At 44.2% G+C, this 72,089-nt stretch overlaps 1 protein-coding gene across 1 annotated transcript; it reads right to left on the bottom strand.

Annotated features, from left to right (window-relative positions):
* Positions 1-23,147: 23,147 nt before the first annotated feature.
* On the bottom strand, positions 23,148-37,233 carry LOC135033681 (gap junction beta-5 protein-like). The gene is made up of 2 exons (XM_063954202.1): positions 37,154-37,233; positions 23,148-26,750 (listed from the first exon to the last, which is right to left on the bottom strand). The coding sequence occupies exon 2, from the start codon at positions 26,736-26,738 to the stop codon at positions 26,058-26,060; it is 681 nt and encodes a 226-aa protein (XP_063810272.1). The 5' UTR covers positions 26,739-26,750; positions 37,154-37,233; the 3' UTR covers positions 23,148-26,057.
* Positions 37,234-72,089: the final 34,856 nt, after the last annotated feature.

Below are 72,089 nucleotides of genomic sequence, written 5' to 3' on the forward strand. Positions count from 1 at the left end.
ATAATACAGTGCATTATTACAGAAAAAAAAAAAAAAAAAGAAAGAAAGCACATCATGTCTCGAACCCTGGACCCCCAGTGAGGGAGGTGGGAGCCTTCACCCCTAGCCCACGACGCCTCATGAGAGATTTCTAATTTCATGTGTGAAAGTACTGCAAACAGCGCCCGGCCCTCGCCCCATTGCTGTTGGTTTATGCCTTAGAGGACTCGGACGCTCGCATTTGTAAAGCACGGTGTTTTCCTCCGCCTCCTGCTAGCCTGTTGCCCTTCCCCCATGGGAGCCTGCACAGATCATGCAGTAGACAGGGAGGGAATGCAGGTCATGTGCAATACACAAACGCCCACTGTAGTACTATTTTGCTCACTTACAGTACCGTACTGTAGGTTGCATTTAGCGTAAAGAATCGCTCCTGCAGATGTACTTTGATTTATGTGAAACCTGTGTGCATCCTTCCATTGGATGTACTGTATTGGAGAGAAAAAAAAAATGTTAAAGTGAATGTCACGGGAACACATTAAAAATAAGGTTGGCACTTCCTTCCCATTGGTGTTGGTTTACAGTATGCCGTAGTGTACTCGGACGCTCATGTAATTGCATTTCAAAGGCACAGTATTTTCCATCGTCTCCCCCCTACCCCCATCGCCCTTCCCCCCTGGGGGCCTGCACAGGGAAGGAAATTCAGGTCCTGTGCAATGCACAAACGCTGAAGATCTACAGTACTGTTTTGCTTAGTTGGTAGCGCCAGAATACACTCATTTCATTCACGCTGTTTGGGTGCATTTAGCGTAAAGAATCGCTCCTGCAGATGTACTTTGATTTATGTGAAACCTGTGTGCATCCTTCCATTGACTGTCTTACAATGGAAATAAAATAATACAGTGCATTATTACAGAAAAAAAAAAAAAAAAAAAAAAGAAAGAAAGCACATCATGTCTCGAACCCTGGACCCCCAGTGAGGGAGGTGGGAGCCTTCACCCCTAGCCCACGATGCCTCATGAGAGATTTCTAATTTCATGTGTGAAAGTACTGCAAACAGCGCCCGGCCCTCGCCCCATTGCTGTTGGTTTATGCCTTAGAGGACTCGGACGCTCGCATTTGTAAAGCACGGTGTTTTCCTCCGCCTCCTGCTAGTCCTCCATTCCCATTATGCATTAGCGAACTCAGACGCTCATATATTTTATATTTTAAAAAGCACGGTGTTTATACATTGTACTGTACATTATTCCTTTTACACAATTACTGTAGTTGCGTCTCCATACACATACAGTACTGTACTCCATACTTTTTCCACCGCTTCCCGTTACGCCTACAGTATTGCCAGAGCTGTAGATCAATCCGCCGCTATACTGTACGATCGAAAGTACTGGATTAGTGGAGCATTAGCCACACAGTGGTGGAGATGTGTAATGCATGATGAGTATCTAGATCGTCTCAACGCGCCTGCCTGTGATTAAACTCAGCTATCGCCTTAGCGTGGCTAAACGCCCGTCTCGGCGGAGAAACAGTCAAGATAAAGTTGGCTACATCTGTATATAATACAGCTGCTCCCCAGTCCCCACAATTAAGCAATAAGCACAAATATTTTTGCATCAAGAATTCAAGATTAATAAACGGAGTGGATGCCAGCCACGTCCTCTCCCTAACATTTACAATGCACGAGTGAAAATGGCGGCGACGCGCGGCTGCTTATATAGAATCCGAATATCGCGAGAATCCGACAGCGGGATGATGACGATCGGGCGCGCTCGGGTTAACCGAGTCATACGGGAGAATACGAGTATGCCGCGGACCCGTGTAAAATGGGTGAAGTTCGGGGGGGTTCGGTTTCCGAGGAACCGAACCCGTTAATTAATGTTGCTGCAAATATATGTGCTTATTGCTTAATTGTGGGGACTGGGGAGCAGCTGTATTATATAGGAGGAGTACAGTGCAGAGTTTTGCTGATCAGTGACCACCAGTTTTATCCGTTCTCTGCCTGAAAAACGCTCCATATCTGTGCTCACAGTGTGCTGCATATATTTGTGCTCACACTGCTTTATTGTGGGGACTGGGGACCAGCAGTATTACATAGGAGGAGTACAGTGCAGAGTTTTGCTGACCAGTGACCACCAGTATTATACGTTGTCTGCCTGAAAAACGCTCCATATCTGTGCTCAGTGTGCTGCATATATCTGTGCTTACACTGCTTTATTGTGGGGACTGGGGACCAGCAGTATTATATAGGAGGAGTACAGTGCAGAGTTTTGCTGACCAGTGACCACCAGTATTATACTTTGTCTGCCTGAAAAACGCTCCATGTCTGTGCTCAGTGTGCTGCATATATCTGTGCTCACACTGCTCTATTGTGGGGACTGGGGACCAGCAGTATTATATAGGTGGAGTACAGTGCAGAGTTTTGCTGACAGTGAACACCAGTATATATAGCAGTACGGTACGGAAGGCCACTGCTCTACCTACCTCTGTGTCGTCAAGAATACTATCCATCTAGATTCTATACCTGTGGTGCATTTTAGTTTTGCAGTTTGCTGACAGTGACCACCAGTATATATAGCAGTACGGTACGGAAGGCCACTGCTCTACCTACCTCTGTGTCGTCAAGTATACTATCCATCTAGATTCTATACCTTTGGTGCATTTTAGTTTTGCAGTTTGCTGACAGTGACCACCAGTATATATAGCAGTACGGTACGGAAGGTCACTGCTCTACCTACCTCTGTGTCGTCAAGTATACTATCCATCTAGATTCTATACCTGTGGTGCATTTTAGTTTTGCAGTTTGCTGACAGTGACCACCTGTATATATAGCAGTACGGTACGGAAGGCCACTGCTCTACCTACCTCTGTGTCGTCAAGTATACTATCCATCTAGATTCTATACCTGTGGTGCCTGCATACCGATTTTCAAGGTACCCCACCTTCATGCAGGTCCTACACTATCACAGAGTCTTAAAACCTGACTACCACACTGCTGCATCATCTTTTTAACCGTGGCCACTAGCTTTCTCATGCACCCCTGTGTGGACTTCATTATCCTGAACCTTTCTCAGCTGTTCTTTAGCAATCATCTTTGAGCCAGTGCAATAGGTGACTAGTGTGCCTTTAAAAGCCATAAAGTCTATGGCAGGTACACATTACATCTAGCAGGCAGATGATGCAGCAGTGTGGTAGTCAGGTTTTAAGACTCTGTGATAGTGTAGGACCTGCATGAAGGTGGGGTACCTTGAAAATCGGTATGCAGGCTTCCGTGCATTGGCCAATCCACCAACTAAACCCCCATCATTTATTTATTGAATTGTTGAGGATAAGTGAGTTTACTTTGGTGAGTGCTGGGTTCTCTGTTTGTATTTATTAGAGCGATGTGGTCATGGGCTACATGCACCCCGCCCTGTGAGTGGTAAGTACAGCTGTGTACCCCGCTTCTGTGGTGGAGAGTGCAGTGTTACATGCACCCCACCCTGTGAGTGGTAAGTGCATAGCTGTGCCCCGCTTCTGGTGTGGTGAGTGCTGTGGTTTTTCCTCTGTGTGTATATGAAGGGGTTAATCTATGGTTAGCTCTTATTAACCGTGGCCACTAGCTTTCTCATGCACCCCTGTGTGGACTTCATTATCCTGAACCTGTCTCAGCTGTTCTTTAGCAATCATCTTTGAGCCAGTGCAATAGGTGACTAGTGTGCCTTTAAAAGCCATAAAGTCTGTGGCAGGTACACATTACATCTAGCAGGCAGATGATGCAGCAGTGTGGTAGTCAGGTTTTAAGACTCTGTGATAGTGTAGGACCTGCATGAAGGTGGGGTACCTTGAAAATCGGTATGCAGGCTTCCGTGCATTGGCCAATCCACCAACTAAACCCCCATCATTTATTTATTGAATTGTTGAGGATAAGTGAGTTTACTTTGGTGAGTGCTGGGTTCTCTGTTTGTATTTATTAGAGCGATGTGGTCATGGGCTACATGCACCCCGCCCTGTGAGTGGTAAGTACAGCTGTGTACCCCGCTTCTGTGGTGGAGAGTGCAGTGTTACATGCACCCCACCCTGTGAGTGGTAAGTGCATAGCTGTGCCCCGCTTCTGGTGTCGTGAGTGCTGTGGTTTTTCCTCTGTGTGTGTATATATATATATATATTTATTTCAGAGATGAGCAGGTTGGATTACTACTCTGAACTTCCGTGATGCGAGTCGCCCGCTAGACCACGACTCCAGATTGAGGCAAAACGTCATCATCTTGTCGTCGGATTCTCGTGGGTTTTGATTTAATATAAGGGGACTGCTGCCGGGACTTGCCACCATTTCACTCCAGTCATGTTGCTGTATGCTGCGTTGTGCTCTGCAGTGTCCATCCAAGTGGCTGTTCGGAATAAATACAAGGGGCTGTGCTGCTGTCACTGTGTCCATCTAAGTGGCTGCGCGGTCACTGTGTCCATCTAAGAGGCTGTGTTGCTGTCATTGTGTCCATCTAAGTGGCTGTGCTGTCACTGTGTCCATCTAAGGGGCTGTGCTGTCACTGTGTCCATCTAAGGGGCTGTGCTGCCACTGTGTCCATCTAAGGGGCTGTGCTGCTGTCACTGTGTCCATCTAAGGGGCTGTGCTGCTGTCACTGTGTACATCTAAGAGGCTGTGTTGCTGTCATTGTGTTCATCCAAGGGGCTGTACTGCTGTCACTGTGTCCATCTAAGATGCTGTGTTGCTGTCATTGTGTCCATCCAAGGGGCTGTGCTGCTGTCATTGTGTCCATCTAAGTGGCTGTGCTGTCACTGTATCCATCTAAGGGGCTGTGCTGCTGTCACTGTGTTCATCTAAGAGGCTGTGCTGCTGTCACTGTGTCCATCTAAGGGGCTGTGCTGCTGTCACTGTGTACATCTAAGAGGCTGTGTTGCTGTCATTGTGTCCATCCAAGGGGCTGTGCTGCTGTCATTGTGTCCATCTAAGTGGCTGTGCTGTCACTGTGTCCATCTAAGGGGCTGTGCTGCTGCATACCCTCCAACAATTTACACAGAAAAATCGGTACAAATCCGAAAAAGGGGCGTGACCACGGGTAAAGGGGGCGTGGCCACACCCCTTTTCCTATACTTTCAATGGAAGTTTGGAGAGCCAAAAATCGGTACAGACCATGAAAAAAAGGTACTGTACCTATTAAAAAGGTACAGTTGGAGGGTATGCTGCTGTCACTGTGTCCATCTAAAAGGCTGTTCTGCTGTCACTGTGTCCATCTAAGGGGCTGTACTGCTGTCACTGTGTCCATCTAGGAGGCTGTGCTGCTGTCACTGTGTCCATCTAAGAGGCTGTGCTGCTGTCACTGTGTCCATCTAAGAGGCTGTGCTGCTGTCACTGTTTCCATCTAAGAGGCTGTGCTGCTGTCATTGTGTCCATCCAAGGGGCTGTGCTGCTGTCATTGTGTCCATCTAAGTGGCTGTGCTGTCACTGTGTCCATCTAAGGGGCTGTGCTGCTGTCACTGTGTCCATCTAAGAGGCTGTGCTGCTGTCACTGTGTCCATCTAAGGGGCTGTGCTGCTGTCACTGTGTCCATCTAAGAGGCTGTGCTGCTGTCACTGTGTCCATCTAAGGGGCTGTACTGCTGTCACTGTGTCCATCTAAGAGGCTGTGCTGCTGTCACTGTGTCCATCTAAGGGTCTGTACTGCTGTCACTGTGTCCATCTAAGAGGCTGTGCTGCTGTCCCTTTGTCCATCTAAGGGTCTGTACTGCTGTCACTGTGTCCATCTAAGAGGCTGTGCTACTGTCACTGTATACATCTAAGGGGCTGTGTTGCTGTCACTGTGTCCATCTAAGGGTCTATACTGCTGTCACTGTGTCCATCTAAGAGGCTGTGCTACTGTCACTGTATACATCTAAGGGGCTGTGCTGCTGTCACTGTATACATCTAAGGGGCTGTGCTACTGTCACTGTATACATCTAAGGGGCTGTGCTGCTGTCACTGTGTCCATCTAAGAGGCTGTGCTGCTGTCACTGTGTCCATCTAAGGGTCTGTACTGCTGTCACTGTGTCCATCTAAGAGGCTGTGCTGCTGTCACTGTATACAACTAAGGGGCTGTGTTGCTGTCACTGTGTCCATCTAAGTGGCTGTGCTGTCACTGTGTCCATCTAAGGGGCTGTGCTGCTATTACTGTGTTCATCTAAGGGGCTGTACTGCTGTCACTGTGTCCATCTAAGAGGCTGTGCTGCTGTCCCTTTGTCCATCTAAGGGGCTGTACTGCTGTCACTGTGTCCATCTAAGAGGCTGTGCTGCTGTCCCTTTGTCCATCTAAGGGTCTGTACTGCTGTCACTGTATACATCTAAGGGGCTGTGCTGCTGTCACTGTGTCCATCTAAGAGGCTGTGCTGCTGTCACTGTGTCCATCTAAGGGTCTGTACTGCTGTCACTGTGTCCATCTAAGAGGCTGTGCTACTGTCACTGTATACATCTAAGGGGCTGTGTTGCTGTCACTGTGTCCATCTAAGTGGCTGTGCTGTCACTGTGTCCATCTAAGGGGCTGTGCTGCTGTCACTGTGTCCATCTAAGTGGCTGTGCTATCACTGTGTCCATTTAAGTGGCTGTGATGTCACCAGGGCCAGCTCTATCATTAGGCAGCTTTAGGCGGCTACCTAGGGGTCCCACTGAATTCACTTATCAAAAACTGAAGGATGTCTCTATGCAGCCTCTTTTTACATTGTGCTGGCTGCTGCTGCGGGTCTAATCAGGTGCAGCCAACACTATCAGACTGTACCACATAGTGCCTAAGTGCTTTCTCTGTGCCAACACGTGTAACATCAAGTCATGTTAAGGCACATAGGAGGCGAATGTATCTATGACTCCTGAGTGGCGCCCCCACAGCTGCACCTCATAGCCCTGATGCACCTCCTCTAGGCCTCTGGATCCCGGCTCTCCTGAAACAAGCAGCACCTGACTACATGTCTGCACCTGTAGCATCGCTGTAATGCTGCTGTCACCTGCAAGAGGAATCCTGCAAATGCTGATGGAAGAACATGAAAACCACTTAAGGTAAGTAACCCATGGGGGTTCTGCGGGATTCAGGGGTGTAGCGAGGGTGGCTCTGGTGGAGCGCGAGTTCCGGGCACCAAAAAAGTTAGAGGGAGTGCTGCAGTCCACCACCCTCCATCCCATGGGCCATTGTACTGGCATCTACTGTGCATGAAGAACAGAAGAAGTAGAGGGGGCACACACCCCCAAGCCGAGAACAGGGCAGGCTAAGGCGACAGCAGGAGACACTGACAGCCGGCACGTGCCAGAGCTCTGTCTGCCCTCTTTATGTCTCACTATCTGTTTGTAGCTGTGCAGCAGGGTTACTTCTGTCCTGCGTCACCACTCTCTGCCCCCTCTGCTGCAGCACCGCTCTCTTTCCTGGAAGCTGCAGCACATGTCTCTACTTCAGTCTTGCTGCAGCAGATCTCACTGGCCTAGCTGCTGCAGCACCTCTATCTGCCCCAGCTTCTGCAGAACCTCTCTGCCCGGCTGCTGTAGCACCTCTCTCTGCCCTGACTGCTGCAGCCTCACTCTTTACATTGATGCTGCAGCACCTCTCTCTGCCCCAGCTGCTGCTGCAGCACCTCTCTCTGCAGCAGCTGCTGCAGCACACGTCTCTACTTCAGTCTTGCTGCAGCAGATCTCACTGGCCTAGCTGCTGCAGCACCTCTATCTGCCCTGGCTTCTGCAGAACCTCTCTGCCCGGCTGCTGTTGCACTAGTGATGTGCACCGGAAATTTTTCGGGTTTTGTGTTTTGGATTCGGTCGCGGTTTGGCAAAACCTCCCTTAAAATTTTTTGTTGGGTATGTTTTGGATTTGGGTGTTTTTTTTTCAAAACCCCCTCAAAAACAGCTTAAATCATAGAATTTGGGGGTAATTTTGATCCTATAGTATTATTAACCTCAATAACCATAATTTCCACTCATTTCCAGTCTATTCTGAACACCTCACACCTCACAATATTATTTTTAATCCTAAAAATTGCACCGAGGTCGCTGGATGACTAAGCTAAGCGACCCAAGTGGCCGGCACAAACACCTGGCCCATCTAGGAGTGGCACTGCAGTGTCAGACAGGATGGCACTTAAAATAAATGGCCCCGAACAGCACATGATGCAAAGAAAAGAGAAAAAGAAGTGCACTGTGGTAGCTGGATGGCTAAGCTAAGCGACACAAACACCTCAATATCACAGGAATTATTTGTTCTAATCAATGGTATTATTGGTCCAAATCACTGGAAGAAAATGACAAAATCACAGGAATTATTCGTTATAATCAATGGTATTATTGGTCCAAATCACTGGAAGAAAATGACAAAATCACTGGAATTATTTGGCAAGATCACTGTATTTAATAATTATAAATCACTGATATTAATTGGTAAAATCTCGCTATCGCCTGCCTATTGAAATGGAATCTAGATGGGATTTTGTACCGGGAACACAATAACTTTATCAATTGTCTAAATCCCAATGTACTAATGGGCGCACGTCTAACAGCGCACTGATTATACTGAGAACTGATTATACTGATCACTGATGATACTATGGAGAACCGACACTGAGCAGCGAGAACAGCACTGGACTATTGTACTGTAGTATACTGGTCCCCACAATGCTGCAAAGATATTGAGCACTGATCCAGAGAATAGAACTGAGTCTGACACGGAGCTGCAAGATACAGCAATGGACAACTGTACTGTACTACTATATACTGGTGGTCACCACAATGCAGCACTGTATTACTATGTACTGGTCCCCACAATGCAGCAAAGATATTGAGCACTGATCCGGAGAATAGAACTGAGTCTGACACGGAGCTGCAAGATAACGTTATGGCCTAATGTACTGTACTACTATATACTGGTGGTCACAACAATGCAGCACTGTACTACTATATACTGGTCCCCACAATGCAGCACAGATATTGAGCACTGATCCGGAGAATAGAACTGAGTCTGACACGGAGCTGCAAGATACAGCAATGGACAACTGTACTGTACTACTATATACTGGTGGTCACCACAATGCAGCACTGTACTACTATATACTGGTCCCCACAATGCAGCACAGATATTGAGCACTGATCCGGAGAATAGAATTGAGTCTGACATGGAGCTGCAAGATAACGCTATGGCCTACTGTACAGTATTACTATATACTGGTGGTCACCACAATGCAGCACTGTACTTTTATATACTGGTCCCCACAATGCAGCACAGATATTGAGCACTGATCCGGAGAATAGAACTGAGTCTGACACGGAGCTGCAAGATAACGCTATGGCCTACTGTACTGTACTACTATATACTGGTGGTCACCACAATGCAGCACTGTACTACAATATATTGATCCCCACAATGCAGCACAGATATTGAGCACTGATCCGGAGAATAGAACTGGGTCTGACACGGAGCTGCAAGATAACGATATGGCCTACTGTACTGTACTACTATAAACTGGTGGTCACCACAATGCAGCAGTGTACTACAATATATTGGTCCCCACAATGCAGCACAGATATTGAGCACTGATCCGGAGAATAGAACTGAGTCTGACACGTAGCTTCAAGATAACGCTATGGCCTACTGTACTGTACTACTATATACTGGTGATCACAATGCAGCACTGTACTACTTAATACTGGTCCCCACAATGCAGCACAGATATTGAGCACTGATCCTGAGAATAGAACTAAGTCTGACACAGAGCTGCAAGATAACGCTATGGCCTACTGTACTGTACTACTATACACTGGTGGTCACCACAATGCAGCACTGTACTACTATATACTGGTCCCCAAAATGCAGCACAGATATTGAGCACTGATCCAGAGAATAGAACTAGTCTGACACGGAGCTGCAAGATAACGCTATGGCCTACTGTACAACTATATACTGGTGGTCACCACAATGCAGCACTGTACTACTATATACTGGTCCCCACAATGCAGCACAGATATTGAGCACTGATTCGGAGAATAGAACTGAGTCTGACACGGAGCTGCAAGATAACGCTATGGCCTACTGTACTGTACTACTATATACTGGTGGTCACCACAATGCAGCACTGTACTACTATATACTGATCCCCATAATGCAGAACACATATTGAGCACTGATCCGGAGAATAGAACTAAGCCTGACATGGAGCTGCAAGATACAGCAATGGACAACTGTACTGTACTACTATATACTGGTGGTCACAACAATGCAGCACTGTACTACTATATACTGGTCCCCACAATGCAGCAAAGATATTGAGCACTGATCAGGAGAATAGAACTGAGTCTGACATGGAGCTGCAAGATACAGCAATGGACAACTGTACTGTACTACTATATACTGGTGGTCACCACAATGCAGCACTGTACTACTATATACTGGTACCCACAATGCAGCACAGATATTGAGCACTGATCCTGAGAATAGAACTGAGTCTGACACGGAGCTGCAAGATAACGCTATGGCCTACTGTACTGTACTACTAGATACTGGTGGTCACCACAATGCAGCACTGTACTACTATATACTGGTCCCCACAATGCAGCACAGATATTGAGCACTGATCTGGAGAACAGAACTGAGTCTGACACGGAGCTGCAAGATAACGCTATGGCTTACTGTACTGTACTTCTATATACTGGTGGTCACCACAATGCAGCACTGTACTACTATAAACTAGTCCCCAAAATGCAGCACAGATATTGAGCACTGATCCGGAGAATAGAACTGAGTCTGACACAGAGCTGCAAGATAACACTATGGCCTACTGTACTGTACAACTATATACTGGTGGTCACCACAATGCAGCACTGTACTACTATATACTGGTCCCCACAATGCAGCACAGATATTGAGCACTGATTCGGGGAATAGAACTGAGTCTGACATGGAGCTGCAAGATAACGCTATGGCCTACTGTACTGTACTACTATATACTGGTGGTCACCACAATGCAGCACTGTACTACTATATACTGGTCCCCAAAATGCACAGATATTGAGCACTGATCCGGAGAATAGAACTGAGTCTGACACGGAGCTGCAAGATAACGCTATGGCCTACTGTACTGTACAACTATATACTGGTGGTCACCACAATGCAGCACTGTACTACTATATACTGGTCCCCACAATGCAGCACAGATATTGAGCACTGATCCTGAGAATAGAACGGAGTCTGACACGGAGCTGCAAGATAACGCTATGGCCAACTGTACTATACTACTATATACTGGTGGTCACCACAATGCAGCACTGTACTACTATATACTAGTCCCCACAATGCAGCACAGATATTGAGCACTTATCCAGAGAATAGAACTGAGTCTGACACGGAGCTGCAAGATAATGCTATGGCCTACTGTACTGTACTATTATATACTGGTGATCACCACAATGCAGCACTATACTACTATATACTGGTCCGCACAATGCAGCACAGATATTGAGCACTGATCCGGAGAATAGAACTGAGTCTGACACGGTGGTGCAAGATAACGCTATGGCCTACTGTACTGTACTACTATATACTGGTGGTCACCACACTGCAGCACTGTACTACTATATACTGGTCCCCACAATGCAGCACAGATATTGAGCACTGATCCTGAGAATAGAACTGAGTCTGACACGGAGCAGCAAGATAACGCTATGGCCTACTGTACTGTACTGGTCACCACAATGCAGCACTGTACTACTATATACTGGTCCCCACAATGCAGCACACTGAGCACAGATATTGAGCTTACGTAGCCACATCTTCTACGCGTAATCAACAATGCACAAGTAAAAATGGCGGCGACACGCGGCTCTTTATATGGAATCTGAATCTCGTGAGAATCCGACAGCGGGATGATGACATTTTCCCCCGTTCGGGTTTTGCGTGTTAGGCGGGAAGAACTGAGGCTGCCTCGGATGCGTGTAAACCACGTGAAGTTCGGGGGGGTTCGGATCTCGACGAACCGAACCCGCTCATCTCTATTAGCACCTCTCTCTGCCCTGACTACTGCAGCACCACTCTTTACATTGATGCTGCAGCACCTCTCTCTGCCCCAGCTGCTGCAGCACCACTCTCTGCAGCAGCTGCTGCAGCAGCAGCAGCAACTCTTTTTGCCCCGACTATTGCAGCACCTCTCTCTGCCCTGGCTGCTGCAGCACTTCTCTCTACATTTATGCTGCAGCACCTCTCTTTGCATTAGAAGCTGCAACACCTCACTCTGTCTTTTAGGCTGCTGCAGCACCTCTCTGCCCCTCAAGCTGCTGTGGTGCCACTCTTTCTGCCCCTCAGGCTGCTGTGGAACAGCTCTCTCTGCCCCTCAGGCTCTTGTGGCACAGCTCTATCTGCCCCTCAGGCTGCTGTGGTGCAACTCTCTTCGCCCCTCAGGCTGCTGCGGTGCAGCTCTCTCTGCCCCCCAGGCAATTCTTGAAGCATAGTGGGATTATCCGGTCTGGGATGACAGTTCTAGGGTATTATTTTCATTGAGGCATTGGGGGATTATCAAATTGGGAAGGGGCATTTTGGGGCATTATTTTCATTAAGAGTTTTGGGGGGGTTCAGGTCTATGGGGAAGGTCACATTTGGGGCATTACTTTCATTGAGGCATTGAGGGTGTTATCAAGTCTGTGGGGGTCGAATTTGGAGTTTATTTTCATTTAGAAATTGTGGGGTAGTGATGTCAGGACAGATCATATATATTGTTTTCAATTTACTTGAATTAAACAAGTAAATAGTTAAATACAACTACTTCCATAGCGGCTCTACCATGGTGTAATGTGTATAAGGGGTTCAACCATAGTATAATGTGTATAAGGTGCCTGGCACACAGCGCATATTCACTGTGTGGGCAGGACCATCGGCCACACTAACCTGGCCATGCTGCCGCCGCCGCACTGTGAAGTCCGCCTGTACACCCGCCCGCCGTCACTGCTCAGCTGCAGTGCATTGCCTGGCTTCCTCTGTACATATAGGTAGCCGAGCAGCTCTGCTGCTCATTCACCACACATCCTGGCTCCTCCTACTGTTCCCCCTGTGCCTCCTGCCAGAGCCGGCCATAGGCATAGGCAAACTAGGCAATTGCCTAGGGCATTTGATATGCCTAGGGGCATCAGCAGCTTCTGCTGATTAAAATAATATGCGGCATGCCTATATTCTGTGTGTAGCATTTCATATGCAGATACAGCCACAGTCTCACACAGTATATAGGCATGCTGCATATCATTTTAATCAGCAGAAGCTGCTTGTGCATCCTAGCCACATAGTAATGCAAATAAGATGCATTTTCATAAAAAAGGTGTGCCCGATGTTAGCATTGAGGCAAGATTTATGGGGACACATCTATATCCAAGCAGAGGCAGAGGTCACAGTGTTAGTGGCAGTGTGAGTGCTGTGTGCATGTGAGTGGGTTGGTTGTACAGTAGTATTCGGAATATTGTAAGGAGCATTATGTGTGTCATGTAAAAATGCATTAAGAATGTGCAACATATGTGTAAGGGGCACTATTTGTGTTATTATGTGTATAAGGTCATTAATAATGTGCGGCATATGTGTAACAGGGTACTACTGTATGTGTGTCATTATGTGTATAGGGGCACTAATAATGTGCAGCAAATGTGTAGGGGACACTATGTTTGTCATTATGTGTATAAAGGCATTAGTAATGTGCGGCATATGTGTAAGGGACATTATGTGTAAAAGGGCATTAATAAAGGTTGTCATAATGTGTAAGGCGCATTATGTTTATAAGGACATTAATAAAGTGTCTCATATGTATAAGGGGCATTAATGTGTGGAATTAGGTGTATAAATGCATTACTAATGTGTGGCATTATGTGTATAAGGTGCTCTACTATGTGGCGTTGCATATAGAAAGGGCACTACTGTGTCATCTAATGTGAATAAAGAGCAATAGAGTGTGGTGTAATGTGAATAAGGAGCAATTCAGTGTGATGTAATGTGAATAAGGGGCTCTACTGTGAGGAGTAACGTTTATAAGGTAAAGTGATACTGCTGTGGATGTAATATGAATTATGGACACTATCGCATGATCAAATGTGAATAAAGTTGCAGTACTGTGTGACGTAATTGGAATTGGGGTTACTATTGTGTGGCTATGTCCCTTGCCAGCAAAAACACACCCCTTTTTGGTGCTGGGAAAGAGGTGCAAGGTCAGAGGCGGAACCATCGGTGGTGCTAGGGGGCACCAGCCAAAATTTTGCCTAGGGCATCATATTGGTTAGGGCCGGCTCTGCCTCCTGCCCCTGTGTCCTGGGAGAGATGACGCCTATCCCAGCCTGCCCCCCAGCACACAGTGCCCTGTGTGGCGAAGAGATGCAGTGTAGGGCGGTAAGGACAAGAGGACTGCCAGCTGGTCAAAGGTAAGTATAACACTCACTCACTCTCACTCTCTCTCTCTCCTTTGTAAAATGTGTACTCTGCTGCCGTAATGTGTGAAAAGGGGTACTCTGCTGCCGTAATGTGTAAAAAGTGGACTCTGCCAGGCGTAATGTGTAAAAAGGGGACTCTGCTGCCGTAATGTGTCAAAAGGGAGCTCTGCCTGTAGTAATTTGTACAAAGAGGACTCTGCTGCCGTAATGTGTAAAAAGGGGACTCTGCTGCTGTAATGTGGCAAAAGGGGATTCTGCCTCCCGTAATGTGAAAAAAGGAGACTCCGTCACAAAGTGTAAAAAGGGGGCTCTAATACTGTAAAATGACTGGATTAAACCTGATTAAAATAATCATAACATTTAAGTCATCAATAAAAAACAGTTAAAAATGAGAACACAACTCATTCTATGGGTATCGTAATTAATTGAATATCGCACATATGATATAGAAACTTCCAATAGTCATAGAATTGTGAACATTCAAAACACCTTCTTTGCTCCTTTAGTTGTACTTAAATAGATTGGACTGATGGCATCTGTTCCATTAAATCACCCCTATTGGGTCCAAAACAGTCTCTATTTATTCTGAGCACAGCACAGTTCAGCAATAGAGATATAGTTTCCAATCACTGTTCGTTAGAGGTGGAAAAGCATCCATTAAATTGAAACCTTGTTTGGAATCTTATATCCTCATTTGGTGCGGGTGATGCTGCTGATTTCACTCTTAGTGCATGAGACAATATGGTTCCTGTTGGATCCGGGGTTGGTTCAGACGCCTGTTAGCGAAGTCCTTGGAGCATAGATGGCAATCAAGAGGGGGTTGCTGACACGTTTCGCTGCTTCCCAAACATGCAGAATTAGTGATGAGGCAGTGAGTGAGTGAGTGAGTGAGTGAGTGAGTGAGTGAGTGAGTGAGTGAGTCATGCAGTAAAAAGTACATGATCATTTGTGTAGTTTATGAAATTCTAAACACTGGAGGTGCAATCCAAATTTTGATCTGATTGTCATTTGGGAGTGATCGTTTACGCAATGAAAGCCACGCATCGGTAAAGATGTCATTATGTCAACCCCCTTTTCATCCCCTTAGGGGAGGTTTATTAACATTCTAATTATGTAGTTTTCCTATTTCCCACCTGAAGAATACCTATTTATATTTCAGCTTCCTAACATATCGGGTAGTAAGAGAATTAGTGGTGAGTGAGTGAGAGAGGGCTTTCGCATTTACAGTATATATATATATATATATATATATATATATATAGATATATAGATATGTAGCTCTATTTTAATTATGGGCTTCATTTTGGGGGGGCATTGGTGACTGCCTTACTCTTTAATTGTCTTTTTGGTGCTAAGCCTCATCTACGTTTGCCAGTGCCTACCACAATCAATCAAAATGTTTTTTTATTATTATTGTCTTTTTGCTGCTAGGCCTCACAGAGGAAAGTTAATTCACATCAGTGTCTTCCCTAGTAGACCATACAGTTGCCAATGCCTACCACAATCAATCAATCTTTTCTTTTAAATTTTTCTTGTATTCTTGACATAATAATTAGAAGCCGGGTGATTCACCACTGTGAGTTGTCATTTGCGAAAAAACTAAAAAAGAATTGCTCTTTTTAATTGTACAACTTGTCTATGTTGAATTCATCAATATGGATAAAGTAGACCATACAATTGCCTACCATAATCAATCAAACTTTTTTCAATTAATCTTCTATTGTCTTTTTGCCACTAAGTCTTGCATCACTGTCACCTAGCTTACTCAGCCAGCTAGCTTGCTGCAGCCTTTTGGCCTTAACTGCTGGATGAATACAATATTGTGAGCTGTGAGGTGGCTGAAATTGAGTGGAAATGAGTGTAAATTAATGTTATTGAGGTTAATAATACTCTAGGAACAAAAGGCAAAAATGGTCAGGTGCAAATCTCTAATATATATGAAATCATCACTCAAGGCTGATACAGCATAATGAATTTATATGAGAGAAGAGTGGCCATCTTTAATTGAATTGACAGTAGTAGTCATGAGCAGACATCCATAAATCACAAAGCATTAACTTAGAAGGTGGTGGTACATCCACTTGGTACTGACCAATCCCGCACAGCACTGGTCAACACCTCCATTCTCTACCTTTCTCAGTCACCTGGAACACTAACTGTAGTAGTAGTGATGTACATGAAATCAGTGAAAGTTTTCAAGACCACTGGCCAAGCTTAGCCCCCCATCAGTCATTTACTGTTACATTTTAGCCTTGCCTGAGACAGCCTTTTTTGACTCCTCTACTTGCTATTACTTTTCTTTAGTTTTTGTTGGATGACGTAGCCAATGTGATGCTCATTTCTGTTAAGTACACAGCTCCACGTGGGTGGGAGGTGGCAGTAATGCAATCACAGGGTTCAATACTTCATTTCCTTTCCTCCACATGAATAAGCTTCAGTGTGAAGAAAACTGTACTTTGTACCATAGGAGAAACAAGACTTTTGGTAATGGACGATCTCAATTCCAGATGTCACCAGAACATGAGCAAAAGGTAGGTGCCTTCTAATCATGACCTTACAAGAGTATAACACTTTCTCTTAGCACTCATTTCAAAGCCAGCACTTCTATACACAATTCACTGTTCAATCCGAGATCCTTCCCTGTTACATTTTATCTGTACTTTACCTTTATTTCCATTCATCCTTTTGATTACACATGATGCAATTCTACTATCTTGAAACTACTCACTTCTTCTAATCTCTCCTATCCAAATAAACTCTCAATCAGTGCTGTTGCTCTTCGCCATCACTGGACTTTCCTACAGTCGAGTAGAATAATAAATACTTAGATTCAAGAACAGGAAAAATCAATATCAGACAAGAGAAGAAACATGCGACTGAGCTGATTAATAATTAATGGATGCAATAAAATTTGTATGGCAGGTAGAAAAAAAATTCTGCATCATACATGGACAAAGGACATAAATGTAGATGAATAGAAGATAGACATGAGACAAAAGGAGAAAAAGGAACCTGTCCATAATAGCTTGCATTTTAGAGGAGTGAGTAAACAGAAACAATAAGATCAAGTGGACCAGTTAAGTTTGGGATATGGACAGGTCGATGGAGCAAAGTGGAGAGTCATGGAAAGCAATTAGCCAAGTAGAGGTATTAAGGCACTATGCATGAGGTCTATAAACGTAGCAATAGACGGTTCTGTAGTAGTCATGGCTATTAGAAAGCATGATGGCACAAAATAGATAAAAGATAGGATGAGACGATAGTAAGGAGCTTGGGAAGAGGTTGCAGAGGAACACATATTGAAGTATGGTACGCATATAATACCAAGTGGGAAATTGCACAACCGGTACCCTGCAGGTAAAATGCCTCTGAGTATGGTAAATACTTAGTTGCAGGTGGAGCAAGTAGTTGTCAGGAAAAAGAACAGAAATTGGTATAGAATCAGTGGAAGATTGGGGCATTCTAATTCTAAATCAATTTCCACTGGTTACTTTGAAATCACATAACTTCTCTGACACCCAGGTACTTAGTATCACTTATCACAAAAGTAAAGACTGGGTTGATTGACGTAGTGTGATAAATTTACTAAGATGGGAGTTCTAGATAAGATGCGATGTTGCCCATAGCAACCAATCAGATTCTACTTCTCATTTATCTAGCACCTTCTAGAATATAATACCTGTTATCTGATTGGGTGCTGTGGGCAACATCCCATTGTGATGTTAGTGTATTAGAATGCTTAGTAGACACTCCCTTACTAATATGTGTAAGTCTGAATCTTCAGTGATGGTCCCTGGGACCAGGGGGATGCTGGGAAGTGGGTGGTCCAGTGTGCAGTGTGTCTGGAGCTGGTGATGGAATAAAACAGCACAGCAGTGAACTCACATGTCTCTGTTTCCTTATGACTGGATTTACAAACATATGAACAAAACATGGTGTCAGAAGAAGTTTAACTTGGACTGCTAGTGCTCTCAGAGTGTGAAAGAATCCTGCAACAGTCTGTAAGGCTGTGATACTCAGTGTCTGCAAAGCCTGCCGTGTGCTCCTCTCTTCAAACAGTGAGTAACCATGGATAAACTGGCTCCTCCAACCGGCATGCTGATGTCTGGTAACTTGTCTGAAAACTGGAAACGATTTAAGCAAAGGTTTAATATATAACTTGCTGCATGTGGAGCTGATACAGAGGCTGACAAAACTAAGGCATCCATTTTCCTCCATGTGATAGGAGAGGATGTGCTGGACATTTATTCAGTTTGATGAGGGGCAGAATATGGTGCTATCTTCTATAATGCAAAAGTTTGAAGATTACTTTGTGCCAAGGAAAAATGTGAAATATGAAAGATATAAGTTTTTCACATGTGATCAGAAGTCTGGAGATGGATTTGATCAGTATGTTACAGAGCTGCAATCACTCAGTAAAACCTGTGAGTTTGGTGATTTAAAGGATTCACTGATTAGAGATCGTATTGTCTGTGGAATACCTGATAATGGACTCAGAGAAAGACTGCTGAGAGAGCAAGACCTAACACTAGATAAGGCAGTGACTATGTGCAGATCTGCAGAAATAACTAGATTTCAAGCTAAAAAGTTACACAAGGAAGCTGGTGCTGTACATGTAGTGCAGAAAACAGTGCCAAGCAAACCTCCATTCTCAAGAATGAAGCAGTCTAAGCCACAGTATAACAAGGAAATGTGTAGTAGATGTGGAAATGCTCACAATCCTATAATGTGCCCTGCTTATGGTAAAACCTGCATGAAATGTGGTAGACTTAATAACTTTGCCAAATGCTGTAAAATGAAAAGTGAAACAAACATACTGTAGTGCATGCTGTTAAACAAACAGAGGAATTCTTTGTGGATTGCATTAAACTTTGCAGTGCAGATAAGAAAGAATGGATTGTCCCTTTAACTGTGAACGAGATTGTCATTCCCTTTAAGCTTGATACTAGCGCGCAGGTGAATTTAATATCATTTCAAGACTATGGTGCGCAGGTGAATTTAATATTGTTTCAAGACTACTTGCGGGAGCAAAATGGTTCAGTAAATTGGACGCATCTTCAGGATTCTGGCAAATAAAGCTAGATGAGGCCAGCTCAAAGCTTTGTACATTTAATACACCAGAAGATAGATACAGATTTCTTTGATTACCATATGGAATATTGTCTGCTCCAGAAGTATATCACAAAAAGATACACATGATTTTTGAACATATTCCAGGTGTTGAAACAATGATGGATGACATTATTGTCTGGGGATCTACAAAGGAAGAACATGATTCTAGATTGAGACAAGTAATGGAACTTGTCAAGAAAGTGAATCTAAAGCTAAACAAGGACAAATGTGAATTTGGCATGAATACACTTACCTTTATGGGCGACGTGGTCTCGGATCAAGGCGTAAAACCAGACCCAAGGAAAATATTAGGCATAGTGAACATGGAACGTCCTAACAACAAAGACAACGTCAGAAGATTCCTAGGAATGATAACTTACTTAGGAAAGTTTATTTCTCAACTCTCTGAATGAACAGCCTCTCTTAGATGGTTGTTGGACAAAGATAACGAGTGGATGTGGTCACATGAACAGGAAGAAAGTTGGCAAAACTTGAAACAGATCATTACAGAGCAACCAGTGCTAAAATTCTTTGATCCTGCGAAAAGAATAAGAATTTCAGCAGATGCTTTGCAGTTTGGCCTAGGCTCAGTGCTGTTACAAGAACATGAGGATACATGGCAACCAGTAATCTATGCATCAAGAGCACTGACAAGTGCTGAAACAAGGTATGCTCAGATAGAAAAAGAACTTCTAGTGATCACATATGCATGTGAGCGATTTCATCAGTTTGTGTATGGTCAAACATTTACAGTGGAAACTGACCACAAGCCATTGGTAGCTATCATGACTAAATCATTACATGACTGCCCCGTGAGAATTCAACGAATGCTTATCAGACTACAGAAATATGATGTACACTTGCTGTACTGTCCCGGCAATTACATGTACATTGCTGATACACGTTCTCGTGCTGTGGACAAAAGTGAAGGTTCCAAAAGTCTGATGGATGAAGAGACAGAAGCCTATGTTAATTTGATCGTAGCTTCTCTACCAGTGTCTCTTGCAAGACAAGAACAGATTAGGAAAGAAACTGAGACAGATGACACAATGAAATTGTTGAAAGATATCATTCTGAAAGGTTGGCCAGCAGAAAAACATGTGTGCCCGCTGTCTATCCATGATTATTGGATGTACCGCAGTGACCTTACAGTTGTCGATGGTATTATTTTCAAAGGCAATAGGTTAGTAATACCTGCACGACTAAGAAAAACTATGCTGTGCAAGATACATGAAGGCCACTTAGGAGAAGAAAAATGTAAGCGGAGAGCGCGTGAAGTTATGTATTGGCCAAGAATGAACCAAGACATAGCACAGACTACAGCTACATGTGAATTATGTCTTACGTATAGATCAAAACAACAAGTCGAGCCACTGAGTCCTCACGCAGTGCCAGAGAGACCGTACCAGAAAGTTGGCGCAAATTTGTTTGATTGTAATGGGAAAACGTACATTGTTGTGACTGATTATTACTCTAACTACCCTGAGGTGAAGACACTACAAACAACTACTAGTAAAGCCGTAATCAATTGCATGAGGTCAATCTTTGCAAGGCATGGTGTTCCTATGGAAGTGTTCACTGACAATGGTCCTCAGTTTTCCAGTGCTGAATTTAGACAATTTGCTGATGAGTGGGAATTTGTCCATACTACGTCAAGTCCCCACTATCCACGCTCAAATGGGTTGGTGGAAAGTTCAGTAAAAACTGTAAAGAGTCTCATGAAAAAAGCTCAAGAAGGTAAAGAAGATTTCTACAAAAGTCTTTTAATCTACTGCAGTACACCTAGACAGAATGGACTTTCTCCTGCACAAATGCTGATGGGAAGGAGGATTAGAGCAAATCTCCTGATACATGATGAACTGCTTAATACACATAACTCAGCATTTGTCAGACTGAGTAAGGAACATCAACAGGCGAAACAGAAACTGTTCCATGACAGGCGAACAAAAAGCTTACCTGATCTAAAATCGGGTGACCAAGTCCGTCTCAGAGATCACGAGAAAGGTATTTGGATGCAGAAAGGTATTGTGCAAGCACAAGTAGCACCAAGGTCTTATACTATACGTACAGAGCGTGGAACGGAAGTAAGAAGAAATCGGGTGGATTTAAGATCTCAACCTAACCATAATGAAGACAACATGACTGAAGAATACCCTTCATCTGACATGTATGATGATCCTCATAATGGTGAACAAACCACGATTCTAGAAAGGTCCAACATGGTAGATGAAACACAGACTGTGTATGAAAGACCCAAAAGGGAAATACGCAGACCTGAGAGACTCATTGAAACGTGTTAGATGATGTTCTTAATATGACGTTGTTAATTGTTGCATTGAAGCGTACAGGGCTTATCTTTAAAGAAAAGAGGATGTGATGTTAGTGTATTAGAATGCTTAATATTTGTAGACACTCCCTTACTAATATGTGTAAGCCTGAATCTTCAGTGATGGTCCCTGGGGCCAGGGGGATGCTGGGAAGTGGGTGGTCCAGTGTGCAGTGTGTCTGGAGTTGGTGATGAAATAAAACAGCACAGCAGTGAACTCTGTATCCTTATGACTGGATTTACAAACATATGAACAAAACACCCATCTTAAATAAAAGTCCGATCTTAGTAAATCTACCCCATTTTGTCTGGTTTCACATGATTTTATAAGTCAGTCAGCTGTATAATTTCTTTGTCTGTTATAGCTCTAACTTGCTTGAACTTTCTTTTTATCTGTTTAGGTGTCACTGTTGGATTTATGACTCTGCTCATTTTTGACCATTCTTAGCTGTTGCCTGCCGTGACCACAGTTTGTGACAATTCTTGTCTGTCACCTGCCCTTATCTGAGCCTGTTTATTGATTATGCTTGTTAGACACTATCCTGACCATAGTGTGTGTGACCCATGCTATAAACATTCCACTATTTTGTATTACATCTGACAATTCTCCTTTTATGTTTACCAGTCTTCAGTATATCTTTTATAGGCACCGTCTTAGTAATATTATATTGCACAAAACTCAGGGGGTTTAAGAGCTTGTGAGCATATATAATTCTATGGGAAACATTAAAAACCAAATCCGCACTTCTATAGGTGTATTAAATAACAGATGACAAGCATTTGAGAAAACAATCCATGAGCAGGCCTACATGCCTTACTTAAAGATGGGAACTTCTTTAGCCACCAGATGTCCTGGCAGACAGGTCTACAAGATTTGGCAGATGGTCTGGACAGCTTTCCAGGTTTCAGTTGCCCAGAACGTGGTGAAGGATGAAGTCAGCATCCCAACAGTCAGGATACTGATGGTCACAATACCGACAGCGGCATCAAAACTGTGAGGCTGCGGGAGTGGGAGGTTAGGGTTAGAGTTAAAAAAACTACATAGTAGTAAATAAGAGATCTCAGTTACAATGCCACTATTTCTTCACTTCAAATCATTTGCTTGCCTCAAACAAGGTGCGACCACGAATAATGTTGTAGTAAATGTGGCTGTGTGCTAATTTAGGGATATTAAATGTTACGAGATACTGTATGAGATACTGTATGATTACATGCTTCTAGTCATTTATCGGTATTACTGAATAAAGACAAAAGGAAGTTCTTTGGATTCGTTTTAAGCTTATTATTATTATTATTATTATTATTATTATTTTTTTTACAAACATGTTGACAAAAAGAGGTTTGGTTTTGAAATACTTCCTGATATTTATACTTCCTTGTAAAACTACCTGTTTTACAAGGAAGTATACATATCACGTTTTTTTAACACTCCACAATGACCACTATGAAAATGTTGTCATTAGTGGTGTGTATGAGCTAAAATATCTAAGGGTTACAAGCGAACTTTTCGTATGTACAGTATTAAAAATATTGTTTATTTTTTTTTCCATTTCTAAAAATAACAGCACGAATGAGCAAAGTGTTTCGACAACATTCAAATATAGATTGCAGTGATTTGGAGCAGCACATCAACTTGCAAATATTGTGTATAAAAAATAGAAAAATAAAAATAACTAAATATTCACTATAATACAGTATAAGTATAAAAACAGCATAATAAGTTACCATCTGTTTTGTCCGGTATTTCTCCTCTTCCACATCTCATATTTCCTGAGCCATTATGAATACATTACATCAGGGTTTCTTAATTTGTGCTTTACCATGTAAATAATAATATTCCCCTTAGTCTGGAAATGGTTTGGTGAATATTAGTTTGTAATGCACAATTATCAGGCTGAAGGACAATAGGGTCGCTGTAAGAGTTAGTTTTACAATTGTGAGTGTGGTTGCTCCAGAGTTGAGAGTACTCAACTATAGTTTGAATTAGAGTCATACGGAACTCTCTGCTTGTGGGTGAAGGGGCATAACTGGTAATGATGGGGAGTTCACACATAGGCCCTCATTCCGAGTTGTTCGCTCGGTAATTTTCTTCGCATCGCAGCGATTTTCCGCTAATTGCGCATGCGCAATGTTCACACTGCGACTGCGCCAAGTAAATTTGCTAAGAAGCTTGGTAATTTACTCACGGCATTACGAGGTTTTTTCTTCGTTCTGGTGATCGGAGTGTGATTGACAGGAAGTGGGTGTTTGTGGGCGGAAACTGGCCGTTTTATGGGTGTGTGTGAAAAAACGCTGCAGTTTCTGGGAAAAACGTGGGAGTGGCTGGAGAAACGGGGGAGTATCTGGGCGAGCGCTGGGTGTGTTTGTGACGTCAAACCAGGAACGAAACTGACTGAACTGATCGCAGTGGCAGAGTAAGTGTCGAGCTACTCAGAAACTGCTAAGAAATTTCTATTCGCAATTTTGAGAATCTTTCGTTCGCAATTTTGCTAAGCTAAGATTCACTCCCAGTAGGCGGCGGCTTAGCGTGTGCAATGCTGCTAAAAGCAGCTTGCGAGCGAACAACTCGGAATGAGGGCCCTAGTGTAAGAAGAGTTGGAGAGAAAAGTGGGGAGAGATACCAAACACAGCCTGTAAAATGCCAGAAGCTGATTGGTTGGTACTCTACAGTATCTCTCTCCAAGCTTTGATACACAATATTTCCCCCATACTGCAGTCGTAGTGTAGCAAGTGCGTGTTAAAGGAGTAGACCTGGGCACATGATTAATTAAGCCTATTTTCAGACAGATCATTGCACCAGAGATAGGGTTAGTGCAGGTTACACTGATAATGATAATGACTATGAACCCAATCATATGGATAGGGGCAGTTTGGTTGCAAAAGTGCGTAATACTCTCCATATGGTGGAATATCTGCATATAGATCTGGGGACACAATGTGGGAACAATTACTGCTCATTTGCGTTCAACACCGCATTAGCCTCACTACCTTTTATTCATGTACCCCTAGAGATGCACAAGCTTATACTGTAATCTATAGGTTCTCGTGATCATGTTAGTCGTTTGTGCACAGACATAACAAGCTAATGCTATGTGAATGAACTATGTTGGTCCATGATATTATTATAGATTATTCACTAAACAAGCTATTTTACAATGTAATATATGTTTATCAAAAGGGAGTTATATCTCAGAAATCATTGTTGCATAGTAATTAATCACAATCTTCATTCATGTGCTCTCATACAGGTATATGCATTAACTATAAGTTCCCTGTATTTGTCTTTAACTATAAGTTCCCTGTCTTTGTCGTTAACTATAAGTTCCCTGTCTTTGTCATCTTGTACTGTATGCGCTAATGTAACATTAGCAGGGGCATAAGCAGGGGCATTAGTTCATCCCAGTCGCCCGGAGGCAAGCAGAAGGCTAGTGCCCTCCTCCCAACACCCCTAAAAAATGCACACGACTAACAGAATTATATAGATAGCTCTCTCTGCCGGTCTCCAGGGACCAGAGCCCGCAGTGAATTGGCAGGGCTCCAGCTACGATGTGAGGCAATGGCCAGCGAGGGGTTAGACTCACAAGATTCAGCCGTCTGTAGCATGTGAATCAGCGTTCACCTGTGGGTCCCATCTCACAGTCCAGCAGCAATGGCGGGTGCACCGTTGCTTGCTGCAGTGCAGGCTGAGTGGTACCAGATGGGAGCTATTCTGTCCCATATTGCAGGTGTTAGCAGGGCTCCTGAGACAGAGCTGATTAACTCTGCAGCAGCAGCGGGTTTGCTGCAGAGCTCCATTGGAAGAGCAGAGGTCACACATGGATCCTGCTGTGAGCCACACAGGTGCTGCTGTACATGCAGGTGCCCCTCCAGGGCTTGGAGCCCAGAGGCAGGTGTCTCCATTGCCTCTGGGAGTTACGCCCCTGAGTACAAGACTGTTATAAACATTGATTCCAATGGTTATGAATGATTTAATGAACAATTTCTAAAGTGTCCTAAAAATATAATACTGTATAGAATAGAATATTCCTTTAAGTAATAAGTACTTATATAGCTCTTATGCAAATAATTTATAAGTTATGTCCATGAAATGTCATTTTACGTGTAGTAAACACACACTGTCACTGTGCAGCATGGAAACAAAATTGTTCTCTCTCTTTTTGTCCCAGCATCAACATTTGAAGTCATATTATATACATAAAAAAATGGCTCTTCACAATTTTGTGTGTTTTTTCTTGCTGGGTACAATATCATAGCACTGCTACAGTACAGTCATATTGCTTCTGCTTTGTATTGTCTCTTTACACTTCTTCCCAACAAGATATGCAGCCTCCACAAGGTTTAAAAGGACACATACAACAGAAGTAATGATCATGAAGAGAGTGAAGATATTTTTTTCAGATGGCCTGGATATGAAGCAGTCCACAATGTTGGGACATGGAGGAAGAGTACATTTCACCAATCGAGGAAGAAAGAAATTTTCATAAAGACGATGAAAGACATAAATGAAAACAGAGTCCACAGCAGCTTTGATGAAAAGACTAATGAGATAGGTCCACCATAGTCCTCCTCTCTTTTTTCCTATATTTTGATAAAGATTACCACAGTTCTCCCCTAACTTCTCCATGTGCTTCCTCTCTCGATTCTCTCGGTATGCCACATGCATTACAACAAGAAGAGAAGGACAGGTAACCAAGATGAGCTGCAAAGCCCAAAGCCGGATGTGGGAAACAGGAAAGTACTGGTCATAACAGACATTGGTACATCCAGGTTGTCGAGTGTTGCAGTCAAAGTCTTTTTGATCATCTCCCCAGACCCTAGTTGCTGACACTGCATATACAAGGATGCGGAAGATAAAGACAACAGAGAGCCAGATACGACCAAATTCAGTGGAGAATTTATTGACGCCTGTCAATAGAGCTTCATACACTCCCCAGTTCATGGCTGCACTTGACTGAAAGAAAAACACAGTATTAACATATTTAAGCTGAAAGATCAATGCACTGTATATTCTTTCTGAAGGGATTGAGAATGCTAGCTTCTTATATTATACTATATGCAAAAGTTATTCAAAAACTCCACACAGTTTTGACATAGTAATAACTAGATTGTCATTAAACATAACAAGGGTTATGTTTGTCATCTATCAATAAATTTCTCAGAAGCAGTAATGATTATATGATAATATACTAATGTATTTCCAAACACTTCATGCTCTGGGGTTCGATATTTCTTTATGGTAAGTGCAGATAAAACTTATTAGTTATTGATAATGTCAAATATTACCTTAAAACATAAAGCTATACACTATTACCGTGGAGCCGCTATGGCCGCTAGACTTATTACACACACTACGGACTAAGTACGCTATTTGCGTACTGAGTACCGTATGGATATGCACTTAGCGTATCAGACGCTGTGCCGTGGGCGCGACGCACGAGCGGCACGTACGCACACGGATTCACGCTCCATACTAAGCACGCTGTTAGCGTACCGAGTACCGTATTGATACGCTATTAACGTATCAGACGCCGTGCCGTGGGTACAACGTACTCGTGGTGCGGACGCACACAGAGTGATATACAGTAAACCTTTAGTAATGAAACAGTGTAAGGATGTGCTTATACTTTAAACCTTAGCAGCCTAGTACTGCAACAATGTAATACCTTAAAACCTTAACAATGCTTATACACCTTATAGCGATTGAGACGCTAAGAAAGCCCTTTGCAGGAAAGTGAAAACACAACACTGGTTTGGTGTAAACCACTGGGCTCTAACACCGCAGCGGATTATTCAGTGAAAAGAGGTAAACAGATACAAGTTATACACTACAGGCTAACAAGGAAATCTAAACAGAATAATAGAGAATAATGGCTACAGAGAATATACATACGTGGGGAATCGTTCGCAATCGCGTCCTGGACCAGTCCTCAGCTATCAGGGAGAAAGCCTTCAGAGTCTGTCTCCTGGCCAGGCAACAGTGGTCTTTTTATACACAACATGCATACACAATACAATGGTCACTGTAATCTCATTGTTCATTGGACACAGGGATGTGTCTCTACATTACAGCAAAGGTCATAGGTGGATTTGAACAGGTAGGCGATGTCCTTTCCCAACTGCTCTGGTGGGAGGTATCCTCAGGATTCCCGTCGCATGTGTAATTTACAGCAAATACAGTTAATGTTCATAATCTACTTTTGCACATAACTATATGCAGGAGCAAGCGATCTTTTCCTAACTAACACCGAAATGTTACCCTAAAAATACCCTACAGCTGGATACCAGACATCACCTATCAACCTTTGTCTGACCCTTCCTATCATGCAAAGACAAATCTCTCTGTCCAGGAACTGTTTAAACTAACATTACTCGCTGACATGATCTAAGGGAACTATATCTACAAAATGCACTATTTGGGTTAAATATGCTACGTTCGAGTCGCATGCTACACGCTCACAAACTCCGCCGTAAATACACATATCATGCGCACGATCGCCGGAGCGATCTTACGCAACTTGCGGATATGTGCACGTACGGCGGACTGAGTGCACGAGCAGCGTGCATGTGCATGAGGGGTTAGTACAATGGATATGTATAACAATATTTTTCGACTTTGACATTATCTTCTTATAGGAGCTCAGCAGTGGAACAAATTTAACTCAATTCAGGTTGGTGAGACATTAACATAAAACTGTCTATCTGGTTTGTAAGTTTTAACAGTATGTGTAAGACTTTATTCCAGATTTCACATATACAGTATAAACAGGCAGCCAACTGAAGTGAGATTCCCTTAACATCCTTTATTTTCATTTTACGCTTTTTTCTCTCAAAATGTTGTATTGTTTATGAGTATATAATTATAAAACATTTTTTTTCACATTGATACTGTGAGTGCCATACTTGACTACTTTTCTGGAATGTGTGGGGACCTCTTGAATCTTGATTGGCACTTCCAGACTCTGGGATAAGCAGTCAAATCTCATGTTGCATTGCATCATCCCAGACCCCCCCTCCCACACACACACACACACACACACACACACACACACACACACACACACACACACACACTCACTCACTCACTCACTCACTCACTCACTCACATACTGTATACACACTTTACTAAGCCAAGTCAGAAATTGCAGCTTTGCATAGTGTGTGTCACAACTGAGGGCTGGTGTCGTTAGCTAGAGGCTTCATTTGTAGGGGCTAACGGGTACGTGAATTTAGGAGGCAAGAGGGGACTCCTAGACATGTGTTGAGTTTGTAGTACCAAGTGCCCGAAGGCATGACCACGACAACAGGAAGTGCTTTTGAGGGTTTTTATTAAATCATAAGAATGTGCAACCAAACAATAACAGTCACAAGTGAGTCTCTGAATCACAACTGGTATTAACCAGTAATCCGGAGTATAAGTGGGAGTGCTTAGTAACACTTGGAAATACAGGTGGAATATAGAGTGAGGCTGGGGATCGTAGATAAAGCGTGAGCGATGCTAGGTATCGCGGGTAAGACTTGAGTGATGCTAGGGATCGCAGGTAAAGTTTGAGTGATGCTAGGGATTGCAGGTAAAGCTTGAGTGATGCTAGGGATCGCAGGTAAATACTAGAGATGAGCGGGTTCGGTTTCTCTGAATCCGAACCCGCCAGAACTTCATGTTTTTTTTCACGGGTCCGAGCGACTCGGATCTTCCCGCCTTGCTCGGTTAACCCGAGCGCGCCCGAACGTCATCATGACGCTGTCGGATTCTCGCGAGGCTCGGATTCTATCGCGAGACTCGGATTCTATATAAGGAGCCGCGCGTCGCCGCCATTTTCACACGTGCATTGAGATTGATAGGGAGAGGACGTGGCTGGCGTCCTCTCCGTTTAGAATTAGAATAGATTAGAGAGACACTTGATTTACTAATTTTGGGGAGCATTAGGAGTACTCAGTAGTGTACAGTGCAGAGTTTTGCTGATAGTGACCAGTGACCACCACTTTTATTTATAATCCGTTCTCTGCCTGAAAAAAGCGATACACAGCACACAGTGACTCAGTCACATACCATATCTGTGTGCACTGCTCAGGCTCAGGCCAGTGTGCTGCATCATCTATATATATTATATATCTGTCTGACTGCTCAGCTCACACAGCTTATAATTGTGGGGGAGACTGGGGAGCACTACTGCAGTGCCAGTTATAGGTTATAGCAGGAGCCAGGAGTACATAATATTATATTAAAATTAAACAGTGCACACTTTTGCTGCAGGAGTGCCACTGCCAGTGTGACTAGTGACCCGTGACCTGACCACCAGTATATAATATTAGTAGTATACTATCTCTTTATCAACCAGTCTATATTAGCAGCAGACACAGTACAGTGCGGTAGTTCACGGCTGTGGCTACCTCTGTGTCGGCACTCGGCAGCCCGTCCATAATTGTATATACCAGTGACCTAACCGTGGTTTTTTTTTCTTTCTTTATACATACATACTAGTTACGAGTATACTATCTCTTTATCAACCAGTCTATATATTAGCAGCAGACACAGTACAGTGCGGTAGTTCACGGCTGTGGCTACCTCTGTGTCGGCACTCGGCAGCCCGTCCATAATTGTATATACCACCTAACCATGGTTTTTTTTTCTTTCTTTATACATACATACTAGTTACGAGTATACTATCTCTTTATCAACCAGTCTATATATTAGCAGCAGACACAGTACAGTGCGGTAGTTCACGGCTGTGGCTACCTCTGTGTCGGCACTCGGCAGCCCGTCCATAATTGTATATACCACCTAACCGTGGTTTTTTTTTCTTTCTTTATACATACATACTAGTTACGAGTATACTATCTCTTTATCAACCAGTCTATATATTAGCAGCAGACACAGTACAGTGCGGTAGTTCACAGCTGTGGCTACCTCTGTGTCGGCACTCGGCAGCCCGTCCATAATTGTATATACCACCGAACCGTGGTTTTTTTTTCTTTCTTTATACATACATACTAGTTACGAGTATACTATCTCTTTATCAACCAGTCTATATATTAGCAGCAGACACAGTACAGTGCGGTAGTTCACGGCTGTGGCTACCTCTGTGTCGGCACTCGGCAGCCCGTCCATAATTGTATATACCACCTAACCGTGGTTTTTTTTTCTTTCTTTATACATACATACTAGTTACGAGTATACTATCTCTTTATCAACCAGTCTATATATTAGCAGCAGACACAGTACAGTGCGGTAGTTCACGGCTGTGGCTACCTCTGTGTCGGCACTCGGCAGCCCGTCCATAATTGTATATACCACCTAACCGTGGTTTTTTTTTCTTTCTTTATACATACATACTAGTTACGAGTATACTATCTCTTTATCAACCAGTCTATATATTAGCAGCAGACACAGTACAGTGCGGTAGTTCACGGCTGTGGCTACCTCTGTGTCGGCACTCGGCAGCCCGTCCATAATTGTATATACCACCTAACCGTGGTTTTTTTTCTTTCTTTATACATACATACTAGTTACGAGTATACTATCTCTTTATCAACCAGTCTATATATTAGCAGCAGACACAGTACAGTGCGGTAGTTCACGGCTGTGGCTACCTCTGTGTCGGCACTCGGCAGCCCGTCCATAATTGTATATACCACCTAACCGTGGTTTTTTTTTCTTTCTTTATACATACATACTAGTTACGAGTATACTATCTCTTTATCAACCAGTCTATATATTAGCAGCAGACACAGTACAGTGCGGTAGTTCACGGCTGTGGCTACCTCTGTGTCGGCACTCGGCAGCCCGTCCATAATTGTATATACCACCTAACCGTGGTTTTTTTTTCTTTCTTTATACATACATACTAGTTACGAGTATACTATCTCTTTATCAACCAGTCTATATATTAGCAGCAGACACAGTACAGTGCGGTAGTTCACGGCTGTGGCTACCTCTGTGTCGGCACTCGGCAGCCCGTCCATAATTGTATACTAGTATCCAATCCATCCATCTCCATTGTTTACCTGAGGTGCCTTTTAGTTGTGCCTATTAAAATATGGAGAATATGGAGAATTGTCAGCAATCGGCGTACGAGGTTACATCCAGAAAATGTGGAGAAGATGATGTTCATTAAAATGAATTATAATCAATTCCTCCGCGGAGACATTGACCAGCAGCAATTGCCTCCACAAAGTACACAGGGAGCTGAGATGGTGGATTCCAGTGGGGACGAATTGATAATCTGTGAGGAGGGGGATGTACACGGTGATATATCGGAGGGTGAAGATGAGGTGGACATCTTGCCTCTGTAGAGCCAGTTTGTGCAAGGAGAGATTAATTGCTTCTTTTTTGGGGGGGGTCCAAACCAACCCGTCATATCAGTCACAGTCGTGTGGCAGACCCTGTCACTGAAATGATGGGTTGGTTAAAGTGTGCATGTCCTGTTTTGTTTATACAACATAAGGGTGGGTGGGAGGGCCCAAGGACAATTCCATCTTGCACCTCTTTTTTCTTTTCTTTTTCTTTGCATCATGTGCTGATTGGGGAGGGTTTTTTGGAAGGGACATCCTGCGTGACACTGCAGTGCCACTCCTAGATGGGCCCGGTGTTTGTGTCGGCCACTAGGGTCGCTAATCTTACTCACACAGTCAGCTACCTCATTGCGCCTCTTTTTTTCTTTGCGTCATGTGCTGTTTGGGGAGGGTTTTTTGGAAGGGACATCCTGCGTGACACTGCAGTGCCACTCCTAGATGGGCCCGGTGTTTGTGTCGGCCACTAGGGTCGCTAATCTTACTCACACAGTCAGCTACCTCATTGCGCCTCTTTTTTTCTTTGCGTCATGTGCTGTTTGGGGAGGGTTTTTTGGAAGGGACATCCTGCGTGACACTGCAGTGCCACTCCAAGATGTGCCCGGTGTTTGTGTCGGCCACTAGGGTCGCTAATCTTACTCACACAGCTACCTCATTGCGCCTCTTTTTTTCTTTGCGTCATGTGCTGTTTGGGGAGGGTTTTTTGGAAGGGCCATCCTGCGTGACACTGCAGTGCCACTCCTAGATGGGCCCGGTGTTTGTGTCGGCCACTAGGGTCGCTAATCTTACTCACACAGCTACCTCATTGCGCCTCTTTTTTTCTTTGCGTCATGTGCTGTTTGGGGAGGGTTTTTTGGAAGGGACATCCTGCGTGACACTGCAGTGCCACTCCTAGATGGGCCCGGTGTTTGTGTCGGCCACTAGGGTCGCTAATCTTACTCACACAGTCAGCTACCTCATTGCGCCTCTTTTTTTCTTTGCGTCATGTGCTGTTTGGGGAGGGTTTTTTGGAAGGGCCATCCTGCGTGACACTGCAGTGCCACTCCTAGATGGGCCCGGTGTTTGTGTCGGCCACTAGGGTCGCTAATCTTACTCACACAGTCAGCTACCTCATTGCGCCTCTTTTTTTCTTTGCGTCATGTGCTGTTTGGGGAGGGTTTTTTGGAAGGGCCATCCTGCGTGACACTGCAGTGCCACTCCTAGATGGGCCCGGTGTTTGTGTCGGCCACTAGGGTCGCTAATCTTACTCACACAGCTACCTCATTGCGCCTCTTTTTTTCTTTGCGTCATGTGCTGTTTGGGGAGGGTTTTTTGGAAGGGACATCCTGCGTGACACTGCAGTGCCACTCCTAGATGGGCCCGGTGTTTGTGTCGGCCACTAGGGTCGCTTATCTTACTCACACAGCGACCTCGGTGCAAATTTTAGGACTAAAAATAATATTGTGAGGTGTGAGGTATTCAGAATAGACTGAAAATGAGTGTAAATTATGGTTTTTGAGGTTAATAATACTTTGGGATCAAAATGACCCCCAAATTCTATGATTTAAGCTGTTTTTTAGTGTTTTTGGAAAAAAACACCCGAATCCAAAACACACCCGAATCCAACAAAAAAAATTCGGTGAGGTTTTGCCAAAACGCGTTCGAACCCAAAACACGGCCGCGGAACCGAACCCAAAACCAAAACACAAAACCCGAAAAATTTCAGGCGCTCATCTCTAGTAAATACTCCACTATTAAAGTGAGTATGGAGACAGAGTTCTACTAGAGAGTGGCTGCTGGAAGCCGGAGTCATACACTCTGCTAGCACTGGGTGCTGGAACTAGAGAGTCAGGTTGCACCACAGAGCCTCAGCACCGGAGAACTGGAGCTGCACTGCAGAGGGTAACCACCAGGGAGTCATGCTATACTGCAGAGAGAGTTCACAGGAGAGTCCTTAATGAAGCTGCATACTGCAACGCTGGAAAGACAATGGAAGCATTGACAACCCTCTGGGTGCAGAGACAGGATATTTATACCTGCTCAATAGCAGGGATTGGCTGGCTTGTAATTAGGTTCAGACTCCAGCAGCACTGTGGATAAGTGATAAGTGTATCATGTGATTAGATCCAAAATGGCTGCGCCCATTGACGGAGATTGAAGGGGAAAAGCATTCAGAGACCATGTGTCAAACGGTAATGGCGGCAGAGGCCGCAACAGCAGAAACTCCACGCTCCCACACGCGCACAGCGGCCACAGGGATGACAGCGGCGGCCGGGGCACACAGAGGACGCACATCCAGCAGGGAACCACAGGAGCGGCAGTGATGGCCGCAGTGGGGCTGAGAGCGCCACACCACCGCAAGTGAGTACACTGAGGAGGCCGCTGAACCAGCGCTGCAGGCCATAAGCAAGATATGTAAACCAAAACATAGCTATAGCCCAGCCCTGGCTCACTGAGCCAACCTCAGGAGACACCTAACAGGCAGGAAACGACGTCCAGTTACCCGGACCGTGACAGTGTGTTTGTGGTGGAAGGGGGTGGGGGAGGTGCATATTTTAGATAATATGATAGAGGCATCCTGCTACCATACAGCTCACCTGGCTGCCTCCTCCTCTTTTAGGGGTCTATTTACTAAGCCTTGGATGGAGATAACGTAGATGGAGATAAACTGCCATGTCACACACTGGATTTGAAAAATGACAGTTAGAAGCTGATTGGCTGGTACTTTATCTCCATCCACTTTATCTTCATTAAAGGCTTAGTAAATAGACCCCATAATTTGAAGACTGTTTTTATTCCTGAATATAAGTGAACTTTGAAATAAAAGTTACAAATACAATGGCTTGCTCTGATTTGTTATATTGTAAATTAACCAAGTTGCTTATTTCTTGCTCTGACCAATTAGAGCGAAGTTACTGTACTTTCTACACAATGACTGACTTAACATATCTTTACTATTGGAGCTCAAATTTAGCTTCATCTTATGATTTTTGTTTTACTAGCCAGGATAGAGGATGTGATATCGATCAAGGTGAACCCGCTCATTTTGATATACAGTAAGCGAGCTACTGTACCAACTGGAAAATGACGAGGGACTTACAGCAAAGAATTATTACAGCAAAGATTTTTTTCAGTTTTTTCTACTGACTATGGGGGATTATTCAATGTTGTTAGCAAACCAAAAAAGTTAGCAATTGGGCAAAACAATGCTGCCCTGCAGGTGGGGCAGGTGTAACATGTGCAGAGAGAGTTAGATTTGGGTGGGGTGTGTTCAAACTGAAATCTAAATTGCAGTGTAAAAATAACGCAGCCACTATTTAACCTGCACAGAAACAGTATAACCCACCCAAATCTAACTCTCTCTGCACATGTTACATCTGCCCCACCTGTAGCGCAATATGGTTTTGCCATTGCTAATTTTTTTTTGTTTGCTAATACCTCTGAATAACCCCTTATGTCACAACATGATCCCCCAAGTACTAGCATGTTCCAGCAATCATAATATTTGGGCATAACACAGCTACTGTAGCTGGTATTTGTAGTTTAGCAGCACAAAACTTTTTTGTTTTTTCTAGGGGCCCATTTCCTCTTGGGAATTTAGCCCATGTGGAGCCAGCTGTGTTTCCTCCTTCCATGGTGTTATCAGCCCATTCTGTCAAACCCTAGTGCTGGTAGCATTGTTTTCGGTGGACCCCGCACTCAGTTGCATTTTTGCCACTAAATGTCTAGGCTTTGACCATTGGTGCTTTGACACTGCAGTCGGAAAGCAAGTTTGTTTTCTTCATCTTTTTACAGTATCTCTCATGTTTATACAAACAATATGTATACATCATGTCAGTGTTGTCTAACATGTTGACATGTCATGATGTTGACTTTTAGACTGTGTAGACATTCACAATACGTTCAGACCATGCCAACCATTTTGTGTTGATATTAAGGATGAAACGATATATAGTACACAAAAATAAATAAGTGTACAGTAAAGCCAAGTACACTCAGGCCGATATATGGCGGCTGTTCAGTTGAACGGCCAATATATCATGGGTGCGTCGGCTGGTGTGTACCAGCAATATGTCTGTGAACTACGCCGTTCACTGATATATCACGTCATGCTGTGTGTATGGGTGGTCTGTACTTACCAATCATCAGATAGGTAGGTGGATCAGCCGGACGGCCGATCCATTGTCTTAGTGTGTACCCCGCATAAGTGTCATTGTGTCATTGTTGATGATGCCAAGTTCAACAAGATATCTCTTAAATCAGTTTTTGCATGTTAAGAAATAATTTGAGTTCTGATTATATGGTAAAGTAAATATCATATGCATTCTTTAAGCAATAATAACCAAGATAATTAAAGTACTGCAACCTGTTCTCAAATGTAACTGTGCACTGTGATGTGAGCAATACAGTATATTAGTATCCTCTAGTATGAATGCTTGTCTATTTTTATTTACTGTTCCACTTACTGTACTTATATGGCATAAACAGATTGCAGCACAAAAGTACATTTTACTGATCATTTCACTGTTTTTTTTTTACATAAAATATGTTGTTTAGCTAAGCTGATTATGTCATTGAGAATACAAATGTCTGTTAATTATAATATAATGAATTATTGACTGTCAATGCTAAAGAACATGAAGTAGGATAAGTGCGAAGAAAGTTATTTAAGATATGGATTATTTTTTTTTCCCCTAAAGAAAAACCATTAAACACTTCATACAGTATTGTCCTAGCTTAAAAACGCATTGTCATTATCTACCCCAAAAATGTAAGCATGGATAATCTGGAGCACAGGTTATTTTGGTACAACTGTACGCTAATGTTTTAAAAGCAGAGTGTAGATAAAAACAAATGTTTCTGTCCATAAAAGTTATGTACAGTAATAAAACATCTTAAATAGACAATATCATCATTTATACTTGGAATATGGTAAATAAAAAAAACAGGCTAATTCTTTAAACATTTTTACCTTTCTTAGTAAGTTCTCTTCTCCTTTCTCACACCAACATGACTAGACAAAATGCGGGACTAAAAAGCTATTACTGAATTATTTAAAGTACAGATATCCAGAAATCAGAAACTTACCCTCCAACGCAAAGTTTCAAGTCGCAGCTAAAACTTTCTGACAAACTTCATAGTCTCTAGCTGTCAGCCATTTCTTCTCTCTCTCTTTTTAAAACTAACTCAAATAGCATACCTGGGTGTGTCATATAGCTTAAGGTGGAGCAGAAATTTAGGAATCCTAATTTATTTCTTACAACTATCTTCTTGCATGTCAATCTATTTAGTCAACATATAAAACCATCTACAGAAATGGAACTGTATAAAGAACACACACAAAAGCTTAGAAAACACACGTTTATTTATGTTCAACCTTTTCTTGTGTAATCATCATCATCATCATCATCATTTAATTACATACTTTTTGTGAACATATTAAACCTCTAGACATGGATGGACCCCACCAACTGTTTACAATGTCATCTGTGTTTAATCCTCAAAAAGCCCTTGATGATGGTATTTAAGCAAAGTGGAATTATATTTTTTAAACATACCACATCCCAGAATCCCTTATTTATGCTGTTTCCCCAAATTACATAAAAACAAGGATAACACACCAGGAAGGTCAATCATTTCAGGTATCAATTCCCCTCACATCCTAACTTTTGAGATGTCGACATCTATTTGGAAGACTTAGCAAAAGTCATTAAAATTCTAAAAAGTACACATTTAAAGAGGAATATTTATTCTGTACATTGATTGTGGATACCCTTTATACATCTATTAGACACTAATAATGACCAGAACTTATCTTGCGCATGGATGGAATCTTGAAACAGTGTAAGTGGATTTCTTATTTGATAGCATACAGTCGGTTTTTATCCTTTAACACAATTATGTTAAAATGAAAGATCAGTTGTTCTTGTTGACACAAGAAAAGAGAATGGGAACAACATTCATACCCAGCTATACTAATCTTTTTATTGGATATGGGGAAATGAACACCATCAAGCAGGGTGGTTTTCAGTCTGTCGGCGGCCGGAATCTCAACGACCAGCATACCGGTATCGGAATCCCGACTGCCGGCATACCGACACCTTTTCTCCCTCTTGGGAGTCCACGACCCTCCCTGGAGGGAGAATAGCGGGCGCCACCATGCCCGCAAGGGGCTCATTTGTGCTCACCCAGCTGTCGGTATGCCGGCGGTCGGGATTCCAGCACCGGTATGCTGGCCGCCGGGAGCCCGACTGCCGGCATAACATACTACACTCCATCAAGCAGAATATTCCTTTTCACTAGTATTATCATGTGGAAACAGTACTTAGGTGATATTACAGTATTTCTATTGGTAAAGGAGTTGAAGGAAGTATTTCAGATTTTTACATTTTAAATACTAATGATCTTATCCTCCTCTGTGACTCTACTTACAAAAAAATTAAGTTTCTTTTGCTCAGGTGCGTCTGCTGCTCCCACTAATGCGCCTTCTCTATCTTTGGGCTCTTTCTCTGCTGCCCCTTCTGGGGTCCCCTCTGCTCTATCATGAGCGCCTGGTGGAACATTCACAATTGTTCTTACCCACCATCCTTAGTCCTGCCTGCTCCCTCTTCATACTCCCTTAGGTCTGTCAGGGACACTTCTCTTCCCATTCCCTGTCCCTACAGCCCCTCCCATGCCTCATTCCATGTCCTCTGTGGTTTTGCCTCCAATACTCTTGACCTGTCTGTGGACCCTTCCCATTTACCTCTGCCTTCCTTGGAAGGGCCTCAGTCTTCTTCTGGGACTTCTCCTGCTGTTGCCTGATGTTGCATCATCCTCCAGCTGTTACTGATGCCTCTGCAACTCCTCTGCTTCCAGTTAAGTTGGTGGTAATGGATCCATCTGGTATGGATGCTGCTTCACATGCTAGTGTGCAGCACTTTGATGACAGTAAAATGATGAGTGGGTTGATGTTTCTTCATCCTGTAGTTCCACTGACTCTGCACAACTTCCTGAGTTCTTCCACACTAGGCTTGATGGGAGGAGTTATCTGGACTGGCTAATCATGTACTTGGGCGAAAATGATTTATGTTCCTGGTCCATGGTTAATTTGGTACTTTAGTTCAAGGCAGGTTTTGCAGAGCTACTGCTGGCCTGGTAAGGTGATTTTGTGTTTAGAAATTGATCCCTATCACATGTGACAAACTCTTATATGTCATGGACATCCCAGCTGAATACTATTATCTGTTATAATTTATTTAGTGGTGTTAGTTTCTGATGAGGATAGGTTAACTGGGCAGCACAACAAGGCACTCCTTACAAATGTAAACTTGCTCTGATGGGAACAGGTAACAGCTCAATTCCTTGCTAAATAAGCAAGATCAGGCACAAGTCTTGGCAGTCCCACATATTTCATGTGCATGCCATGAACACTTCTCTAGATGGACTAAATGCAGGAAGCAAAGTGGGTGACACATTGATTATTCAGCACAGGGAGGGGTAACCAGTCAGACAACTGAGAGACAATAACCAGTATAGGATAAAGTAGTTACCAATGTGTTCGGGCAGAATCTTTCCTGAGACAAGATACAGTACTGTAAGGCATGTGAAATAAAAAGTGAGTTACTGTAGTAATACAGCATGATTTTTGTGAGAATAATTATGTGGTTTTTGTGGATACATAATATAGAAGAGCATTTAGGTGCAAATTATTATACCACAATTCCTAACCAGCAATAGTGTTTGCTTTATTGTTATGGTTAAATTCAAATTTTACAGAAAACAAAATTAAAATAAAAAAATAAGTAAATAACAGAAAGCTTGCAGTGCATAATCCACCCTGCCTTGGCTGTCTGTTTCGGGGAATTGCTGGGGTAGTGAAGAAGAGGCCTTTTGGATTTGGCGCCGTCTGCAAGCCAAACACTCCACGCGGACTGGCACAGAAACAGAAGCTTCTGAATAACTGCCAGTCCTTGAGACATGATTGGCTCATGGATGGCACCAAATTTTAAAAGTCTCCACTTCTACTGATTAGCCTCTGGTTCAGCTGGCAGCAGCTGTCTAGATTTTCTGATTCTTTAACTATTGTGTTGGCCCTGGGGGTAAATTTGACAGAGTTCCACTGTTCATGTGTAGATTCATTCCTGGGCACTTTTAGTTGTTCTGGTCTTAAAAATTAATTAACTTGCCCACTAATTATGTGCAGCTGTTTAGTGTTTTTTTTCTCATTCTTTGAGTTTGTTTGCATAGCGTGCTGATTAACTGTAAGTGATGGCTTGTGGAATGCACTTGCATAGCTTGTTGTAGCTTTTATGACAAGTACTGTATTTCTTCATGGGACCCGACCCATTTGCATTGCATAAATTGGCATGTGAACCTGCCTGGTTTTTGTCTTCGCCTATCTAGGATGGGCTGAAGAGGAGAGTAGTTTGTTTGCTGCTGCTGACATTACACCTGTATTTCCCTGGTACAATTTGGTGGTTCCATTTCTGGATGTGGTCTTCTGAAACCTGTCGTTATGCTGCATTGAGCAATATGGTCCTTTCTGTATACTGCAGCACTTTGTGGAGGATTGATTCCATAGGGTGCAATGGCCCCCTGTTGGGGTGTTGTAGCCTTGGCCGGATCTGGTGTTAATCAGATCTGCCCAATGTTGACTGTATTATATTTAGATCAGTATATGATCTGGGGTTTAATTATTGTGCTTTTGGATAGCATTGCCGTCACTTGATATTTAAATAGTTTTCTTTGTCCACAGCATTTACATGCAAGGTATTACTCCTTCTGAGTTTTGAGCCCCCTCATTTCATATTGGCATGTCTGCTTCTGAATATGCCTGAATATGTCTGCTTCTGAATATGCATAACTTTAGGTATTAGGCCTTTGGAAAAATTGGACTGCTTTAGGCATTATGTTCATTTCCCGATGGTTCCTGCGGCAACCTAACATGCTGGCACATGAGGCTGCTATCATCTGTCAACAGTTATTATATGCCTTTAGCGGGGGTTATTGAGAGATTACTTGCCTATTTTTTTTGCAATATGAGGCACTGCAATTCAAAATATACTAAAGGTCCGTGTGTTTTTCCACTTCCACAACACTTCATTTTATTGATTTTGATTTTGGGTTCATATTTATGAAAAGCTGTTCTGTACTTCATTATTTTCTGTACTATATTATGCTATGTATCTGTTAAGCGCCTTGAGTACTATTGGAGAAAGAGTGCTATATAAATAAAATTATTATTATTATTATTATTATTATTATTATTATATTTGTTACTGTTTATGATTGCTTGCTTTCACTGACTTCCCTAGTGTTTTATTTGCATATATTTGTGTGGGCTCTATATCTGTTTGGTTGTTTGTGAATACTTTTGTATCCTGGGCGATTAGACTCCCTAATTGCCTGTGTCACTGCCCAATTCTCCAGTTCCTGCTCAACTGTGCTGGTTGGTTAACTGTAGAGATGTGCAGTTTGATGACTAAGTAAACCCAAACCACCCGAACTTCCAGTTTTCGAGCCCCGGCTCTGTATTTCCTGCCATGCTTGGATCTGAAAACGAGGCAAAATGTCAACCTCCTGGCGTCAGATCTCTCACCTGTTTTGGATTCAATAAAAATGCCTCCCTTGTTGTTAGGGGACCATTTCACACAGAAAGCCAAAGGGTGGCAGTGTGATTAAGCGCTACTCTGAGTGTGATTAAGCGCTACTGTGAGTGTGATTAAGCGCTACTCTGAGTGTGATTAAGGATTACTGTGACTGTGATTAAGGGGTCTGTTTACTAAGCCTTGGATAGAGATAAAGTCGAAGGAGATAAAGCCCCAGCCAATCGGCTCCTAACTACCATGTCACAGGCTGGTTTTGAAAAATGACAGGAGCTGATTGGCTGGTACTTTATCTCCATCCACTTTATCTCCACCCAAGGCTTAGTAAATAGACCTCTTAGCACTGTGGGATACTAGTCTGTGTCACACTCAGTGTCATCAGTGAACCAGGGCTATGGGTTGCAGAACTTTGTCAGTGACTGTCATCATCAACATCATCAGTGAATGGCTGTGGGCTGCAATGTGAGGGCCATGGACTACCGTGTCAGTGTTATCGTCACTAGTGAACTAGGGCTGTGGGCTACTGTGTCAATGTCATCAGTGAAATGCGGTGGGCTGCAGCACTGTGACTTTGTCAGTGTTAGGAAGAATCATCAATGTTAAAAATAGATGAATGTTCAGGACAGATTCAGCCACTGTAAAAAATAATAATGTTCAGTAGGTGCCACTGTTACTTACTGCAGTGTTAAAACATTAAAATGTGTATGTTGGTGTTCAGGCATTGTACTTAATAAATAACATATAGTAAGGTGCCACCATTACGAATAGCTATGTGAGTCGATATGGATCAGTCAGGAGCAGCAACCCAGAACTAGTGGTGTGGCTACTGCCAGTCATGATAGTACTTAAACATCTACTAAAGGTAGTCCAGGGGACACAACATTTAAGAAAGGGCACCTGAAATCAAATATTTCACAAGTTAAAGAAAATAGAGATGTTACATTTAAAACAGACAAATCAGTGACCCCCACCAAGTAAAATAATGAACACTAAAGCAGAAGATCAAACTGTGTGTTCACAAAATCCCTGAGGATGGTCTGGGGTGTCTAAATTAGCTATGTGTGAGTCTGACATTTCTGAAATTGTACTGATAGAAAAGACTCCTTCAACCATGTCTGCACCCTCTGCAAATGTGGGGATGAGCAATACAAGTAAAGATGGTGACATAGTAGAAATTGAGGATGCTAGTGTGTAAGTGCAGCAGGATGAGGGGGTATGTGTATAATAGCTAATGCTAATGAGTATGTTGATGATGAGGATGTTGTTTGTGTAAGTCAGCCACCAATGGCAGCAGTTCTTGCTCATGATACATAGAAAGCCATTGTCATGCCTGGACATAAGACCAAAAAACTCCCCTCTTGGGTGCAGAATTGTTTTTACCGAAATCCTTACATCATTTTTAAAGGCATTTGTAGCATTTGTGAGGGCATAGTTAACCAACTGGGCACCTCCTCTCTGTTACGTAATTTGCAGTGAGTTCATGCAACGTACTTAAAATTATAACGATTTGTAAAATAATATCAACCTGAGCATCCTACGTGCCTGTTCTGACTGTCATATTATTTAAAAATGAATTAATATATTGTGCTTACTAATCTGAAAGGGCAGTGTATATTGTTACCGCTTGGCGAGACCACAGTCTAGAGAGAGTGGAAGTTATAAAGAGATCTATATATTATATAGTAATTATAACATATATAATTTCCGTGGATCGGATTACCTGATTGCTAATCAGCCGCATTAGATTGTGGTCTAAGGATTATTGGTATTTACGTACTCTGTCAGGACACAAGCGATGACACATACGTGCCATATACTGATTGAATGTAACAGCGCTCCTTGGTATTCTCTTTCAGTAATGGAGGCGCGTCGATATGCAGGTCCATATTAATGTGATTACAGAGAACCCGTACAAGGGACGGTCTCTCATTATCCGAAGGACCATCTGATTAAGGGACATATAATTAGATACTGAACTAGGACATATTGATGTGAATACATATGTGCCAGTATTCCTTTTAGACTGTCCACGGATAATATACATATATATATAGAACTACGAATCAACTGGCAGGGAACGGAATCAGACAGTTTCCGTAACTAACATAGACTCACATGGACATAGTGATTTCACGATTGGTCTATAACAGGATACTATAAATAATAGGCGCATTACTGTATGTTCAATAAATAACTACCATTATATTTTGTGTGTTATAGTAATATCTATAGAGAAACTTGTGTGTTGCAGCAATATCTTGTGTGTTACAGTAATTCCTACAGACCAACAATTAACATTCAATAATTCACACTGTCCATGCACTTATGAAACAGTGTATACAAGGAAATTAGTATCGAATTCTCTCGGATAGGGGTGATATCCATTGAGCCAGTATTTGTAAACTCTGGTACTCGTATATAGGTGGTCATTCCGAGTTGTTCGCTCGTTGCCGATTTTCGCTATGCTGCAATTTGTTGCTAAATGCGCATGCGCATGGTACACAGCGCGCATGCGCTTAGTTATTTAACTAAAAACTTAGCAGTTTTGCTGTTGTCTTTGCGGCGCTTTTCAGTTGCACTGCTGATCGGTGAGTGATTGACAGGAAAGGGGCGTTCCTGGGTGGTAACTAAGCGTTTTCCGGGAGTGTGCTAAAAAACGTAGGCGTGTCATTGAAAAACACGGGAGTGTCTGGAGAAATGGGGGAGTGGCTGGCCGAACGCAGGGCGTGTTTGTGACGTCAGACCAGGAACTAACCGGACCGAGCTGATCGCAATCTAGGAGTAGGTCTGGCGCTACTCAGAAACTGCAAGAAAATATTTAGTAGCAATTCTGCTACTCTTTTGTTCGCTATTCTGCTAAGCTAAGATACACTCCCAGAGGGCGGCAGCCTAGCGTTTGCAATGCTGCTAAAAGCAGCTAGCGAGCGAACAACTCGGAATAACCACCGTTGTACAGCTGCCTATGAGCACATAACCACATATTATATATATATATATATATATATATATATATATAGAGCAAAACAGGGAATAATATTGCACCACGAGTAAAAGGGACAACGTAATAGAAATGCTGTATAGGTTATAATATAAAATATATATGACAACACTCCCCAAGATAAGGGGCGTCAGCTGACTCCTTCAAAATAAAAACAGAGATGGTACTTTCTCTGAAATAAAATTACTGGTAAATTGGAATGAAGGATAAAGCGACCAATGGTGTAAAACAATAAGGTACTATGCCCAATTGGTAAAAAATAAATATACTATTTATTAAACAATTATGCACAGTTAAAAAATGGGACAATAAATACAAACACAAATGATCTAAAGTACTTAAAATCGAAATTAAAATGCTATTAAAAGATAATTCCTTTTCTGGGTATGTGGCTGGTATAGGTCTCCCAACGCGTTTCGTCACTTAGACTTCATCATGGGGTTAGAGTGGTATGGGACTGAATGGCCTTTGATAGTGGTATTAATCAGGGATCAGATTGTGACATCACTTCCTGTCTATGAGGTCATAAATTAGTATGGATCTGGAGAGGACTTAAAAAGACATATGAACTCAATCTAAGAATCTGGCACAGGGTGTTTACACTAGCCCAGCTAGGAGTTCCGGAAGTGGGGCGAAAGCCACAAAGGACTATGCATCGCTTACCGGAAGTGGGGCACAATTCCACAATCTGACGCGTGCACAAAGGAAGACCGGAAGTGGGGCGGAAGCCGAAAATAACTATACATCACGTACCGGAAGTGGGGCGGAAGTCCCGCTTTGATCACTGTATTAAGAATTCTAAGGACATTTTCACCTATTTTAAACTCGTTTTTTAGCTGGGCTAGTGTAAACACCCTGTCTTTTCAAGTCCTCTCAAGATCCATACTAATTTATGACCTCATAGACAGGAAGTGATGTCACAATCTGATCCCTGATTAATACCACTATAAAAGGCCATTCAGTCCCATACCACTCTAACCCCATGATAAAGTCTAAGTGACGAAACGCGTTGGAAGACCTAAGCTGACCACATACCCAGATAAGGAATTATCTTTTAATAGCATTTTAATTTCGATTTTAAGTACTTTAGATCATTTGTGTTTGTATTTATTGTCCCATTTTTTAACTGTGCATAATTGTTTAATAAATAGTATATTTATTTTTTACCAATTGGGCATAGTACCTTATTGTTTTACACCATTGGTCGCTTTATTCTTCATTCCAATTTACCATATATATATATATATATATATATATATAAATATATATATATTTATTTTGTAATGACAACTGCAGAAATGCTCATTTGAAGTAGTATATATAGTAGAGCCAGACACCAGATATCAGCAGTGAGAGGTGAATTAACAGCATATCCGACCCTGTATAAACGGGATATTATAGGGATGTGCACTTGAAATTTTTCGGGTTTTGTGTTTTGGTTTTGGGTTCGGTTCCGCGGCCGAGTTTTGGGTTCGACCGCGTTTTGGCAAAACCTCACAGAATTTTTTTTGTCGGATTCGGGTGTGTTTTGGATTCGGGTGTTTTTTTCAAAAAACCCTAAAAAAACAGCTTAAATCATAGAATGTGGGGGTCATTTTGATCCCAAAGTATTATTAACCTCAAAAACCATAATTTCCACTCATTTTCAGTCTATTCTGAATACCTCACACCTCACAATATTATTTTTAGTCCTAAAATTTGCACCGAGGTCGCTGAATGACTAAGCTAAGCGACCCTAGTGGCCGACACAAACACCTGGCCCATCTAGGAGTGGCACTGCAGTGTCACGCAGGATGGCCCTTCCAAAAAACACTCCCCAAACAGCACATGACGCAAAGAAAAAAAGAGGCGCAATGAGGTAGCTGTGTGAGTAAGCTAAGCAACCCTAGTGGCCGACACAAACACCTGGCCCATCTAGGAGTGGCACTGCAGTGTCACGCAGGATGGCCCTTCCAAAAAACACTCCCCAAACAGCACATGACGCAAAGAAGAAAAAAAGAGGCACAATGAGGTAGCTGTGTGAGTAAGATAAGCGACCCTAGTGGCCGACACAAACACCTGGCCCATCTAGGAGTGGCACTGCAGTGTCACGCAGGATGGCCCTTCCAAAAAACACTCCCCAAACAGCACATGACGCAAAGAAAAAAAGAGGCGCAATGAGGTAGCTGTGTGAGTAAGCTAAGCGACCCTAGTGGCCGACACAAACACCTGGTCCATCTAGGAGTGGCACTGCAGTGTCACGCAGGATGGCCCTTCCAAAAAACACTCCCCAAACAGCACATGACGCAAAGAAAAAAAGAGGCGCAATGAGGTAGCTGTGTGAGTAAGATAAGCGACCCTAGTGGCCGACACAAACACCTGGCCCATCTAGGAGTGGCACTGCAGTGTCACGCAGGATGGCCCTTCCAAAAAACACTCCCCAAACAGCACATGACGCAAAGAAAAAAAGAGGCGCAATGAGGTAGCTGTGTGAGTAAGATAAGCGACCCTAGTGGCCGACACAAACACCTGGCCCATCTAGTAGTGGCACTGCAGTGTCACGCAGGATGGCCCTTCCAAAAAACACTCCCCAAACAGCACATGACGCAAAGAAGAAAAAAAGAGGCGCAATGAGGTAGCTGTGTGAGTAAGATAAGCGACCCTAGTGGCCGACACAAACACCTGGCCCATCTAGGAGTGGCACTGCAGTGTCACGCAGGATGGCCCTTCCAAAAAACACTCCCCAAATAGCACATGACGCAAAGAAGAAAAAAAGAGGCGCAATGAGGTAGCTGTGTGAGTAAGCTAAGCGACCCTAGTGGCCGACACAAACACCTGGCCCATCTAGGAGTGGCACTGCAGTGTCACGCAGGATGGCCCTTCCAAAAAACACTCCCCAAACAGCACATGACGCAAAGAAGAAAAAAAGAGGCGCAATGAGGTAGCTGTGTGAGTAAGATAAGCGACCCTAGTGGCCGACACAAACACCTGGCCCATCTAGGAGTGGCACTGCAGTGTCACGCAGGATGGCCCTTCCAAAAAACACTCCCCAAACAGCACATGACGCAAAGAAGAAAAAAAGAGGCGCAATGAGGTAGCTGTGTGAGTAAGCTAAGCGACCCTAGTGGCCGACACAAACACCTGGCCCATCTAGGAGTGGCACTGCAGTGTCACGCAGGATGGCCCTTCCAAAAAACACTCCCCAAACAGCACATGACGCAAAGAAGAAAAAAAGAGGCGCAATGAGGTAGCTGTGTGAGTAAGATAAGCGACCCTAGTGGCCGACACAAACACCTGGCCCATCTAGGAGTGGCACTGCAGTGTCACGCAGGATGGCCCTTCCAAAAAACACTCCCCAAACAGCACATGACGCAAAGAAGAAAAAAAGAGGCGCAATGAGGTAGCTGTGTGAGTAAGATAAGCGACCCTAGTGGCCGACACAAACACCTGGCCCATCTAGGAGTGGCACTGCAGTGTCACGCAGGATGGCCCTTCCAAAAAACACTCCCCAAACAGCACATGACGCAAAGAAAAAAAGAGGCGCAATGAGGTAGCTGTGTGAGTAAGATAAGCGACCCTAGTGGCCGACACAAACACCTGGCCCATCTAGGAGTGGCACTGCAGTGTCACGCAGGATGGCCCTTCCAAAAAACACTCCCCAAACAGCACATGACGCAAAGAAAAAAAGAGGCGCAATGAGGTAGCTGTGTGAGTAAGCTAAGCGACCCTAGTGGCCGACACAAACACCTGGCCCATCTAGTAGTGGCACTGCAGTGTCACGCAGGATGGCCCTTCCAAAAAACACTCCCCAAACAGCACATGACGCAAAGAAGAAAAAAAGAGGCGCAATGAGGTAGCTGTGTGAGTAAGATAAGCGACCCTAGTGGCCGACACAAACACCTGGCCCATCTAGGAGTGGCACTGCAGTGTCACGCAGGATGGCCCTTCCAAAAAACACTCCCCAAACAGCACATGACGCAAAGAAGAAAAAAAGAGGCGCAATGAGGTAGCTGTGTGAGTAAGCTAAGCGACCCTAGTGGCCGACACAAACACCTGGCCCATCTAGGAGTGGCACTGCAGTGTCACGCAGGATGGCCCTTCCAAAAAACACTCCCCAAACAGCACATGACGCAAAGAAGAAAAAAAGAGGCGCAATGAGGTAGCTGTGTGAGTAAGCTAAGCGACCCTAGTGGCCGACACAAACACCTGGCCCATCTAGGAGTGGCACTGCAGTGTCACGCAGGATGGCCCTTCCAAAAAACACTCCCCAAACAGCACATGACGCAAAGAAGAAAAAAAGAGGCGCAATGAGGTAGCTGTGTGAGTAAGCTAAGCGACCCTAGTGGCCGACACAAACACCTGGCCCATCTAGGAGTGGCACTGCAGTGTCACGCAGGATGGCCCTTCCAAAAAACACTCCCCAAACAGCACATGACGCAAAGAAGAAAAAAAGAGGCGCAATGAGGTAGCTGTGTGAGTAAGATAAGCGACCCTAGTGGCCGACACAAACACCTGGCCCATCTAGGAGTGGCACTGCAGTGTCACGCAGGATGGCCCTTCCAAAAAACACTCCCCAAACAGCACATGACGCAAAGAAGAAAAAAAGAGGCGCAATGAGGTAGCTGTGTGAGTAAGCTAAGCGACCCTAGTGGCCGACACAAACACCTGGCCCATCTAGGAGTGGCACTGCAGTGTCACGCAGGATGGCCCTTCCAAAAAACACTCCCCAAACAGCACATGACGCAAATAAAAATGAAAGAAAAAAGAGGTGCAAGATGGAATTGTCCTTGGGCCCTCCCACCCACCCTTATGTTGTATAAACAGGACATGCACACTTTAACCAACCCATCATTTCAGTGACAGGGTCTGCCACACGACTGTGACTGAAATGTAGAGATGAGCGCCTGAAATTTTTCGGGTTTTGTGTTTTGGTTTTGGGTTCGGTTCCGCGGCCGTGTTTTGGGTTCGAACGCGTTTTGGCAAAACCTCACCGAATTTTTTTTGTCGGATTCGGGTGTGTTTTGGATTCGGGTGTTTTTTTCAAAAAACACTAAAAAACAGCTTAAATCATAGAATTTGGGGGTCATTTTGATCCCAAAGTATTATTAACCTCAAAAACCATAATTTACACTCATTTTCAGTCTATTCTGAATACCTCACACCTCACAATATTATTTTTAGTCCTAAAATTTGCACCGAGGTCGCTGTGTGAGTAAGATAAGCGACCCTAGTGGCCGACACAAACACCGGGCCCATCTAGGAGTGGCACTGCAGTGTCACGCAGGATGTCCCTTCCAAAAAACCCTCCCCAAACAGCACATGACGCAAAGAAAAAAAGAGGCGCAATGAGGTAGCTGTGTGAGTAAGATTAGCGACCCTAGTGGCCGACACAAACACCGGGCCCATCTAGGAGTGGCACTGCAGTGTCACGCAGGATGTCCCTTCCAAAAAACCCTCCCCAAACAGCACATGACGCAAAGAAAAAAAGAGGCGCAATGAGGTAGCTGACTGTGTGAGTAAGATTAGCGACCCTAGTGGCCGACACAAACACCGGGCCCATCTAGGAGTGGCACTGCAGTGTCACGCAGGATGTCCCTTCCAAAAAACCCTCCCCAATCAGCACATGATGCAAAGAAAAAGAAAAGAAAAAAGAGGTGCAAGATGGAATTGTCCTTGGGCCCTCCCACCCACCCTTATGTTGTATAAACAAAACAGGACATGCACACTTTAACCAACCCATCATTTCAGTGACAGGGTCTGCCACACGACTGTGACTGATATGACGGGTTGGTTTGGACCCCCCCCAAAAAAGAAGCAATTAATCTCTCCTTGCACAAACTGGCTCTACAGAGGCAAGATGTCCACCTCATCTTCACCCTCCGATATATCACCGTGTACATCCCCCTCCTCACAGATTATCAATTCGTCCCCACTGGAATCCACCATCTCAGCTCCCTGTGTACTTTGTGGAGGCAATTGCTGCTGGTCAATGTCTCCGCGGAGGAATTGATTATAATTCATTTTAATGAACATCATCTTCTCCACATTTTCTGGATGTAACCTCGTACGCCGATTGCTGACAAGGTGAGCGGCGGCACTAAACACTCTTTCGGAGTACACACTTGTGGGAGGGCAACTTAGGTAGAATAAAGCCAGTTTGTGCAAGGGCCTCCAAATTGCCTCTTTTTCCTGCCAGTATAAGTACGGACTGTGTGACGTGCCTACTTGGATGCGGTCACTCATATAATCCTCCACCATTCTATCAATGTTGAGAGAATCATATGCAGTGACAGTAGACGACATGTCCGTAATCGTTGTCAGGTCCTTCAGTCCGGACCAGATGTCAGCATCAGCAGTCGCTCCAGACTGCCCTGCATCACCGCCAGCGGGTGGGCTCGGAATTCTGAGCCTTTTCCTCGCACCCCCAGTTGCGGGAGAATGTGAAGGAGGAGATGTTGACAGGTCGCGTTCCGCTTGACTTGACAATTTTGTCACCAGCAGGTCTTTCAACCCCAGCAGACCTGTGTCTGCCGGAAAGAGAGATCCAAGGTAGGCTTTAAATCTAGGATCGAGCACGGTGGCCAAAATGTAGTGCTCTGATTTCAACAGATTGACCACCCGTGAATCCTTGTTAAGCGAATTAAGGGCTGCATCCACAAGTCCCACATGCCTAGCGGAATCGCTCCCTTTTAGCTCCTTCTTCAATGCCTCCAGCTTCTTCTGCAAAAGCCTGATGAGGGGAATGACCTGACTCAGGCTGGCAGTGTCTGAACTGACTTCACGTGTGGCAAGTTCAAAGGGCATCAGAACCTTGCACAACGTTGAAATCATTCTCCACTGCACTTGAGACAGGTGCATTCCACCTACTATATCGTGCTCAATTGTATAGGCTTGAATGGCCTTTTGCTGCTCCTCCAACCTCTGAAGCATATAGAGGGTTGAATTCCACCTCGTTACCACTTCTTGCTTCAGATGATGGCAGGGCAGGTTCAGTAGTTTTTGGTGGTGCTCCAGTCTTCTGTACGTGGTGCCTGTACGCCGAAAGTGTCCCGCAATTTTTCTGGCCACCGACAGCATCTCTTGCACGCCCCTGTCGTTTTTTAAAAAATTCTGCACCACCAAATTCAAGGTATGTGCAAAACATGGGACGTGCTGGAATTTGCCCATATTTAATGCACACACAATATTGCTGGCGTTGTCCGATGCCACAAATCCACAGGAGAGTCCAATTGGGGTAAGCCATTCCGCGATGATCTTCCTCAGTTGCCGTAAGAGGTTTTCAGCTGTGTGCGTATTCTGGAAAGCGGTGATACAAAGCGTAGCCTGCCTAGGAAAGAGTTGGCGTTTGCGAGATGCTGCTACTGGTGCCGCCGCTGCTGTTCTTGCGGCGGGAGTCCATACATCTACCCAGTGGGCTGTCACAGTCATATAGTCCTGACCCTGCCCTGCTCCACTTGTCCACATGTCCGTGGTTAAGTGGACATTGGGTACAACTGCATTATTTAGGACACTGGTGAGTCTTTTTCTGACGTCCGTGTACATTCTCGGTATCGCCTGCCTAGAGAAGTGGAACCTAGATGGTATTTGGTAACGGGGGCACACTGCCTCAATAAATTGTCTAGTTCCCTGTGAACTAACGGCGGATACCGGACGCACGTCTAACACCAACATAGTTGTCAAGGACTCAGTTATCCGCTTTGCAGTAGGATGACTGCTGTGATATTTCATCTTCCTCGCAAAGGACTGTTGAACAGTCAATTGCTTACTGGAAGTAGTACAAGTGGGCTTACGACTTCCCCTCTGGGATGACCATCGACTCCCAGCGGCAACAACAGCAGCGCCAGCAGCAGTAGGCGTTACACGCAAGGATGCATCGGAGGAATCCCAGGCAGGAGAGGACTCGTCAGAATTGCCAGTGACATGGCCTGCAGGACTATTGGCATTCCTGGGGAAGGAGGAAATTGACACTGAGGGAGTTGGTGGGGTGGTTTGCGTGAGCTTGGTTACAAGAGGAAGGGATTTACTGGTCAGTGGACTGCTTCCGCTGTCACCCAAAGTTTTTGAACTTGTCACTGACTTATTATGAATGCGCTGCAGGTGACGTATAAGGGAGGATGTTCCGAGGTGGTTAACGTCCTTACCCCTACTTATTACAGCTTGACAAAGGGAACACACGGCTTGACACCTGTTGTCCGCATTTCTGGTGAAATACCTCCACACCGAAGAGCTGTTTTTTTTGTATTTTCACCTGGCATGTCAACGGCCATATTCCTCCCACGGACAACAGGTGTCTCCCCGGGTGCCTGACTTAAACAAACCACCTCACCATCAGAATCCTCCTGGTCAATTTCCTCCCCAGCGCCAGCAACACCCATATCCTCCTCATCCTGGTGTACTTCAACACTGACATCTTCAATCTGACTATCAGGAACTGGACTGCGGGTGCTCCTTCCAGCACTTGCAGGGGGCGTGCAAATGGTGGAAGGTGCATGCTCTTCACGTCCAGTGTTGGGAAGGTCAGGCATCGCAACCGACACAATTGGACTCTCCTTGTGGATTTGGGATTTCGAAGAATGCACAGTTCTTTGCTGTGCTGCTTTTGCCAGCTTGAGTCTTTTCATTTTTCTAGCGAGAGGCTGAGTGCTTCCATCCTCATGTGAAGCTGAACCACTAGCCATGAACATAGGCCAGGGCCTCAGCCGTTCCTTGCCACTCCGTGTGGTAAATGGCATATTGGCAAGTTTACGCTTCTCCTCCGACAATTTTATTTTAGGTTTTGAAGTCCTTTTTTTACTGATATTTGGTGTTTTGGATTTGGCATGCTCTGTACTATGACATTGGGCATCGGCCTTGGCAGACGACGTTGCTGGCATTTCATCGTCTCGGCCATGACTAGTGGCAGCAGCTTCAGCACGAGGTGGAAGTGGATCTTGATCTTTCCCTAATTTTGGAACCTCAACATTTTTGTTCTCCATATTTTAATAGGCACAACTAAAAGGCACCTCAGGTAAACAATGGAGATGGATGGATTGGATACTAGTATACAATTATGGACGGGCTGCCGAGTGCCGACACAGAGGTAGCCACAGCCGTGAACTACCGCACTGTACTGTGTCTGCTGCTAATATATAGACTGGTTGATAAAGAGATAGTATACTCGTAACTAGTATGTATGTATAAAGAAAGAAAAAAAAACCACGGTTAGGTGGTATATACAATTATGGACGGGCTGCCGAGTGCCGACACAGAGGTAGCCACAGCCGTGAACTACCGCACTGTACTGTGTCTGCTGCTAATATAGACTGGTTGATAAAGAGATAGTATACTCGTAACTAGTATGTATGTATAAAGAAAGAAAAAAAAACCACGGTTAGGTGGTATATACAATTATGGACGGGCTGCCGAGTGCCGACACAGAGGTAGCCACAGCCGTGAACTACCGCACTGTACTGTGTCTGCTGCTAATATATAGACTGGTTGATAAAGAGATAGTATACTCGTAACTAGTATGTATGTATAAAGAAAGAAAAAAAAACCACGGTTAGGTGGTATATACAATTATGGACGGGCTGCCGAGTGCCGACACAGAGGTAGCCACAGCCGTGAACTACCGCACTGTACTGTGTCTGCTGCTAATATATAGACTGGTTGATAAAGAGATAGTATACTCGTAACTAGTATGTATGTATAAAGAAAGAAAAAAAAACCACGGTTAGGTGGTATATACAATTATGGACGGGCTGCCGAGTGCCGACACAGAGGTAGCCACAGCCGTGAACTACCGCACTGTACTGTGTCTGCTGCTAATATATAGACTGGTTGATAAAGAGATAGTATACTCGTAACTAGTATGTATGTATAAAGAAAGAAAAAAAAACCACGGTTAGGTGGTATATACAATTATGGACGGGCTGCCGAGTGCCGACACAGAGGTAGCCACAGCCGTGAACTACCGCACTGTACTGTGTCTGCTGCTAATATAGACTGGTTGATAAAGAGATAGTATACTCGTAACTAGTATGTATGTATAAAGAAAGAAAAAAAAACCACGGTTAGGTGGTATATACAATTATGGACGGGCTGCCGAGTGCCGACACAGAGGTAGCCACAGCCGTGAACTACCGCACTGTACTGTGTCTGCTGCTAATATAGACTGGTTGATAAAGAGATAGTATACTACTAATATTATATATACTGGTGGTCAGGTCACTGGTCACTAGTCACACTGGCAGTGGCACTCCTGCAGCAAAAGTGTGCACTGTTTAATTTTAATATAATATTATGTACTCCTGGCTCCTGCTATAACCTATAACTGGCACTGCAGTAGTGCTCCCCAGTCTCCCCCACAATTATAAGCTGTGTGAGCTGAGCAGTCAGACAGATATATAATATATATAGATGATGCAGCACACTGGCCTGAGCCTGAGCAGTGCACACAGATATGGTATGTGACTGACTGAGTCACTGTGTGTATCGCTTTTTTCAGGCAGAGAACGGATATATTAAATAAACTGCACTGTGTGTCTGGTGGTCACTCACTATATAATATATTATGTACTCCTGGCTCCTGCTATAACCTATAACTGGCACTGCAGTAGTGCTCCCCAGTCTCCCCCACAATTATAAGCTGTGTGAGCTGAGCAGTCAGACAGATATATATAATATTATATATAGATAATAGATGATGCAGCACACTGGCCTGAGCCTGAGCAGTGCACACAGATATGGTATGTGACTGAGTCACTGTGTGCTGTGTATCGCTTTTTTCAGGCAGAGAACGGATTATAAATAAAACTGGTGGTCACTATCAGCAAAACTCTGCACTGTACTGAGTACTCCTAATGCTCCCCAAAATTAGTAAATCAAGTGTCTCTCTAATCTATTCTAAACGGAGAGGACGCCAGCCACGTCCTCTCCCTATCAATCTCAATGCACGTGTGAAAATGGCGGCGACGCGCGGCTCCTTATATAGAATCCGAGTCTCGCGATAGAATCCGAGCCTCGCGAGAATCCGACAGCGTCATGATGACGTTCGGGCGCGCTCGGGTTAACCGAGCAAGGCGGGAAGATCCGAGTCGCTCGGACCCGTGAAAAAAAACATGAAGTTCTGGCGGGTTCGGATTCAGAGAAACCGAACCCGCTCATCTCTACTGAAATGACGGGTTGGTTTGGACCCCCACCGAAAAAGAAGAAATTAATCTCTCCTTGCACAAACTGGCTCTACAGAGGCAAGATGTCCACCTCATCATCATCCTCCGATATATCACCGTGTACATCCCGCTCCTCACAGATTATCAATTCGTCCCCACTGGAATCCACCATCTCAGCTCCCTGTGTACTTTGTGGAGGCAATTGCTGCTGGTCAATGTCTCCACGGAGGAATTGATTATAATTCATTTTAATGAACATCATCTTCTCCACATTTTCTGGAAGTAACCTCGTACGCCGATTGCTGACAAGGTGAGCGGCGGCACTAAACACTCTTTCGGAGTACACACTTGTGGGAGGGCAACTTAGGTAGAATAAAGCCAGTTTGTGCAAGGGCCTCCAAATTGCCTCTTTTTCCTGCCAGTATAAGTACGGACTGTCTGACGTGCCTACTTGGATGCGGTCACTCATATAATCCTCCACCATTCTTTCAATGGTGAGAGAATCATATGCAGTGACAGTAGACGACATGTCCGTAATCGTTGTCAGGTCCTTCAGTCCGGACCAGATATCAGCATCAGCAGTCGCTCCAGACTGCCCTGCATCACCGCCAGCGGGTGGGCTCGGAATTCTGAGCCTTTTCCTCGCACCCCCAGTTGCGGGAGAATGTGAAGGAGGAGATGTTGACAGGTCGCGTTCCACTTGACTTGACAATTTTGTCACCAGCAGGTCTTTGAACCCCAGCAGACTTGTGTCTGCCGGAAAGAGAGATCCAAGGTAGGTTTTAAATCTAGGATCGAGCACGGTGGCCAAAATGTAGTGCTCTGATTTCAACAGATTGACCACCCGTGAATCCTTGTTAAGCGAATTAAGGGCTCCATCCACAAGTCCCAAATGCCTAGCGGAATCGCTCCCTTTTAGCTCCTCCTTCAATGCCTCCAGCTTCTTCTGCAAAAGCCTGATGAGGGGAATGACTTGACTCAGGCTGGCAGTGTCTGAACTGACTTAACGTGTGGCAAGTTCAAAAGGTTGCAGAACCTTGCACAACGTTGAAATCATTCTCCACTGCGCTTGAGACAGGTACATTCCACCTCCTATATCGTGCTTAATTGTATAGGCTTGAATGGCCTTTTGCTGCTCCTCCAACCTCTGAAGCATATAGAGGGTTGAATTCCACCTCGTTACCACTTCTTGCTTCAGATGATGGCAGGGCAGGTTCAGGCGTTTTTGGTGGTGCTCCAGTCTTCTGTACGTGGTGCCTGTACGCCGAAAGTGTCCCGCAATTCTTCTGGCCACCGACAGCATCTCTTGCACGCCCCTGTCGTTTTTTAAAAAATTCTGCACCACCAAATTCAAGGTATGTGCAAAACATGGGACGTGCTGGAATTTGCCCATATTTAATGCACACACAATATTGCTGGCGTTGTCCGATGCCACAAATCCACAGGAGAGTCCAATTGGGGTAAGCCATTCCGCGATGATCTTCCTCAGTTGCCGTAAGAGGTTTTCAGCTGTGTGCGTATTCTGGAAACCGGTGATACAAAGCGTAGCCTGCCTAGGAAAGAGTTGGCGTTTGCGAGATGCTGCTACTGGTGCGGCCGCTGCTGTTCTTGCGGCGGGAGTCCATACATCTACCCAGTGGGCTGTCACAGTCATATAGTCCTGACCCTGCCCTGCTCCACTTGTCCACATGTCCGTGGTTAAGTGGACATTGGGTACAACTGCATTTTTTAGGACACTGGTGAGTCTTTTTCTGACGTCCGTGTACATTCTCGGTATCGCCTGCCTAGAGAAGTGGAACCTAGATGGTATTTGGTAACGGGGGCACACTACCTCAAGAAATTGTCTAGTTCCCTGTGAACTAACGGCGGATACCGGACGCACGTCTACCACCAACATAGTTGTCAAGGCCTCAGTTATCCGCTTTGCAACAGGATGACTGCTGTGATATTTCATCTTCCTCGCAAAGGACTGTTGGACAGTCAATTGCTTGGTGGAAGTAGTAAAAGTGGGCTTACGAATTCCCCTCTGGGATGACCATCGACTCCCAGCAGCAACAACAGCAGCGCCAGCAGCAGTAGGCGTTACACGCAAGGATGCATCGGAGGAATCCCAGGCAGGAGAGGACTCGTCAGAATTGCCAGTGACATGGCCTGCAGGACTATTGGCATTCCTGGGGAAGGAGGAAATTGACACTGAGGGAGTTGGTGGGGTGGTTTGCGTGAGCTTGGTTACAAGAGGAAGGGATTTACTGGTCAGTGGACTGCTTCCGCTGTCGCCCAAAGTTTTTGAACTTGTCAGTGACTTATTATGAATGCGCTGCAGGTGACGTATAAGGGAGGATGTTCCGAGGTGGTTAACGTCCTTACCCCTACTTATTACAGCTTGACAAAGGCAACACATGGCTTGACAAATGTTGTCCGCATTTCTGGTGAAATACTTCCACACCGAAGAGCTGATTTTTTTGGTATTTTCACGAGGCATGTCAACGGCCCTATTCCTCCCACGGACAACAGGTGTCTCCCCGGGTGCCTGACTTAAACAAACCACCTCACCATCAGAATCCTCCTTGTCAATTTCCTCCCCAGCGCCAGCAACACCCATATCCTCCTCATCCTGGTGTACTTCAACACTGACATCTTCAATCTGACTATCAGGAACTGGACTGCGGGTGCTCCTTCCAGCACTTGCAGGGGGCGTGCAAATGGTGGAAGGCGCATGCTCTTCACGTCCAGTGTTGGGAAGGTCAGGCATCGCAACCGACACAATTGGACTCTCCTTGTGGATTTGGGATTTCGAAGAACGCACAGTTCTTTGCGGTGCTTTTGCCAGCTTGAGTCTTTTCAGTTTTCTAGCGAGAGGCTGAGTGCTTCCATCCTCATGTGAAGCTGAACCACTAGCCATGAACATAGGCCAGGGCCTCAGCCGTTCCTTGCCACTCCGTGTGGTAAATGGCATATTGGCAAGTTTACGCTTCTCCTCCGACAATTTTATTTTAGATTTTGGAGTCCTTTTTTTACTGATATTTTGTGTTTTGGATTTTACATGCTCTGTACTATGACATTGGGCATCGGCCTTGGCAGACGACGTTGCTGGCATTTCATCGTCTCGGCCATGACTAGTGGCAGCAGCTTCAGTACGAGGTGGAAGTGGATCTTGATCTTTCACTAATTTTGGAACCTCAACATTTTTGTTCTCCATATTTTAATAGGCACAACTAAAAGACACAGAGGTAGCTACAGCCGTGGACTACCGAACTGTGTCTGCTGCTAATATAGACTGGATGATAATGAGATGAAATCAATATATATATATATAATATCACTAGTACTGCAGCCGGACAGGTATATATATTTATTATGTAATGACTGATGACGGACCTGCTGGACACTGTCAGCTCAGCAGCACCGCAGACTGCTACAGTAAGCTACTATAGTAGTATGTATAAAGAAGAAAGAAAAAAAAAAAACCACGGGTAGGTGGTATACAATTATGGATGGACGAGCGACTGCCGACACAGAGGTAGCTACAGCCGTGGACTACCGTACTGTGTCTGCTGCTAATATAGACTGGATGATAATGAGATGAAATCAATATATATATATATAATATCACACTAGTACTGCAGCCGGACAGGTAGATATATTTATTATGTAATGACTGATGACGGACCTGCTGGACACTGTCAGCTAAGCAGCACCGCAGACTGCTACAGTAAGCTACTATAGTAGTATGTATAAAGAAGAAAGAAAAAAAAAAAAAACACGGTTAGGTGGTATACAATTATGGATGGACGAGCGACTGCCGACACAGAGGTAGCTACAGCCGTGGACTACCGTACTGTGTCTGCTGCTAATATAGACTGGATGATAATGAGATGAAATCAATATATATATATATAATATCACACTAGTACTGCAGCCGGACAGGTAGATATATTTATTATGTAATGACTGATGACGGACCTGCTGGACACTGTCAGCTAAGCAGCACGAGGTGGAAGTGGATCTTGATCTTTCACTAATTTTGGAACCTCAACATTTTTGTTCTCCATATTTTAATAGGCACAACTAAAAGACACAGAGGTAGCTACAGCCGTGGACTACCGAACTGTGTCTGCTGCTAATATAGACTGGATGATAATGAGATGAAATCAATATATATATATATAATATCACTAGTACTGCAGCCGGACAGGTATATATATTTATTATGTAATGACTGATGACGGACCTGCTGGACACTGTCAGCTCAGCAGCACCGCAGACTGCTACAGTAAGCTACTATAGTAGTATGTATAAAGAAGAAAGGAAAAAAAAACCATGGTTAGGTGGTATACAATTATGGATGGACGAGCGACTGCCGACACAGAGGTAGCTACAGCCGTGGACTACCGTACTGTGTGTGCTGCTAATATAGACTGGATGATAATGAGATGAAATCAATATATATATATATAATATCACACTAGTACTGCAGCCGGACAGGTAGATATATTTATTATGTAATGACTGATGACGGACCTGCTGGACACTGTCAGCTCAGCAGCACCGCAGACTGCTACAGTAAGCTACTATAGTAGTATGTATCAAGAAGAAAGAAAAAAAAAACCACGGTTAGGTGGTATACAATTATGGATGGACGAGCGACTGCCGACACAGAGGTAGCTACAGCCGTGGACTACCGTACTGTGTCTGCTGCTAATATAGACTGGATGATAATGAGATGAAATCAATATATATATATATAATATCACTAGTACTGCAGCCGGACAGGTATATATATTTATTATGTAATGACTGATGACGGACCTGCTGGACACTGTCAGCTCAGCAGCACCGCAGACTGCTACAGTAAGCTACTATAGTAGTATGTATAAAGAAGAAAGAAAAAAAAAACCACGGGTAGGTGGTATACAATTATGGATGGACGAGCGACTGCCGACACAGAGGTAGCTACAGCCGTGGACTACCGTACTGTGTCTGCTGCTAATATAGACTGGATGATAATGAGAAGAAATCAATATATATATATATATAATATCACTAGTACTGCAGCCGGACAGGTATATATATTTATTATGTAATGACTGATGACGGACCTGCTGGACACTGTCAGCTCAGCAGCACCGCAGACTGCTACAGTAAGCTACTATAGTAGTATGTATAAAGAAGAAAGAAAAAAAAAAACACGGTTAGGTGGTATACAATTATGGATGGACGAGCGACTGCCGACACAGAGGTAGCTACAGCCGTGGACTACCGTACTGTGTCTGCTGCTAATATAGACTGGATGATAATGAGATGAAATCAATATATATATATATATATATATATATATGTATATAATATCACTAGTACTGCAGCCGGACAGGTATATATATTTATTATGTAATGACTGATGACGGACCTGCTGGACACTGTCAGCTTAGCAGCACCGCAGACTGCTACAGTAAGCTGCTATAGTAATATGTATAAAGAAGAAAGAAAAAAAAAACCCACGGGTAAGTGGTATACAATATTATATATATATTATATACAATTATATATATATATATATATATTAAACTCACTGGTGGTGATTATTAAACTGGTGGTCAGGTCACTGGTCAGTGGTCACACTATCAGCAACTTGCAAGTAGTACTCCTAAGCAGACAATCACAATATATATTATACTGGTGGTCAGTGTGGTCACAATGGCAGTGTGGCACTCTGGCAGCAAAAGTGTGCACTGTACGTTATATGTACTCCTGAGTCCTGCTCTCAGACTCTAACTGCTCCCCACTGTCAGTGTCTCCCCCACAAGTCAGATAATACAGTCACACTATCTATCACTTCAGCAAGTAACTACTAGTACTCCTCCTAATGCTCCCCAAAATTACTACTGTGTCTCTCTCTACTGTCTCACTCTCTTCTCTATAAACGGAGAGGACGCCAGCCACGTCCTCTCCCTATGAATCTCAATGCACGTGTGAAAATGGCGGCGACGCGCGGCTCCTTATATAGAATCCGAGTCTCGCGATAGAATCCGAGCCTCGCGAGAATCCGACAGCAGGATGATGACGTTCGGGCGCGCTCGGGTTAACCGAGCAAGGCGGGAAGATCCGAGTCGCTCGGCCCCATGTGAAAAAAACTGAAGTTCGGGCGGGTTCGGATTCCGAGGAACCGAACCCGCTCATCCCTAGATATTACAGGATCATTTCCCCGAATATACCAATAACCTGACACTATATGTGAGAGGCTGAATCATCCTGCACTAAACAACTGATATCAGTAAACTGACACTATAAGTGAGAGGTTGAATTGATATATATTTAATATTTGAATATTGGTGTGATGTGGGGAAGCAACCATAGGATCTTCTGACAAAAGTCCAACACACCTGACACTTTATGTGAGAGGTGGATGGATATCATATCTGCCAATTTCAGAGACCTGACACTATAAGTGAGAGGTTAAATATTGGTTATTGTGCTCAAGCAGGCATCATATATTACACAACAGTGGAATTATCAGACACCTAATACCTAGTGACAGTAACTAACACTAGAAGTGTGAGAATTAAGTATCAGATACTGTGCTCAAGAAGATATTACCAAATGGTTTACAGTGATCAATAATTATAAAGATTACTGATTGGTATATTTGAAATCCAATATAATTAAACCTATCCGCTAAAGGCTGGCTGTGTGAACTACCATAATACACTGTGAAACACACAGGATTATCACACTATGGGGGTAATTCCAAGTTGATCGCAGCAGGAAATTTTTAGCAGTTGGGCAAAACCATGTGCACTGCAGGGGAGGCAGATATAACATGTGCAGATTTGGGTGTGGTGAGTTCAATCTGCAATCTAAATTGCAGTGTAAAAATAAAGCAGCCAGTATTTACCCTGCACAGAAACAAAATAACCCACCCAAATCTAACTCTCTCTGCACATGTTATATCTGCCCCCCCTACAGTGCACATGGTTTTGCCCAACTGCTAAAAAATTTCCTGCTGCGCTCAACTTGGAATTACCCCCTATATTATATTACAAAACATTGTAACACATTAATTGTATCTATAACCCAAGGAGTCTGGGCACAATGTCAAAAGCCCTTTAGAAGCGCTCAAGTAACAGTTACAATTTATTTGTATCAATACCGATAGAGATTGCAACTCAACATAAAACAACTGTTACTTTCAATAAGACAGAAACATAGTAAGGACAGACACCAAACAGACACTCAGTTTTAACCAATTAGTGTTTATTGTTTATTCTTTTCTTTTTTGTCTATAGTTCACAGTATTGTTGTATCCACACATATTTGTTACTAGGTGATTCATCGCGCTCTGCGGACGCTCTTCACACCGTCGTAAGGGGCTACGCCCCCTTAACCCTTGCACACCCTTGTGGCGTGCAATGTTTTTATTATGTTAAGTGTGTAAGCGGCACTGGTACAGGGGGCGTTACGTGTGTAAGCGGCACTGGTACAGGGGGCGTTACGTGTGTAAGCGTCACTGCTAAAGGGGGTGTTACGCGTGTTAGCGTCACTGCTACAGGGGGCGTTGCGTGTGTGTCACTGGTATAGGGGGCGCGCTGCGATGAGGCTGGTTACCTGGTGTGGCTCAGTGGCAGGGGACGGAGCGTACGGGCTGTCCCTCGCGTTCTTTCGCTGTCCCGTTGGCGGCAGCATCTCCCTGTGTGAGTGGTGGGCCAGCAGGAGACAGGCATTCCAGTGGCAGCTGCGCGGGCTGTCAATCACAGCGCGTCCTGGCGGCATCTGGCCAATGGCTGGCGGAGTGTGCGGGGGGGGGGGGGCTGGGGGCGGGCTCGACGGAGACTCAACCAATGGCTGGTGGAGGGGGGGACGCGACGGAGCCTTAAATTCTGTGGAGGGGGGGCGGAGCCACAACGAAGGCTTAAGCTGGTGGCCTGGTGCTGCTGAGGGGGGCGGAGCCGTGACGGAGGCTTAAACTGGTGGCCTGGTGCTGCTGTCTCTCCACAATCGCGGCCACACTGATATAACCTGCGGTCAGTTATGTATCCTGCTCACATATATTAGGGCAGATCTCTTATGGCTATCTCCTATCTCCTATATATTAGCCCAGATCTCTATGGCTGGACTCCGCCCAGCTCTGTGACTACGCCCAACGTTAGCAAATGAGGCACATAGTCACAGATCTGGTCTAATATATAGGAGATTTGTGAGTTTTATATTTCGCATACTACTTTTTTAGTAGGACACGTTAAAGCATAATGTGTCATCTATTTTATATATAACAATTCAAAGTTACAATTTATATTCTAGTGCACCGTAGACAGATCCTTTTCTTTTCCCTTCACCCTATATTATGACATGATCTGTGGTAGCACCCGCTGATATAATACGAATATTAGAGTTATACTTATAATAGGGGTACATCTTTACATTTACTTCCTGTGCAACTGACCTCCTCCATTCCCATCCCCTTGCAACGTAAAATAATATCAATCAGTTTCAGCTTCTAGCAGTTTGGAGCAGTGCATGTAATCTGCACCACCAATACCCTCATCATCAACCTCTTTCTAAATGATCGGGGGTAGTCCTTCCAAAGAATTGTTTAGTGGGGTCCCAAAACACCCAACCAAGCACTACAGAAAACAAAAGTGCATATCCTTTTTAATATACAACACATGGGTGGGTTTGGAGGGTTCCAAGGACAATTTCATTTTGTGCCACTTTTCATAATGAGTACTGGGGGGAGGGGAGTTGGCATTGGGATGGTCTTTTTTGCATAGACAAACATTTATATTGGTTATTGCTTTAATACTTTAATAATTTGCAACATATTTTAACTCAAAAAGAATACAATGTCAATACAATAGCCAAGGATTTCTGACAATGGTTGAAATGAAAAAGAATGAAAAAAAAAAATGAATAGTTGCAAGTAATCATCTTACATTTTCTTTTTTCTTTTTTTCAAAATATTTTATTGGACATTCACAAAAGTAAGCATACATTTCAGTATACAACAATTTATAGCAGGTAATAGCGGATCAGCATGGCATAAGAAAAAGACAACATCATAGATCAGGTATAGGAAGAAAAAGGTTACAAACATTGCCAGTTTCACAGTTCCTAGAAAGGTGGGTGACCTAGGGTGAGCAATTCAAGATTGTACCAGGTAGTATATTTTACAGCCTGCCAAAGGGGAGTTTTAATAGTTGCATCTAGCATCTGTACATAAGGGAGCCAAATGTCAAAGAATTTTTCAATTTTATGTTCTTTATCTATAGACATTTCAGGCCACTCCATGTGAAATAGATATGATAACCGTGGCAATAACAAAGCTAGGGACAATGAATCAGTAGCTACCCATTGTGATAGAATAGTCTTTTTACTTGCGGCCGCTATTTTAGTCAGCAGCCGGCGCTGGCCAAGGGACAGCCCAGGCGTTAAAGATTGGCAGTGGACGTCCCAGATAGCCCATTCAGGGGTGGCCACCACACCGATATGCAGCTCAGTTTTGATATAGTTTTGTACTAGACCCCAGAACTTGAGAACTTCAGGACAGCTCCATAAACAATGATATATGTCTGCCTCAGATGCTCCGCATTTAAAACATTTGGAGTCAGAAGCCGTGCCCATTTGGAACCGTAATTTCGGTGTGATATAGGAGCGATGCAGTATTTGATAGTTCATCTCAGCATAAGATGCTGACGAGAGGGTTTTGTTAATTTTGTTAAATGCTGTAAGCATATCAGATGTGGTGATAGTTGGGAAGTCCACCGCCCATTTGGTCATTCCTGATTGAGTAGTGTCCCAGTCTATAATTTTTTTGAGAAATGTATAAAGAAAGGCCGTAGAATGATGAACTTTAGGTGTGGCTTGTAAAGCGACATCGAAGTTGTTAGTTTTGTCTTGCATTGTCATTGTGGTTAGTAATTTGTGAAGGTAGCTATGAATCTGGAAGTATGCAAATAGTGGGATTGTAAGTTGTGGAAGCCTCTCGCAAAGAGTAGTATATGTGCACATCTGGTAGGTGTCTCGGTCGATCAACTGGTACAATAATCTAATGTCTTGGTTTGCCAGAGTAGCCAACGTGATTTGTATAGTCGTCCCGCGAAAACCTGGGTTGTGTGATAAGGGGAGAAAGGTGGTGTTATGGCTGGAGACGCCCATCCTAGAACGTGCTTGTCTCCAGGCCATGCATGTTGACATTAATAGGATGTTGCTTTGTATCTGAGGAGGGAAAGAGGACGGACGTGTGTGTAGCAAGTCAACAAGCGGGATGTCAGGGCAAAAGGCCTGTTCCAAGCCGGTGTTAGCGAAAATCTCCGTCCCATGTATCCAGTCGACTGCATAACGTTAATTGGCAGCCAGCATATAACTTCTGATGCAGGGTAGGTTCACACCGCCCAACTTTTGCGATTGGCACAACCTGAATAACGAAATTCTAGGTTTTTTATGTGCCCAGATAAATTCGCTAAAGGCCCTGTTGAGAATTTTCAGGTCTGCCTCAGATATCAGTAGTGGTAGCATTTGAATGGGGTATAGTAGTCATGGGAAGGTGATCATTTTAATCAATTGACATCTGCCAAGATAAGAGAGGGGTAAGTGCTTTCACTTCTGAAAGTCGTCTAGGGTACGTGCAATGACTCGTGGGAAGTTGTATCTATATAGGTCAGCGGGGTTAATGGGTATTTTAAGGCCTAGATATGTGATCGTCTGTTTTGCCCAACGAAAAGGGAATTGACCATTCCAGTCGTGAGTCGCATCGGGATGAAGGGCTAGAGCTTCAGTTTTAGATTTATTGATCTTGAATCCAGAAATTGATTACAAAACCATCAGCAGAGATAATAAGCTAGGAAACGCATCTTTGGGATTCGAGAAGTATAGTAGTAAGTCATCGGCATAGGCCGTGACTTTAAGGTCCCGATTACCAATTTTAATCCCGCGCCAGGTGGTGTTGAGGTGACAGTGTCTGATGAGCGGATCCAATGCAAGGTCAAATAAAAGTGGGGATAATGGACATCCCTGTCTCGTGCCTCTATGCAACATAAAGGTATCAGTGCTCATTCCATTCACTGTGAGGAATGCGGCCGGAGAGGTATAGATAGTGTTGAAAAATTTAACAAAACCAGCCCCGAATCCCTGACAGTGAAGAATTCTCAGCAGATGTGACCACGACACACGGTCAAATGCTATATCAGCATCACAACTCACTAACAGGGACTTTCCCCCCGATGACTGGGTCGACGTGGTCAATGCCGCTATCAATTGTCTAATGTTGTGTACCGATGTTCTTCCCTTCACAAAGCCGGTCTGGGACGGATGTAATATCTTAGGTAGTATAAGCTGCAGCCTGTTTGCCATAAGAGCAGTTAAAATTTTAAAGTCCTGATTCAGAAGGGAAATTGGGCGATATGACTGAACTTGGGTGGGGTCCTTCCCCGGCTTTGGTAGTACTATCACACGAGCCTGATTAAACGTAGGAGGAGCAGTATTTCCTTATAAAATTGAATTAATTAGCGATAGGAGATGCGGTGTAACATGGGGCAACAATAATTTATAGTATTCCGCGCTCAAGCCGTCTGGGCCGGGGGATTTGCCATTAGCTAGGTGCTTAACCACCGTCGATAATTCTAAGTCTGTGACCGGTGTCATGAGGGAAGTTCTGTTGTCTTCAGTCAGTGTAGGGGATCCGGCAGAGCGGAGGAAGGCCATACCACCAGTAGGGTCATCCGGTGGGGCAGTGTAAAGTTCTTTGTAATAGGTCAAGAAAGAGCCAGCAATAACTGCTGAGTCAGAGGACAATTGAGAGCCCGTTTGCAGAGATAGAATAGTTGGGGTGGGGCGCTGATTACGAACCATGTTCGCGAGAAGTTTGCCCGCCTTATAACCCCACTTATAATATCTGTGTTTTTGAAAGTCTAGAGCGTATTGTGCTCTCTCCGTGCAGAGGGTATCATAGAGGTGTTTTGTTTCAGTGTAAATCCTACGGTTATCACCTGTTGGGAAAGAGAGCAGTCATGCATATGAATTAGTAAGTGCCAGACCCAGGTCCCGATATCGCTGATTAAGGTTCTTACGCTTGTTTACAACGTATGCAATTACATAACCCCTCATCACCGGCTTGGAGGCAAACCAAAAGAGATTTATGTCTCCTTCGTGCTGTGCATTGTCTGTAGCGTAATGTATGAAATTAGTCTCTAAATAAGCCTTGAAGTCAGGAGATGTATATAAGTAAGAGGGGAATCGCCAATTAAAGGAGGTAGTTTTGGGAGACTGTAGGTCTAATGTGAACCATGTGGGTGCATGGTCAGAGATGGCAATGTTTTCTACTTTTGAGTCGCCCACCCTGGAAAGCAGTGTATCAGAGAGCATCCAATAGTCAATTCGACTAGAGGTAGCATGTGGGTGTGAGAAAAACGTATATTCTCGGCCGTCAGGATGTTGATGTCGCCAAGGGTCTACCAAGTTAAGTGAGGATGAGAGAAATTGCAGTGCGGCTGGTGTGGAATGTGTGCGGCCACTAGATGTATCAGATCTATCTAAAGACGGGTGAAGTGTGGAATTAAAATCTCCCCCAATTATAAGCCTGCCCTCAGCCCAGTCCTGAAGTCGGACATAGATATCCGTGAAGAAAGCGTTATGTTCTGAATTAGGTGCATATAGAGTCACAAGGGTATAAAGTTCCCCTTCCAGTTGTAATTTTATGAACAAAAACCGGCCTTCGTCGTCAGTACGAGTATCTAATATGATATATCTGAGAGACTTGTGGAATATAATCAGCACACCCCTTTTTTTTGAGGTAAACGAGGCTGATTGATAGTCTTGGAACCAGGTGTCCCTCAGAACATTAGGGTCACCTAATTTCCAATGCGTCTCTTGCAACATCGCAACATCCGGCCATAGACGCTTAAGGTGCTGCAGTACCTTCCTACGCTTAATCAGGGTATTTAAGCTTTCAACGTTCCAAGTAAGGAACTTGAGGCTTGTCTTAGTCACTGAAGACACCGCCATTTTAAACAAAGATCAACCAATGCCTGTCCTGTCGGACATACAAAACATTAACATAGTAAACCATGTGGCTCTCTCTATCCCAGCAAGTAGGGAGGTCCAACTATCGTGAATACTGATAAAACCATACCATGTGATCAGTAGAAGAAACTGTTGTATGTGGTATATAGTGGCGTGTCCATTTTCTAAAATTTTTGTTTGAACCCAAAACAGTGGTCCAAAGAACACTTTATAAACCATAAATATAAGTCTACCTAAATAAACATAAAAGGAAGGGGGAAGAAAGGGGATTAGGGTTAAGAAGAGAGGGAAAAGGGGGAGGAGGGGGGGTTGGGGTATCCAGGAACAGTCAGTTCCACAAACATACTATGCAACAATAACCAAAAAAATAAGGCAATTTGTAATCAGCCATACCTTACCAAACATGAAAGCAGTAAGAAGGACGAGTTATATGCTAAGACCATGGGAAGACATATTATAAGTCTCTGTCTCTGGAGGCTGGCGAGGATGGACCTCTTAATGATTCCGCAAACGTCTTGGCCGCTGAAGAGGTGTCGAACAGATGCGTTTTCCCATTATGTTGAGCACGAAGCTTTGCCGGATAAAGCAGGGTGAAGCGGATTCCCTCTTCAAATAGGATTTTGCAAGAAGGGGAGAATTCCTGCCGTCTCATGGCTACATTATACGAAAAGTCTTGAAACAGAAGCAACTTATCGCCGTGATAGGCGAGGCCTTGAGCTTTATGGTATGCTTCCATCATCTTGACTTTGTCTGTGTAGTTAAGAAATTTGAATATAACTGGCCGGGGTCTGCGGCGGTCCGCCTGGAAGTCAGGACCAATTCGGTGAGCACGCTCAATCATCATGGATTCGCCTTCCGTCAAACAACCGAGTTCCGTCGGTAGCCAGGTTGAAACCAAGGACATCAGCTCCCGAGGTTTAACGGATTCTGGCAGGCCAATCAGCCGGAGGTTATTTCGACGATTACGATTTTCTAAATCTTCGAGCTTTTCTTGCGTAGCAGAAATAGTGGACGTTTGGCTATCGACGACTGAACGTGTCGCCGTCAGATCATCTTCCAAGTTCGAGACACGTTGTTCGGCCTCTTCCAGCCGGGAGCTGTGCTCTTTCAGCTGCGTCATAGTAGAATCGATGGCGTCTTTCAGACCAGCGAGTTTCTTATCCAACAGAGGTGAGAGGATGTTAGAGATTTCCTGCGCCCTGGTCACTGCATCTGTCGTGTATCTCAAGGGGTCCGGTACACTGTCCAGGACATTGGCATTTGGTAAAGAAGGTGGAGAACTGGCGTGCATAGAGGCCGAAGCCCTAGTCTCCTTAGTTTTCGCCGGTGCGGATCCACGGCCCCCTCGCTGAGACTTCGCCACGTATTTATCCATGATAATAAAAGAGGTTGTTTCGCGTCACGATGTGAAAAGAGGTGGAATCAGTTATCCTGCCCTGCAGGGAGTATTATGTCTGTTGAGTTACAAGTACGCGGCCACAGTTGACGAAAGGACAGCACGTCAGATCAGATGATAGCCTCAGGCAGCGCCAGTCTCCAGTAACCCCCGGCAATGTGGCTCGATGGACCCCTGAGGTACCCCGTTATCTGGGTTATCGTCCCGGAGCAGGGGCAGTGTTCTATGCAGTCATCTGTGTGTGCCTTGATATGCACTCCCTGTCAGCAAGGGTATTAAGACAGTTGAGCCGGAGCCCTCCACAGTTAACTATGAAATGCTGAGAGGGGCTGAGCAGTGTTCCTGTGGCAGGGTCAGGAGAGACAGGCTGCGTGGGGTCGGTAATGGGGGAGACCCTGTCTCCGGCGGCGGCAGGCCGCAATCACACTGCCAGGGAAGCGTGGTCCAGCGGAGGCCCAGTTGCTGCAGGGGGGGTCCTGCGCTCACCTGCACACTGGTGCCTGTTCTCCCACAGCCAGAGCCCGGCAACGCCCTCCAGTATTGGCCTGGTATGTGAGTGCGGCAGTGTGGCAGGATCAGGAGATACAGGCTACATGGGGTCGGTAATGGGGGAGACCCTGTCTCCGGCGGCGGCAGGCCGCAATCACACTACCAGGGAAGCGCGGTCCAGCTGAGGCCCAGTTGCTGCAGGGGGGGAGGAGGGGGAGTCCTGCGCTCACCTGCACACTGGTGTCTGTTCTCCCGCAGCCAGAGCCCGGCAACGTCTTCCGATATTGGCCTGGTATGTGAGTGCGGGAAGTCCTCTGCAAGTATCAGCGCTGTCTGTCCCTGTAGCGCAGATGGAGCGGGGAGACGGGCGAACGGGACGCCCGGCCACTCACAAGATGCTGGCCGCGGGCAGCATGCGCCACACTTGGCGCTCGAGATCCAGGGAAAATTGCTGGTGGGGAGCCGGGGAGGTAGTGCCCTCTTGCCCACCGCTATCTGTGCTGGGCCCTGAGGAGAAAGAACCGTCCAGGGCTCAGTGCTCACCCCGCTATTCGGATGGTTTTCAGCAGGGGCACGGAGAGCTGAGTTAAAATGCGGCCGTGCTGCAGGCCCGCCCACCGGAAGTCACATCTTACATTTTCTTAATCAATTATTAAATTAATGAATACAATGTTAATAGCCAATAATTCCTGACAAGAATTGCTATAAAAGAGAAGCTAAGAAAATTAATAATTGCACCAGAGCTGAAAACTCCAAATCCTTACATTTTTGAAATCACAAATCATCTAAATTAACTAACTAATCATCTTTAGTTTTCTTAATCAAGCATTTAATCAATCAATCAATCAATCAATCAATCAATCAATCAAATCAATCAATTAATCCTTTACCTGCCTTACATTGCATACATATACTCCATTTCCCTGTACTGCCCTCGGCCACTGATCTAGTTCTTGATTAATGAAAATATTTTTGGTTTTAAAGGGACCTTATAGATTATGAAACTGTCATCCTGTCTGCTACTGCTGTGTGGCAATGTTTCATAGATGTGCTAAAGTTTTCTAAACTGCTGTGTGTTTGCTCTGTTGCTTAATTTCGCCAGCCAGCCTTTGGCCATTTTGGTGAACATAATTGTGAACTGTGAGATGACTGAAAATTAATGTTATTGAGATTAATAATACCTAAATTATATGGTTTTGCTGTTTTAGATATATATATATATCTTTTTAAATGCAGATCCAAAACAAGAACAAAAACAGTCATGGTGGTTTGCAAAACCAAAACATGAACCTGAATCCAGATCCAAAACCAAAACACCAATGCCAGCGCATCTCTTAGTGGGTTGCATTTGGAGTTTTTCCTTGGGAAGTTGTTTAAGGCGGCTGAGCACACCAGGGTCCTTGATGGGTGGTAA

Source organism: Pseudophryne corroboree, chromosome 2 (genome assembly GCF_028390025.1).
Source record: "Pseudophryne corroboree isolate aPseCor3 chromosome 2, aPseCor3.hap2, whole genome shotgun sequence".
NCBI classification, from domain to species: Eukaryota; Metazoa; Chordata; class Amphibia; order Anura; family Myobatrachidae; genus Pseudophryne; species Pseudophryne corroboree.

Coding starts and splice junctions, on each gene's coding strand:
- LOC135033681 (XM_063954202.1), bottom strand. CDS start 26,738: ATGAACTGGGGAGTGTATGAAGCTCTATTGACAGGCGTCAATAAATTC.